The sequence below is a fragment of the Cheilinus undulatus genome, linkage group 9, assembly GCF_018320785.1.
Source record: "Cheilinus undulatus linkage group 9, ASM1832078v1, whole genome shotgun sequence".
NCBI lineage: Eukaryota > Metazoa > Chordata > Actinopteri > Labriformes > Labridae > Cheilinus > Cheilinus undulatus.
Window position 1 is genome coordinate 42,478,029 of NC_054873.1, and position 72,089 is coordinate 42,550,117.

At 39.2% G+C, this 72,089-nt stretch overlaps 1 protein-coding gene across 1 annotated transcript; it reads right to left on the bottom strand.

Moving 5' to 3' along the window:
- Window positions 1-245: 245 nt before the first annotated feature.
- Window positions 246-32,479, bottom strand: n4bp1 (nedd4 binding protein 1). The gene is made up of 12 exons (XM_041796198.1): window positions 31,966-32,479; window positions 22,879-23,106; window positions 22,218-22,391; window positions 19,698-20,209; window positions 19,323-19,569; window positions 18,414-18,731; window positions 17,645-17,880; window positions 4,440-4,570; window positions 4,068-4,164; window positions 3,468-3,575; window positions 2,742-2,843; window positions 246-2,564 (listed from the first exon to the last, which is right to left on the bottom strand). Exons 1-12 carry the CDS (start codon window positions 32,275-32,277, stop codon window positions 2,195-2,197), a joined length of 2,835 nt encoding a protein of 944 aa, XP_041652132.1. The 5' UTR covers window positions 32,278-32,479; the 3' UTR covers window positions 246-2,194.
- Between the last annotated feature and the right edge of the window lie 39,610 nt (window positions 32,480-72,089).

Below are 72,089 nucleotides of genomic sequence, written 5' to 3' on the forward strand. Positions count from 1 at the left end.
CAATCAAAGATCAAATCAGATTAGTCAGTTCAGTTTCAGCAGTTATGAAGTTATTCCACAGATTTTTAATGTCAAACAGTCTGAGGAGCACAAAGAACAACTTGGGGAACTTAATAACAAATGTAGTGCAAAGTCATTCTGAAAATCTAACTGCTTTTTGATTGTGAGCCAAAACAATGACAATAGTACATCAAGTTTTATCGTGCTTGCTATCTAGGAACAAACAGAAATAGTTCAAAAACATCTTGATTCAGATCTTTATGTTTTCATACAGAAGTGATAGTGAAAGGATGCCTCATCTGAATTCAGACAGGCAATTTTTACAAGTGAAGACCATGAAATACAGGTAACATTTTGAAGGGACAGAGGAGCAGGGATGCTTGAATGAGAGAAATGTTTCTAAGTGAGATAAATATAGCCAGAATATTTACACACAGAGAGCTACAATGGGAAAACTGAATATTTCTATAGGTGCCCCTCTGTCCAGCTTCATAACATTATCCCTACTCATGGTTTCTTTAATTTGGTTAGGTATTTGTCTCAAGAGCAGTTTAAACTGTGCCTCAGATTAAAAAACAAAACAAAACAAAACAAAACATCTTTTGGACATTTTGTCCATAAAAACACCTTCTGATGGTGATTTAAAATACCTTGTGAAAGAAACTGTCAGTAATTTTACATGCATAGAAATATGAGCTATTTTAATTCTGTTAGGATGTTTAACTGGACTTTTGTCCTTGTCCCAGGATACCTGCACAGGTAGAGAATTGATTTATTAATGGAGCTTGTCTGCCTCTGTGACAGTGGGTGGAGATGTGCCCTCTTTCGACTTGTTACAGTTGACCTTGCTAACAAGTTAGAAAGCAGCTTCAGTGTTAAAACATGGACAACCTTTACAGCTCTATCAGTTTTGGTATAAATGAGATGTACCCTAAACCTCTAGCTTACTGTGGAGCATGTGCAGAATGGCTAGTCCAGTCTGATTTGATTGAAGTGTATACAATCAAGAATAAATCAATCTCCATGTGCATTATCTAAGGCTGGCCACATACTAGATGATTTTCAAATCGTAAATGATTTCAAAAACATGGGACGCCAAACATCAAGGACCATTTCAAATCATTTTTCATTTTCCAGTCCTGTGAATGTACATGCTAGACGATGGCCAGCTGGTGAAACCTGCTGTCTGTAGTTATGATTTAACAGTAAAGATTCCCCACACACACAAGATCTCACAGAAACTTGAGTTATCAAACTTGACTTTAGAAGAAAAACAAACATGGAAGATTATTGAAACCCTTGCTTGGCTGTCCTGGCTTGTGATACAGCTGCAGCAAAAACTGAAGAAGCATGTGAGGATTGCAAAAAAGGGTTAAAATTATCTAGTACGTGTCCAGCCTAAGTGTTCTAGTCTGACTTGAACAAGTTTGATATAATTCCAGTTGGACTTACATGCTTACATGGATTTTAAAGGTCCAGTTTTAGTCAGACTAAAACAGTAGTTTCACTTTTTCAAACTGCATGTAAAAATTCTCAGAGGTTCTCTGTACTTCTTGTTGATGCAGATCAACTCCAAACTGCTGAAACTGCTCACTGATGTTGACTTTAACAGTCTGCCACCACCTCACAGACTCGCGTCTGTTCCTGAAGATAACAACTGTGTTACTATCGTGTTGAAAAATGAACATGCAAAACTTTCAATGTCCCAAAGTGTACCAATAAAAGTTCAGAGTTTGTGTGTTCAGAGATGCTGTGAGTCTGATGGTAAACAGAGTTGTGAAGAAGCAACCCACTGTGGAACCAAGTTTCCTGTGCTTGGTCCAAAACATTTTCTTCCAGTGGTCCCCCATTGAAAACCTCTGGGCTGTAAGGTTTATTACCATCGGGTTGAAACAAATGATGCTGCTTGGCAAATGTTGAGTGTTGCTTGCATTTTACTTCTTTAAACACCAGTGTTGTTCAACTTAACCAATGTGAAAGCACAACAGGAGAGGAAGCAACCAAAAAAAGTCATTCAAAAAATACTCTTCGCCAAAAGCAGCTAATTTGGTGATCAGTCTTTGTGTTAAATAATATCCACGGACACACCGCCGTCCTCAAGGCTGGACAAAATGGTAAAATAAATAATCTTTCTGCTGAAATGTACATGTATCTTCTTCAATGTGTGTTCTTTATATACTGTGTCCTCCATCTTTTATCCCAGCAGCAGCCCTGACAAGGCGTTCAGGTCTCTCATGTACGGGTTGTCACTCAGGATCCGGTCGATCCGCTGCTTCTGGTCGGGAAAGATGTCGTACAGCTTTCTCTTCAGCTCCGATGTCTCACCTGGTGAGCGCTGCGGAGGAGGGGAGGGTGAGGGGGAAGGGGAACGACGGGGTGGGTGCCATTCAGGTGGACCAGAGTGGGGCCAGTGTGTGGTGGAGTGGGTGTTCAGAGAGGGCGGGGGCCATGGTGTTGAGGCCTGGGTCCGCGAGTGGACAGCCTGGACGTAAACTGGCTGCTGCTGGTGGGAGGAGGGACGCAGGTCTGGAGGTCTTAGAGGGGGTGGAGTGAGGGGAGCCCTCCTGACAGGAAGACAGGATGTACATCAGTGAGTAGGCAGTAACAACAACGGCCCCAACAACATTCAAACATCTATCACATCATCAATGCGGGTAGTTTTGTTTCATTACGTAACTAAAATCAGATATTAGAGGCACTATTTAGGCCCAATTCTACACGTTACAAAATGACAAACATACTTGTTCTCTTTGAGCAGAAAGGTGTCTAAATGAGGTCCGTTCTTCCCCAGAGGGTCGTCAGGGATCATGAAGTGATCCTCCACAAAAGTGAACTGCAGCAGCCTGAGATAAAAGGAAATAAAGTCATCAATTATAAAGCAAAAGTGTTGGCTAATAGGCCAAGAGCATACAATGACATTTCTTCTATCTTCTAATCTTAACAATTGACCTTATAAACTATGAAAAGACCAAATCCTTCCAATAAATGGTTCCTTCTGTACTAAACACAAAGAGTTTAACATAGTCACGACTGAATAAAGGTAATAAAAGTTCATCACTCAGAAGACAAAATGATGTTTAATGAGAAATTCTCAACTAACTGCCAGTTTCACTAAACTGCCTGCCTTGTCGGAATTCCAACTCACATGATGTTTAATGGGATTGTGGTTTACATACATCATTTGGTATTTAAGGTTTGCAAAAAAGTTCCAAATATTGTCCAAATTTGAGCATGGGAGTTTCATGCAGAGTATGAATGCAAACAGCTGAAATCTTAACCGTGGTTTGACAGTTTTTTCCTGCTTCCCCTAAGAAGCAAAACTACTGCACAGAGTTGTGGTGAGCCAGAGTCAGAGAAAATCCCTGCTGTGACGGTCATTTATAAAAGAAAAAACACAGGATGATTTCGGGGTTTGCCTTTATGAGAAATTTCCTGGAGAACGTGTGGCAAACAGCTATAAAAATCACCTTTCTTGAATGATCCTGCGCCAGGTCTCCGAGGTGTTGACAAAGTCCTTCAGATTGTCGTTGGTTACAATGATCCCATCTGTTTTTTCTGCAAGGTGGAGCAGGAACCTGTCAGGGAGGAAGAGACAGAGTGGGTTACATATTCAGGAGTTTCCCTCAGTTCAAAGGCCTGAAGTTAGTTTCCAGCAGAGAAGCCACTGATAAAAGGAGTGCATATAGAGCAGAGCAATAATGAGCTGTGAATGTGCAATCTGTTTTTTTTTTTTTTTTTTTTTTTTTTTTTGAGTGCTGCTTTTTAGTAACGCAAAGTTATCTAGACGGGAGCTGTGCAGATGCTCAACAGTTTTAAATGGAAATCACATCTAGACATCTTACAAAAATCAACAACACAGCAATTATTACAAAATATCTAAGTACAATCCACTTCTTTTTATGAGGAAAAGGCTGGATCTGGTATTTAAGTGTAGCATGAGATTGGATAAGTTCATAACTGAACCATAATCTCTGCAAAATAACTGAATAAATAATTTGGGGGAAGCAGCTCATCTTATGTGTCAATTACCAAAGAACAGTTGCATGACTTAGTCTAGGCAGGGATACCTGTCATCATGTGAGCATATCCTCTGGCCACAGACCTCTCTTGATGGGGTGAAGGAGAGCAGTCTCAGGTCTTCTAGCTGATTTAGAAAATGTTGCTCTGTATTTCAAAGGAAGGGTTTGATAATCATTACTTACTAATAAAATAAAGGCAGATCCTGTAGGGGCAAAAGTGCACACCTATGATGAGCTAAAAGGTTAATTCAACATTTAAGAATTTATATACAATAATTACAAACAGAGCTATTTTTCACCATATTAATTAATGTGAAATATAACAGTTTTTTGGCTGTTCTTCTTTGGCTATAGATGGTTTCACCAGAAGCGCATGGTTTAAAAACCTAGGCTACATCTTAACATCCCGCCCATGTACACCTGTTGTGAGCCGATCTCTCTTCTGACGCCACTGAGGAACAAATACTGTGATCTCCCTGTGGCCCCGCTTCCAAAATGTCTCCACAGCCAGAGCAATTCCTCGACAGGAGAAAAACCGATGAAGGCCATGGCTGGAATAAAAAAAGAAGAAAAAAAAAAAAAAGAAAAAAGAGAGATTAATTTGAAATATGTTTATGCAAGTTCTCCCTATTTAAACCTTAAATATCACAAGCCTTTGAAGTATTTACGCTGACAATGATGACTGAATAATAACATGTTCCTAAGTGGTTCGTAGGAGGACATGGTCTTTGTATGACACTGCCTTTCCTTTAAGAGTGGTGGCCTGCCACCGCCAGAAGAGGGGATAAGAGGGGATTCTTAATCTTTTAAACCAAACTTTAACAAAATAAAGACAGTTGTATTTACACCTGATTAAAACTACACTGACTTTATTAAGTTTGAATTATATTTTCACAACATCATTCATTACTTTAATGCTTAAATTGGATAGAAACAGTGAGGACTAAGGACATCTAACTAAACAATTGTGATTCTTTGTGTGTGTGTGTGCGCACAAACTGCAGGTCACTTCTGCATAGCTCAGGGCTGTAGTCTAACACCTCATTCACAAAGTCTGGATCTAACCCTGCTTCTTAAACTAATGCACTCTCAAGCATGTCTCATAGCTTTTGCCGTCAGTAGCACAGAGTAGTGCTGCATGATTTGATAATAATGTGCAATTGGGATTATGCCAGATAAGAGTGCTATTTGCAATTGTAAATATGATTTAATACACCACTGTCCACATTATTAAGCAAATGACATTTTTCTCTTATTTTCCAAAATATTTATGCAAATGACAGAGTATTTTTCAAGTCATCAGCCATTAGAGTATAATTCAAATGTTTTTGAACAAACTTCATAATGATAACCGTTATTGTTTTAAAAATAAAAACCTCAAAATGCACTGTTCCACATTATTAAGCAGGCCACAGGTTTCAGCAATACGGGAAAGGAAAAGGATCTCTCTGCTGCCGATAAGTGTCAAATAGTGTAATGCCTTGGACAAGGAATGAAAACATTAGATATTTCACAAAAAATTGTACTGTGAAGAAATTTGTGGCTGATTCAGAGCACAGACAGGTTCGTGCAGATAAAGACATAATGAGGAAGGTTTCTGACGGACAAATACATCAGATTAAGAGAGCAGATGCTAAAATTCCATTACAAAGCAGCAAACAGGTATTTGAAGCTGCTGGTGCGTCTGAAGTCCCACCAACCTCAAGTTGGAGGATCCTCCAGAGGCTTGTAGTCCTGTATAAACCTACTATTCGGCCACCCTATCCAATGCTCACAAGCAGAAGCGGTTGCAGTGGACCAAGAAATACATGAAGACTCATTTTCAAACAGTCTTGTTGACTGATGAGTGCCGTGCAACCCTGGATGGTCCAGATGGAGGAGTAGTGGATGGTTGGGGGATGGCCGTGTCCCAATAACACTGTGACGTCAGCAAGGAGGTGGCAGAGTCATGTTTTGGGCCAGATTCATGAGGAGAGAGCTGGTAGGCCCCTTTAGGGTCCCTGAAGGTGTGAAAATGACCTTGGCAAAGTATATAGAGTTTCTGACTGACCACTTTCTTCCATGGTACAAAAAGTGACTGACCACTTTCTGCCATGGTAAAAAAGAAGAGCAGTTCCTTCTGTAGCAAAATTTTCTTCATGCATGGCAATGCACCATCTCATGCTGCAAGAATCCCTCTGTGTCATTGGCTGCTATGGGCATAAAAGGAGAGAAACTCATGGTGTGGACCCCATCCTCCCCTGACCTCAACCCTATTGAGAACCTTTGGAGCATCCTCAAGCTAAAGATCTATGAGGGTGGGAGGCAGTTCACATCAAAACTGCAGTTCTGGGAGGCTATTCTGACATCCTGCAAAGAAATTCAAGCAGAAACTCTCCAAAAACTCACAAGTTCAATGGATGCAAGAATTGTGAAGGTGATATCAAAGAAGGGGTCTTTATGTTAACATGTAACTTGGCCTGAGATGTTTTTGATTGAAATAGCTTTGATTTCAGTAAATATGACCCCCTAATGCTGCAAATTCAACAAATGACCATTTCAGTTCTTTACAACCAGTAACATGTTTTAAAACTCTGTCGTGCTTAATAATGAGGAGCAGTGCATTTTGAGGTTTTTATTTTTACAGAAATAACAGTTATCATTATGAAGTTTGTTCAAAAACATTTGAATTATGCTCTAATGGCTGATGACTTGAAAAGTACTCTTGACTGTCATTTGCATTAATATTTCAGAAAATAAGGGAAAAATGTTATTTGCTTAATAATGTGGACAGCGGTGTACACAGGTGTCAACTTTCTTCCAGGTAAAGGTCAGAAAACTTCTCGAGAATTAACCATCAGCTTTCCTCCATCAAAGAGACATAAATAGATGTATCTGTAAACAAAATTCATACTTTTTTGCACTATAAGAGCAGCATGTCTCATACACATCAATGAAATAGAGATCAGAAGGTGACTAAAAGCTGTCTCTTTATCCTAAATGTTCCAGAGAAATGTCTTTAAAAGAAGCCAATAGCATCTGGTAAAATCAAAAGAAACGGCTGAAACTTCATTAGGCGAAATGCTCAGCCAAAATTCATATCCTGTTGGTGCTGTGTCAGAGGCGAACCATCAGTGTGTCTCACAGTATGACTTTCTGATTGCAAAATGCATAAAAGGGGGAAATTCTTGGCAAAGAAAAGGAAAAAAACTACAGCAGTAATATGACTGTGTAAAGAAAAATATGAACAGTGGCAAAAAATAACTGATAGCTAACAATTGAAAAAAAATAAATCTGCAGAATACTATTTTAAATGCATCAACTTGAAATACTGAATCTGATCTCTATCACTGTCTATTCTTTACCTTTCAAGTTTAAAATTACCCAATTCAAAATAGCACCAAAACAAACAAGGCAGAACTCACCTCATCTGCTGACTCAGTTTGGCTATGGTGACGTGTGGGGTCTGTCCGCACTCGTCACACAGCTATTAATCTAAAACTAGGTAGCTAGGGCAGAAAACCCACACAACAAAACAAACAGAGGTGAGAAACTCCCTGAGCAGGCAGCCTCGCTGGGCAGGAAGCTAGCTGTTGCTGCATGCACAAAACACCAGTGACTTCCTCTACTGGGGTTTGTAAACGCTGTTTACAGAATAGATTTCATTTGTGCAATCAGGTACTTCATTTGATTGCCTCAGGTTTATGCGTGGAAAGAAACTTTCCCTAGTAACTTTCCTTCATAATACTTAAATCAATCATTACCCATATTATCAGTGTTGAAATAAAAAGGCATCTGTTATTCCAACAAAAATGATTTGTTCCACAGCTAGTTTCAACATTTTGATCTTGCTGGAATACAAACGTAAACTGAGCAGCAAAACACAAATGCACACTGGTGAGTAAGTCAGAAAGTTTGACTTATTCTGCAAAACAAAAAAACAAGTCTCCAGCTAAGTAAAACTGGTGGTCTCATTCACCAATATCTTCTTTAGATTTCACAGAAATTAAATGTTCATAACTGTGGGTAAAAATTTCTTCTTAAGACTGGTAAATGAGGCCTGTTGAGCCAGTGACAGGAAAGAAAAAGTTCAGTTAGTCTTTGCGCTTCAGTTGGACGGATGTGGGGGGTACAGCTGAATGCTGAGCATCAAATTATTCTATTGAAGTCGAATCAGAATCTGTATATCAATTAGCCTGGAAAATTGAAAAATCATTATTACAAAACCCCAAGATGACATCTCATGTTTCTTGTTTTGTCCAAAACCAGTAGACATGAAGTTTACTGTCAGGAAGGGGTCCAGAGAAATTGTTCCTGTTCAAGTAGGCTACATGAACTTTTGAGAACTTATTAGGGATGCATGATAATTATCAGTATTTATAAATGATCGGAGGATATTGCATATATTTTACGTGTTTTTATTATTCCGATAATAAAATATTAACCAATAAAATCCACCCAGGGCCTCCCCTGGCCAAAGTGAGGCCCTAAGCAGACTCCGATATTACCCCAGATGTGTATAAATACATCGAACTAACTTCTTTTTTAAATCAACAATTGAAGAAAAATGATCAATTATCGGTATCAGTTCAAAAAAATACTTACCATGAATCACAAGAACTTATCAACAACCCATATTAAAATATCAACAAAATCTTTTCATGGTGAAAACCAAAAATTAGAGTGACTACAGCCCTTCTCTCTATAATTGTGAAGATTTGAGTGATGAAATAGTACCAACAGTCTTTAAGAACACTTGGTTGTATACCTCCTCCTCTGTTCAGTGTGGGATGATAAAAATAACTTTTATTTTTTGAATGTGGAAGAACAAAAACTGTAAATAATAATGTCAAAGTAACAACGATTATGTTCCGTAAACCATGAATGTCAGTTGAATGTGATACATACTGACAGTCAAATTAATAGATTATCAATAAGGATGCATACATGCATCAGCCAGTTTCAGCTCTATTTACAAACACTGGCCATTGGCCAAATTATGTGGCATGAACAGATATCCGTTATCAGTGTTAATCTGTAATGTCCAAATTATTTTATGCTGGCATCTGGTATCTCGAGCTGCTGATTTAAATAGGAAATTTTTTACAGGGCAAAATAATGAATCTGTTGGGTAAACTCTGATCTAATTTTAAGGTCAACTGTGAGAGAAAATGTTGACATACAAGGAGTGCTACACCAAAACAGGAATTTAAAATGAAACTAAAAACTAGTGACACAAGTATGTAAGTATTTTTTGAAACGATGCTGGTAATAGATATTCTCCTACTCCTGATGGCTGATTAACAGTAACAACTGATTATTTTTTTAATTGTTGATTTTAAAAAGAAGTTAACAGAATGTATTTATGCACATCTGAGAGTAAGACAGTTGAATATGTAGTGAGCAGAGATATTTATAACCAATTCTAACTGACATCACTCATGTTTACATCAAAAAACAAAGATCAGTTCTGACTTTACAAGTGTTATTCTTTTTTAGTTTTGCCTAAAACATTTTTGCACCAAAGTACAACATAAACCAACATCTGAAATACTCTGGTTTTAAAGAGTGTGCTTTTTTCACTTAAGCCATGAAATGATTTTAAATCTCTAGAATAAAAGTTGAATCTGACATCTTAATCGGCTAAAAAAAATTCAGCCAACACAAGTCCAACCAGACATGTTAAAACAGGAGGTTTTCAAATAAGTAAAATTAAGTAGAGATGCAAAATATGCACTGACGTAAGTCCTATCGAAGGTAAGTCAAAAAAAATGTTTTGTACAGCATTACTACAATGGTGTTGTCTGTGGTTTAACTTCTGTTTCAGAAGTTGTTGATCAAACTGTGAACGAAACAACATTAAACAGAGCAGGCGGGGCAGGGGTACGTCTAAGAAGTAGCAGTGGATCAGGAGTGTGTGAGACGGATATTGTCAGTAATAGCTTGGCCTTCTGTCTGTCTCAGGCAAAGTTTCTGCAGTTTTAAAATGCCAGCTGAATCAGCACTGCATCTCCATCAAGCCTCTGGCCTGGTGCTAATGTTAGGGTGCTATCAGTGCACTCTATCAGTTAATAAACTACAATCCAAATAATAAAAATATATCAAATACAGTATATGCAATATCTGCTGATAATTTATCAGTTCAGATAATTATTATGCATCTCTAATAAAAACCGTCTGTATTAAATGTTAGTATAAACATCGCTATCTGCCCTTGTTTTCACAATCAGTGCATCTCTAATAACCTCTTTCAGATTTAAACATATTTTGACCACATATTGTTTTAATTCACACACCCACGTTCATCATTGTATTTTTATCATTGCCTTTTCTTGAAAAATTAATGAAAATATTTGTGATGTGAATGATAACCTAAGAATGAAAGACTCTAAAATGATTTGGCACTATTTTCATCAAATCACATTTATTAAATTTATCTCCAACCACTGACATCAATTCTTAATTTAGCGTCCATTTTTTTAACTCACACCTATTTTCAATCCCCTCCGCCTTTACCATTTACATTCTTCATATAAAACAAAGAGAATAATTATAGCCATAATTATTTGTTCCTGAATTCTTCAGTGTCTGACTGGAGTTCATCTTTCAAAGGCCATAGTAGAGGGTAGAACAGAAGTATTAACACTTAAATGCACTCTTTATCTCAGTATGAATAGCTGAATATTTGCTTGCTTTCTATGATATTACAAGCACAAACACAAACTAAAGACATTCAAATTACAGAACAAGGTCACTGTATGCTTGTGGTTAGAGCAGCGATTCAAACTCAAGGGAAGTTCCACAAACTGTTGAAAGAGAAAGGGCTGAATGAAACCACAGCAGGAAGAGATTATGCAACCAGTAAAGTCTCCATGGTAACCTGTACATAACCTGCCAGGAGGACTTCTCTGACCTCACATAACCTCACAGCCTTATTATATGATCATGACATATTTTTATTCTCAAAGCTGCACTGAGGTCAATATCAGGAACAACTTAGCATTGTAGTTTTCAACACAAATAATAATGGCACTCATACATATCTATTGGACTGAAGATATCTGTGCTCTTATAAAAGAATAAGAATAAAGGAAAGAGACTCAGTTATGCTCTTACTGATTAGTTACCTTACATAAACAGCACTGCCACCCTCAACAGACTCATGATCCTTACATGCAAACTCCAGGTAGTGACAACGCCAGAGCCACTTACCTAACCACATGGCCCCCAAAGAGCAGGATATCACTAGGGTTGCCAAGTGGGAACCTCTCTTCACAAGTATTTCCACTGAATAGTCTAATAACACCCCAGAGAGGCTGGACACGGAGCTCCAGCTTCCCAAAGTCAGCCCCCCCCATGCCAACATGAAGACCTCCTTTGTGTTACCTCATCAACCAATTAATAGAGCTGCCTGATTATGGCATGATTCAAAATCACTATTATTTGATTGTTATTGAGATAATAATTAATGAACACAATTACTGACTGATTTTGCATCCGTGCATGAATTTCATCTGATAAGACTGCAGTAAATTGTTGTGTTGCCTTGAGAAGCAGTCACAGCTTTGTAACATAAAGAGCTCAAATTTCTTGGTTTCATAAATTTCATTATGACTAAGTTTAAACAGGAAAGGATTAAGGGATATACTCTCAAGTAAGTTTAAATTAATGCATTTCAATAAAACACAATAATCGCTTAGTTAAACCGGCCATTTGTCATAACACACAGTTGTGGTTTAAGTTATTGTGCAGATCTCAGGAAAACAATATCTTTAACATTTACAAATGTGAACTTAATAAACATAAAGGTGCAAATAAAAAAATCTTGCACTACATGCTCCGCAAGAGCCAGTGAGGGAGGCAGAGTGAGCTCTTAAATGAATAAATATCACCTGCAACCTGGTGATTTGAATAATTTAAATAGCATGTGAAAACAGCCTTTGTGAAGACAGCTTGACAGGCACCTGAAGAACTGTCAGTAAGACTTTGCAAAGTGACTTCAATAACAAAATAACTGCCCCGGAAACAACTTCAGAATAAAAACATTGTTGTAAAACATGGGGCATTTTATAGTTGAAAAAAACTGAAAACTGAACATGCTTTTATGTTGAAATAAATTCTAGAAGTTAGCGATGAAAGGATATATCCTGGATCGACTAAAAATCTATATCAAAATCTATCAAATCTAAATCAAACTAGAAAAACACTCAGAAAGCGCAGACCTCCACATCAGCCCTATCTCCCAATACTGAAGAATCCTTTAAAAACATGCCTGGATCCAGACGGTGATCTGGATCACTCCCAAAATCTATTCGCCGATTACTCCCTCCCTGGGGAGGTGGCGACACGGTGAGGCAAGCATTGGCTTCGCTACGTGTGGAAGTCATGGCAGAGGGTGAATATTCCTCTATTCCTCCAGCATTGTGAGTATTCTCGCTACAATTTGCTGACAGCAGCAGCTGTTGAGTCTCAGCAGAACCATGCCTCCCCCAGTAGGCCCAGGGGGCCCTCAACTGCCCCTCGAGCCCACCTACCACCACACTACACTTTGTAGTTTTCAGAGGAATACCTTAGGGAGCTACATGCCAGTTGGAAAGATACTGGGATGCACTCCCCTCTCTCAGCTGACGGTCAAGCCCTGGTGGCCATGCATGATGCGCCAAGAGCTGGCCTGGATCTTATGCCAGCTGTAGAGCCTGCCATCACATCCCTCATCATGTCTCCTGAGGAGTCACTGGGGCCAGCTGTCAGGTGCCCTCGACCCCAGTGTCGGGTCACGCACGACCTTCTCAACAGGACTTATAATGCCAGAGCATGTGCCGGCCATATCAGCAACTCCCTGGCTCACCTCATGTTTGCCCTCTCTGCTTCCCTGCAGGAGGGCAGAGTGGAGGCTTCCTCCATCAGTCTCAGAGATGCGTCATTGCAGGCCTTTGCACTGATGTCAAGGGAACTTGGAAGGATGATGTCCTTCCTGGCAGCCAGTTTGAACCAGGAAGGATGATGTCATTCCTGGTTCAAACTGGCCACCAGGTATGACTCGACATTCTCAACAGGACTTATAATCCCGGAGCATGTGACGGCCATATTGGCAACTCCCTGGCTCCCCTCATGTTTGCCCTCTCTGCTTCCCTGCAGGAGAGCAGAGTGGGGGCTTCCTCCATCAGTCTCAGTGACGTGTCATTGCAGGCCTTTGCACTGATGTCAAGGGAACTTGGAAGGATGATGTTCTTTTCTGGCAGCCAGTTTGAACCAGGAAGGAGGATGTCCTTCCTGGTTCAAACTGGCCACCAGGTCTGACTCGTACAGTCACCCCTGACAGAGGCATGTAGGAGGACCCTCAGGAGTGTTCCGGTGACACCAGGAGAGCTGTTTGGTTCAGCTGCGATGGAGGCGCTGGAGCGAACCGTTTAAGCTCGGCAGACTAGGCAGCAGCTTTCGAGTCTCAGCAGAACCATGCCTCCCCCCAGCAGGCCCAGGGCCCCTCAACTGCCCCTCGAGCCCACCCACCACCACCACGGACTCACTCCACTGGCTGGCATGGGCCTCTGCATCCTGCCCAGAGGCTGGACAGGGACTTTCGTGCCAGGGACTTTTGCGGCACTGCCCACTCGTTCTACAGACCACCTCCGGCCCCGGATCCTATCCGCCACCCCTCCAGGGCCTCTAGGGGCCAGGGGGTTTGGGACTGAGGTCTAGGGGCCGGGGGGCCTGAGACTGAGGTCTTGGGGCTGGCTGTTGGGTACTTTTCACACTAGCAGCTCGAATTTTGGGCTGCACACGCTTTAGACCCCTGGGTGGTTGCCACCTTAACCCACAGGTACAAGCTACAGTTCCGATGCCGGCCCCCTTCCCCCCTTCCGGATCAAAATCACAATCATCAGCGACCCGCCGAAAGCCCTAGCACTGGACCAGGAGTTATCCGCCCTCCTGGCAAAGAATGCAATCAAGACCGTAGATCCTCTGTTGCACCACAGAGGCTTCTATCTGACTTACTTCTTGTCACAAAAAAGACCGGCGGATTTTGTCCAGTTGTGAAGTGGAGCTGTATACTCCAGTGGTGGAAAGAAAACTCCATTTTTCTGCTATCAAGAGCATGTCTCTATATTCCAGCCATTACTGTCCCAAGTTAAAGGGTTTACAAGACTGCAGAGGATTTTGTGAATGTTCAGAGAAGTTACTTTCTGCCTGAGAATGTAAATAAATATGTAATGAATATGAAAAATGTGAAGGTGTTGTTTGAGTCAGAAAGTAACATTAAAATTAAAAAAGACTACCTACATACTTACTATGTAAGAGTAAATATGTTTTGAAATGTTCCATTGAAAATTGTTGATTCCCTTTTCAATTGGAAATGAATCTAAACTACACTACACTCAAAGATTTGAATTGTAACATGGACCCAAAATTGGGATTTGAATCAAATATACCGACTGTATTCTTACATCCCTACCTGAAGGACATCATGCCTGACATTCTGCTGTATTGACTGGCAGGATCCATACAGTGGATGTGCTTTGACAGACACTGGTTAGGAACTCTCTATACCTCACCTAGCATGATTGCCCATTCAATGGCTTCAGACTGAGCTATGCTACACTTTGTTGCTCATGATGTATAAATTGAAATGTTTTATTTACTCTTCACCAAAAATTGGAACATTGAGTGCTATCAGGCACACTGCCGTGAGCACTTACTCTGCTTTTAGGCCAGGCGCGTTTGCTCCATTAACCACACATGACAAAAGGAGTGCATCACAGCATGTGGCACTGTAATCATTTAGCCTCGATTAGCTTGTTTTTCTGGTTGTAGAAAGCCAAAATCAGAAATGAAAGTGAATCTCAATTAATTGCCCAGCACTACAGCATAGCCATCACACCATCTTCAAATGACCTAGGTAGTGACTATAACAGCTCTACCTATTCTGCCACATGGCCCCTAATGATGTGTTTTTTTTTTTTTGTCATTTTTGCAATACTGTTGCAGAGAAGAAAAACTAGGACAATCTGGTTAACAGACTATTAACTACTCTGCATTTTCTAACAAACTAAATAAAAAAGACAGGTTTTGAGTCGGTAATCCCGTACTTCTCTGTTTGGACACATTTCTGGTAAGGAGTGAGGGCAGTCAAAGAGTGGGTGTGACACAGAGCGTAAAAGGGATGTGGTTGCAAAAGTGAGAAGCCAAGGCAAGGTCACCTTGAAAGAAAACAGTGATGACACATCAGCCGAGAGTATTACAACACGCCATCCATCCTTAAGTATAATACAGACAAGATGTAGATTCATCTTTGTTGCACAATTTCTGGATAAATCTGAACTACAATTACTGAATTTCATGAGAAAAGGCGTTCATTCCAAATGAAAAAAATCCACTCTGAACTATCAAGCTGTTACACGTGCCTTTCTCGATCTGAGGAGGACAAATGACACATTACCTGGATATGTGGGAGTAGTTTTAGTACACCTGCACAAAAAAACCTAGTAGCAGCAAAATACACCGCATACCTAGATTGAGAGTATGACTGAGGGTGTGTGACCTTCACTAACAAAGATGGAGGTGTTTCCTGGAAGGAGAAGAGCTTCTTAGAATAACTTGGTGGCTGTATGAGAGCAAAAAGCCTAAAATCTGAGTTAACTCTGTGACCTACTTACCTATATTGATAATCTTGAGAGGACTGGTGGCTTACTCCTATATGCAGCTTGGGTACTGCTGACAGTTAAGCCTTATTGACCGATAATCCTTCCAACCTGAAGAGATGCTACATGATAGCTCCTGTTTCAGGGGTCAGAATGTGCATCACATCTTTATACCAAAGCAGAGCTTCAGCAGACGGCTACATTCCTGACTTACCTTTTCTGTTGGACGGTTAGCCTATATGTTGTCACTTAAAGGCACTGCCTTACAACTTCTACATTTATACCCGTTTCATACAACATCTTCACCTATCGAAGCATACTCTTGTCCTTTTGGCATTGGTTTTAACTGTGGTGTTTTTAGAGCAAGACAAAACAGTATATAGTTTTACAATCACAATTTGCTCAGCTCCCTCCACAGATTACTACTAAATGGTTCCTGCTTAGTTTCAGCAGCCCTGTTCCTGCCAGCTTACACTGGCTGTTTGGGTCATTTTAAATAGCCTTAAATGGCCTCATACCGAGATATACTGACCGCAGTCACAGGCTGCAGCTCTGCTTGACCCAGATCCTGTCTTGTAACTACAGGTGATTGAGCCTTTGTGTTCAGAATCCTCAGGCTTTAAATGTCTCCTTTTATCTTTACAATTTTAAACTTCTGTTTCGTCTGTGCCTAAGTTTATTGAAACTCGAAAATTTGCATTATTGTTATTATGTCATTATTGTTATTATCATTATTAACATCAATACTACATGCAAATACATTCAATCAAATTACTGGTCATAGTTTTGTTGTCATAGTATGTTTGAAATTGTAACTTACTGGAAGAAACGTAGTCAAGTACCAAAATTGCCTCTGAGCCATTCAGAATGTGCCACTTAACTATATATAAACAAAGAAAATCCCCCATCAAAACCCCTATGGTGCCCATCTGACACATCAAGAACAGTGCCTCACCACTATCATAAGAAACCTGATCCAACTCAGGGATGACAAAGCTGCTGATATGCCTGACAGACGCATAAGTTTGAGTTTCATTCTTCATTGTGGGTTTCAATTAGCATGTTTACATTAGGAATGTGCACCAACAACCAGCTAAAAGGTTTCATTTAGATCCCCTGGTAGTCTGCACCAGAATTGCAAGTTGGTTAAACTTTTTTATAATATTTTTTATTCAAAAAATTCTGGTCAAACGCTCTGTTTAAACTGTATCCAACTGTCTGCAACTAGTAGCCCATTGTTGTTCCTAATGGCTACTGTCTTGCTGCCGCAGTGCTCTGTAACACGATTTAAACAACAGTAACTGATAGCATGTTGAAGGACTGCGTAGATTAGCACTATCATAAACTTAAAAAAGGGGAGAGTTGCCCAGAGGCTGTGTGAAGTTACACTCTCATATAACCGAAGCAATGAGTGATAATATTCAGCATAGGATTGTGAATGTTAACCTGCAAAGAGGACAGGAAGCCGGCGGTGTTAGCATTGCTAACTTTAGCCACATTCTGAAAACAAACTTTGCACTGTTATGCTGGGAAGCTGGTTTACCAATACAGTGTGAACTTAGTTTACAGAATGTATTAACTTGACTTTAGAATAACTGGCTAAAGAAGAAAACTAGAATTCGCCTTAATTTGGATCTGAAACTGTTCAACTGGGAACATCACTCATTTACATGAACAGTAAAGTGCTTGGATATCTAACTGGTCAACTATTTTTAGCATTCTCCCAATACACATGCATAGTTGGTGTATTGATTAATTGACTGGAGCTTATTCAGATGTATTACATATATCTAAAAAATACATTGATTTTCTATGTTAGGTGGCATTATGCCCCTTTTCAGCTCGTAACTATGAACCTTCTTCCTTGCTAACAAATTAGAAAGCAGCTAACTGTATATAAACATGGACAAACTATACAGCCCTGTGTATTTCATCATACAGCTTATTGTGGGCATGACAGGTTTTAATTTGCAGAACTGTGTGTGCATGTGCGATTGATAGACTCACGACATCGCCACATTGCTGCCATCTATGATGATGTGTCTGAGGTCCGGACGTCCTGGCTCGTTTGGCAGCTTCAGAGTGTAAGGTGTCCTCAGTGACTGATGGAAACGAGCTAATCCGGTAACAGGGGGTACTGGGGGGTCGTTTGTGGGTGGAGTCCTTGCTCCAACCCCGTGTAGGCCCATGTGGCTGATTGTTTGATACGCTGAGGCAGAGGGCCGGCTGATAGGCTGAGCAGCCTGTAGACAAAATAAAAATACTTATAACAGAGAACAACAACCCAGATTGTCCTTATCCGCTGTAAGATTAGGATACTGACTTGCTACTTGCTTGGAAATAAAAAATGAAAAAGATTTAAATATTTTACTAAAAAAAAAAACAACAAAAAAACCCCCATCTTTATGTTTTATGCTTTTTGACTATCAAAGATATAATAAGATCCAAATAGATTTTTGAGTACACTACATGGATTTATCTTGTTGTTTTTATCATCTTTGTCTCAGGAAAGTAAAAATTTAACAGTGAAATAAATCTTTAAACACCTCACCTTCCAATAAATACTCCCTCCTAGGTTGATTAATAACTTTATGAAATTGTCAATGTAAAAATCATAATGCCTGGATTCCTTTTTCCTTTCTTCTTTGTCATTTCCACTCATTCAGCCATAGGTATTTGGATTAGAAAAATACGTTATTGTGCCCACTCAAGAAAGTGAACATTAAATGAGTACAACACGTTAACAGATGAAGAGGGACTTGAAGATGATACTCACGCTGGGGTTTGAAGCTAAAGAGGTGGTGGTGGCAGTCAGCCACTGAGGCGTGCTCCGCAGCGCTGTCACACTCTCAACTTTCACCGATCCTCCCAAAGTCTGAGTCCCACCCCTTGCCAGAAAGTCTCTCTGTGACACGCTGGCTCCTCCTCGCGCCAAATAGTCAGCTCTGGATCCTGACTGGATGTCAAGGTGTGGTGCTGTCGTCATGCGGGATGTCCTACTATCTGCCGTTTTGGCATTTGTGGTGACGACGTCGTCATCGTCGATGGTAATGATCTCGTAGCTTCCGATTCCACCTTGAGCACTCAAGCTCCTCTTTACAATAAATAATAAACACATTATTAATCATTGTGAAAGAAACCTGTATCATACTTCATAACACCCTACATTTGGTAACAGACTTCAGTCAAAGCTGCGATATACGATTTGTAAGATTTGTGAGTCATCTAGCCCATCAAAGCTGCTGAGCTGATGAGAAGCAAGGTGACTACTGGAAACAAGAAAAAAACAGTATCTTAAATTCAGTGATATTAATCACAAGATATAAAAAACTACTGGAAATGATCTGAGAAGAACAGATCTGAAGATAAAAATGGGGCAAAGGCAGCTATGAAGAACTCCCATGATACATCATCATGTGTTACTGTGTCAAGATATGTTTATGGTGTCATAAATTAAATACTTGATAATTTCACAGGTGAGATGAAGGAAAAGATGAAAAGTGAAGTAGTTTTAGTATGGTTATTTGAAAGGTACTATTTAGAAACAGCTCAGTCAACTGAACTATGGTGTTCTCAGATTTCAAACCATCAAAGCCTCACAGATGGTTAGGGGCGGGTATTGATAAAATATTGGTGTTTAGCAAAAGAAAGAGGAACAAAACTGGCTTTCTGTGAAAGAGTGTACCTTATGAGTTCTGGTCTCCTTGCACCGTGCGACTGTAGTGGTGGATGATGACGACAAGGAGGTGGAGAAGGGAGTGTCCGGGGAGCACAAGGAGTTCAATCTTCTTTCCTTTTCCTTCTCTTTTGACCCCTCTTTTTCACAGCGTTTTGTTTCTTCAACAATTTTCTCCAGAAGAAGGAAGGTATCTTCTGTTTGTCCTGTCTCCTTAAGAACATGCTCCACCACTTCCTGCTGATAACCCATAGTTCTGAAGGACACAAGTTTTATAAGTTTCATATGTCATTGTTTATGAGATTAAAAGATATACTGATATTTTTCTGAATTTGTCCAAAAACATACTTTCTGGCCCAAATATAAACTGTTTATGACCTTTACCTGAAGAAATTGACCAAACAGCGTAGGTTAGTTTCTGGGCTGACTGCCTCCCCATCATCTGACACTCCTTCACCAGAGTCCAGTGTGATGGGACCGACAGTGTTTGCTTTCGCTGAAGAAGAGAAGGATGAAGAAGCTGCGGGAGTTTTGGATCTACAGCTGCTGCTGCTGCCTCGTCCCTCTCTGTCCCTCTGTCGCTCCCTCTCTCTTGCCCGCTCGGGCGACTCGTCCCTTCGTTCCAGAGAGTACTGTCTCTTTGTGTCCCGAGTCTCACTCTCAGATGAGCGCCGTTTGTGCGAGGGCCGAGTACCATTTAGCAGGACTGCTTCAGAGCTTGAGCCCAATGCTCCTCCTGCTTTTCCTCCTCCACCCATGGATGCTGCACTGGCTCCTCTGTCCTCAAAGCTAGTGTCCAGGATTCGGTTGGAGAGCTCTGTAACAGGAGTACTGCTTTTTGAGCGGTCCTGGTCGACCTCTGCCATGCTAGGATGAAGTGTCTTGTTGATCTGACCCTGGAAAAAGGAAACATCAGAAATCATATCACTGAAGACAATACAGCTGAAGTTCCTCTCAATCTTGAATCCTTGCTTTAGTCATGATTCATACCATATTTTCCTACATGCACATGTTGTCAACCTACTAAGAGTTTGTGTAACCTTTAAAGTGGCACAGATGTGTGGAACTTTAAAATTTATGGTTTAAAATATTAGTCTGTTGAAGCACAAGGAGCATGACAAAATCTGCTGATATACACAAGCTTACATGATTCTGCTGCAGTTAAGATTTTTCACTGATTTTTTTTTTACCTTGTAATCATCACAAGACCAGCTAATCATCTCAGACCCTTGGAGGGTCACATGTCTACTGACCCTGAGATAAGGTTTAAATCCTGAGATAAGCAAGGTCAGAAGTAAAAACAACATACAGGTCTCTAGGTTTGATAAGTCTCACAAATGTTGAGCATTTACAGCTGTGAGTTTACCGAGGAAACAAAAAGAAGCTTCCTAGCTGTGACTACTGTAAAACTCTTCCTCCACCAATGACATGCAGGCCTTCACAGCAGTGGTACAGGCAGCACTGAGGATTGTACAGACCTTGAATAATTTTTTATATGCAGCACTATTTTACACAAGAGTATTTTAAATTCATATGCTTCTACAATCAGAAGATTAACTTTGTAATCAAAGACACTGGGGACTGTACTGATTAATTCCTGTCAATGATGAGTAAAGACAGCTTTAATACTTGGTTATAAGAGAAGGGAGGATCATGGAGCCAGGTTTCATTGCAAAAATTAAGAAAAAAGTTACGGTAAACCACCTGTGGCTTTGTTGGCTTCTCATTATCATGTTGTCAATAACACCTTTATCTAGAATATTTGTGTCACCAGGGTTTCAATCAGATTGACCAGGGCATTTTCACAGTGAATGTTCACGAAACGAGTTGTCAACTATTTCAGATACAGTACAAAGTGACAACAAATTGACAAATCTACTTAGAGAATAAGAATTCAAACCATACTATAGAGCACACCACTGATTGTCATTCTCATATATTTTCTTCAGAAGTAGTTATTACTTCTGAAACTGAAGCTTAAAAAATGAATTGGCTGAGTGGCTTTTCAATGGTTCACTGATTCAACAGTGATTCTGCAGACTCTAGAGCCTAGGTATATGCTGTAAAGATGACAGTCCACAAGGTTTTTTTATCATATATGCAGTTCCTTGTCCTGTCTTTTCAGTTTCTTTCAAACAAGCCATTTCCACACTCATCTTGTGCACTTCTAATTCATGGTTCCTAAAAAGAAACTTACAACTAAGGATGGACAAAGAGTCCTGAATATTTAAACAATCATTAATTTATTTTTATAAAAATTGAAGATTTGATGTTATTGTTATCTTAATTTAAAACTTCAGTGTCCATTATTTTTACTGGTACCTGGTTGTGATAAAGTGCTATCACCAGACAGTGGCTGTGGCACATCTGAAAGCTGTTTAAGTGCCACTAAATAACAACAGAAGAAGAAAGCAGTTGCAGTGCAGAGGCTAACTTTATCCATGTTACTATTTTATGTACGTAATCAGTAAAAGAACTAAATGGATAATCATTGAAACAACTAAATGGATAATTTGATACTAAATTAAGTAACTATGAGCAATGCTATATTTTTCAGCCTGTTGAAGGTTAATTCCATAATGCATTAGCATCAGTCTATCAAAGCCAGATTTAAATCCCTGTCCATCTCTTGAAATCTTCAGATGTTCAATGAATAATTGCCTGTGACTTTCAAAAGATCAATTTTCCTTGAAATGTGTATCCCTACTTACTATTTTACTTCACAATCATCTTAAACTTAAAAGCTGACTCCTCAAGGCAGTCAACAAACATTTTTACCAGCAACTGTCAAAGATCCCTCCCTTCAGACTGGTATTCCAGACTTTAAATGGTAAAATCATACTGGTGACAATCTCACACTGTGGTTTAGTTGTAATCAATACATTACAAAAGGTTTGCACAAACCAGTGGGGATGTGTTGGTGGTAGTGGGGCTATGAGCCAGTCCCAGTAACTCTTCCTTCAGGGCACTAGGCAGTAGAAGAAGCTCCATAGTGTACTTATCGTCACGTTCCTCCACAAAAGATTTGAATGCTCGTTTCACTGCTGGCTCTCTATCACTCGGTAGACTTCGTTTCTCCTGGAAACAACAAGAATACACACCCAATCAGTTGTGATAGTGTCACATTTATTGTTTGTTTTCCTATCTTAAAAATAGGGTCAAACTTTAATTTTCTACAAAACTGTTTAAACTCTGGACTAATCTGACTCTTGGTTGATTACTGGTTCAGTGTTTTAACATCAGAAAATAATCAAGTTTGCTTTTGAATTTCCTGATGCCCATTTTGATTTCTCCAAAAGGCTAATTTTATCACACATGAAACACACACTGTTCAATGAATATCCAATAAATCAAGTACTTTTTCATGCTTATGAGATTGAGATTAAGAATATGGTTTAATACCTCTATTTATAGAGGTCTTCACAATGCATGTGTTTATAATGAAAGCGATTACTGAAGGCAGCTGTACCCTATATTTTTGCAACTTATGCACCGATGTTCATACCATCCTTTACAACAAGAGTATAATTAAAGTTGTATGATCACAGATCAATGATGGCCTCACCTGGAAAAGCGCTACAAATTGCTGGACTCTGCTCTGGGCCATCACAACTGGTTCAGCTTGACCCAACAGCCGCAGGTGGCCTGGCTCGGGCACCAAAACTTCAGCACTTGTGTCCCGTATAAGTCTGTCCAGGAAGAGGCCCCGGGCACCAGCAAAGATGCAATGCATGTCTACTGGGTACCGCTCTTCCTTCTGAAGTTCAGGGTCGCAGAGTCCTCGGACATATTCCTGCATGGCAAGGAGAAGAAATACTGTCACAGCAGCACAACACTATCCAACTGCATCATTATAATAAAAACAGCCATTTAGGGATGCATGATGTTAAACTTAACACATGCATCTTGTCCCAAAAGTGTCATAAATTATTATCAGGACTTTTGTCTAAGTGCAAAAGCACTAAAATTTAAAGCGTCCTAGGGTTTCTGGAAAGGCGCTATATAAATTCAAGATATTATTATTATTAAAAAATAACAGTTTATTGATAAATGTAGAAAAAAATGTCCATCTTGACATACAAATTCTTTTTAAGTTAAAAGGTGAAAAGCTATTAAATAGATGCTGCCAGGCTAGTAGGTGCCCCATATACCATTAATCTTAATTAACTGTAGTTTAAATCACATTTTAAAAAATGATATTATTTTGTGTTTTAAAACAAAATGAAAAGTCTTTACTGACAATGAGACAATTCTTGATTTGGGAATCAAAATAAATGCAAAGGGAATCAAATGAATGCAAATAAATAGAATTAATTATCTTACATTTACATTTCTTATTCAAATTAGCACAACTTAGAGGTAGGAGACACAAAGTCCTGTCTGAAAAATAAAGTGTGTTTAAAGTGTCAGAACATTATGAATCCGTAGGAGCACATGTACACAATGACTAGTTGATGTCCATTGATTCCTAGTTAATGTGACAACATCGACACTTCCAGTGTATTTTGCATTCTCTGTGTAGGTACTTCAGTGCACATATCTAATAAAGCTAATAGTTTTTCTAAAGAAAATGTTACTAAACGTGTTTACTTTGGGGCTGTAGTCAACCAAAGAAAAACTTGGTCGACCAAAATCGCACCCAGGCACCAATTAATTGATTGGTCGTTCAAGTTGGCATTAATATATCTTTTTGGCTCATCACGTCTTACTATATAATATAATTAATTGCGAGACGATCAGCGCACACCTGCCTTTGATCTCCGTGATCCCGGTGCAGTAACTCTTCAAACTCATACAGCCAACAAAATAACCACAGGTCATCGTTTTTCATCCATTTATCACGGTAACTATTAACAGGATCACTTGATCCAGCTCGCGCTGTCATTTATGAGCATAAAGCAGACGGCATGCGGCATTTATTTACGTAGGTGAGAGGAAAAAAGTTCGCTTGTCGGGACCAGCAGACATCGCCTTTTGTCACCTCTCCTTTCTGTGTGGCTGTAAGAGAAGCTGACGCTAACATGAACACTTTAAAGGGGATTATAAAAGAGATGATATTACGCAACCTATTTTCCAACAGGTGAATTAAACTGACCGTAGGAGTTGATGCAGTGAGGGAGGGCAGAGCAGAGACTCAGCAGCACCACTTCAATACAAACAGCCTGCAACTTTGTGACGAGTTGATATTTTGTTTCTGAGCGTTGGTGCTGTAAAATAACAGAAAATATCCCACTCTTCTAGCTTTGTGTGCTTCTCTACCTGTAATTCCTAGAGCTGTATTGCTCCTGTCCGCAGCAGCACATCTCTCTCTGTCAGCTGCTCACAGCTTTTGCCCACAGACCAACGTCTTGGGGGGGCGGGGCGATTCGCCGACCAGGGTGATCTTGGTCGAACTAAAGCTTTTCGACCAATTAATCGACCAATCAAATTAAAGCTGTCAGCCCTAGTTTACTTCATAAGTTGTACTGTCTTAAGCTAAAAGTACTTAACTTTCTGCTTTGATTAAAAACCTACAATGTGTCTCCAATCCCATACTCCTGTAAGTAAACTGTAAACCAGCTCACTTAGATGCAGTACAGAGCATTTAATCACAGTGGGTTAGTATTGTCACAAATGTCACACTACTGTTTTGCAATTACATGAAATGTCTAACTGCCTCTGTTTAATTCTATTAATACTTTTTTAACAGCAAGTTATGAACAGACTTTTGAAGATTTTAATCAAAATTTCACAGCTATTTTCACTCACTATTAGATTAATCTAACTTGTGTTTCTTGTTAGAAGAAAATGAACCCATTTTGCCTTAACTGCCTTTTTCTTGATTGAAAACTGCTGCTGTTGCTAATGACACATTAGCAAGCGCTCTATCTTGCTCACAGTACAATATCCGCTATGTCACACTAATATGGCACTCATCGAGAGCGCCATCATTCCAATCAATTTTTGGACCGTTTTTGAGTATACCAGTAGCATACTGCGTTTGAGTATGTAAAGGCACTATGTGCACTAATTCACTCAAAATGTTTAGAATGTGGTGTAGAAGTATGAGATTTGGGACAAAGTGCTACATTAATCCATCTATCTATCCATTATATACACCACTCATTCAAACTGTCATTGAGAGACACGGAGTACACCAAGGACTAGTCGCCAGTCAATCCATGGCTATGAACATCCAGCCAAACTCACACCTGTGGACAACTTAGAGTCACTGATTAACCTAACAAGCGCGTCTTTATCTGTAGCTGGAAGCTAGAATACCTGGAGGAAACATGCTTTTATTTAGAAAGAATATAAGAAACTTCTGATTAGAGGTGGGAGAAATAATCGATTCTTAGATGCATTGGGATGTGGAGGTAGAAGATTCTGAATCGATTTATACATGTCTAATAATCAATAATCAATATTAAATTAAATATTCAATACTGTGGAATAGCAGGAACAAAAAGGTGGAACTCTGACACGCAGTGTGTAACAGGAAGATTTAGATTACCAGCTGTTCATCTGTGAAAAAGGACATTGAAACATTTCTGTAATTTCAGAAATGTTACAAGGAAAGGATGCTGCTACCTGTGGTTCAGTGCAATTGTAAGTTTCCAGTTTACACACTTTTTCCATTAGATGATAGTGAAAATTTAACTTATCTCTATTTTTCTACATACAAATGTAATGTTTTTATTATGTTTGACACAGTGAGAACAACAGGAATGTGAATAAAAAAGTGCAGCAAAATGCATCAATAATTAAGAATCGAATTGCAGCCCTATGAATCATAATCAAATCGAATCGTGAGCTGCCTTAAGATTCCCATATCTACTTTTGATAGGTAATAACACCTTGACCACAGTGAGAACTACTATGGATCAAAAAAGTAAATCATTATAGCAAAAGAGAATTGTAAAAAAGTGAAATATTTGATATGACAAGTTGCATGTTACGTTTGACTTGGCTACTGAATCATCTGTGAGTTTTTTAAGTAATGTGAGACATTCAAAGGAGCAGGGATGTCTTCATTTTCCATCACAGTGACAGCAGGGAGATGCTACGGTGAGTGGCATCCAGCTGCTGCCCTAATATGGTGGCTTAATCATGGTGCAACAGCATAACATGCAGTGAAGGCAAATGCACTTTAGCAACTAAAGACATGAGTCTGTTAAAGCTTCAGGGGCCAAATGTTGCTCTCAGCAGTACAACGATTTTGATAATGCAGGCTTCAGATAATCTTTGTGCGCATCTTTAAAAAGAAATAATAAATCAAATAAACACAGTACAACTTGAGTATATACATTAATCTTACAGGATCTACACTCAAATTGCTTTTATCTGTGTCAGAGCCCCATTTGCCGAAGAGCAGTGAAGCTGACACGTGCTGAAACTAAACACTTGTCATTGATTCAGGGAATCTCCTGGCTCTGGGAAACATTCAGATGATTCAGCTACAAGTGGGTGTGGTAACTTCCTCTCTGGGTCACATTTTTTAGGTGTTCATGTGTAAAATGAGAGGTCAGTGAGTACTGACAATGTAAAATGACTCAATTACAAAACAGAGGAGGGAAAAGAAAGGATGACAGACTCAAAAGAGAATTAGATGACACATATTTAGGAGTGGTTTTTAAAATTAGACAACCTACTGGATGAGTATTTACTGCGTTGTTCATTTCCCAATTGAATACAGTAAACGAGAATCTGAACTGCCACTTCAGTCGACCATAGTTTCACCCTGCTTTCTTGCTGATACTGTGTGAAGCAGTTACAAACTTTGACAGCTGGTTAAAAGAGAAAGCAATGACTCAGATTATTTCAATAATCATGTGCAGCCTTTTTTTCTTTTCAGGTGAAACTACATATGGTTGTTATGGGAATTATGTCAGTGATTTCCCAAACTTAGACAAAACTTTGTCCGGTAACATAGCTTGACATTTTTTGAGTACTGTGTTTTCCTGATCACAAGTTCACCAGGTTGTCAGAGAAAAAGATCATCCCATTCTTATCTGACTGAGAGACTCTACAACAGCTGGTTAAAGAGAGAGAGGAGATACCCATGACACAAGAAGCAGAAGTGTGAAAAAAACATCTTGTACGGGAAATCACAGCGGAACAAAAAAAAAAAAAAAAAAAAAAGATGCCAACTGCTATTTTGCATTTGTAAACATAGAGTATAAATCCTCAAATGCATCTAAAGATAAGTTTTTTTTTTTTACATTGATAGTGGTATCCACCTGAATTTTGTGTTTAAATATTTGATTCAATCATATAGAGCACTTTATTTGTAGTTTAGACACACTGAGCAACAATGTTCAGGGATGGGAATCAAGAACCGGTTCCAGCTGGTTCAATCCAAAAACATCATTTACATTTATCTTAACAATTACTGTATCGATGCCTTACTTCCATGTGCCTTGAAAAGGTTTGAAGGAAAATGAAAGTAGTATTGTATTCTAATTTAAAGGAGACATATTATGCAAAAATCACTTTTTCAGGCTTTTCTAACACAAATATGTGCCCCTGGCCTGTCCACAATCCCCTCAAATACCAGAAAAATCCATTCCCTTTCTCCCTCTCTTTCTCCACCGTTCAGAAAATGTGTGCTGAAACAAGCCGTTTTCAGATTTTACACCTGGTGACCTCAACAGGAGCGTAAGCACCCGCCCCCAGGTTTGGTTGACACTCCCCCACTTGGAGGAAAGTTCCGCCCTCCTCTACTGGGAGGTTGATGGTTCAAATCCCAGTCAGGTCCTAAACTTTGGATAAAAGTGTCTGTAGCATCAGGAGTGCTGCATCCATTTCCTGAGAGGGGTGTGGTCAGGGGCGGAGTCAGACAGCTAATTACCATTTAAAGCCACAGACACAGAAACGGCTCGTTCTGAGAAGGGCTGAAATAGAGGGGGTTTTAGACACACAAAAATCCTATACTGGAGTGTTTTTTCCAGCAACAAACTTCAACAGGCATGTTTTGGGGACATCTGAGACCAATATAAACTTAAAAGGCTAAAATATGTCTCCTTTAAGTTTAGAGATCCAAGATCCAGAGAGCAGTTTGTTTTAACTGAGACATTTCCAACAAATAATATAATTTTGTATATTTCTAGCATGTTTTCCTCCCCAATAATTGATGTTAAGCATTTTTCGTTTTCAAAACTGTTTATTTGGCCAGTAAAATGTGCTTTCACTGACACTCACTGAGGGTGACATACATCTTGTTCAGTGTTCAGAGAGAAAGTGACTCAATAAAATTTGAGTTCTTAACAATGAAAACAAACAAATGAAATTCAAAATGAAAATTCACAGGAAGGAATCCATAAAGAATTAGAAAAGGACTCGTGAGAGCGCAGACCTCCGCCATTAGCCCTATATCCGTATACAGTACAGAATCCTTTAAAAAATTCCTGGATCCAGATGGTGATCCGGATCACTCCCAAAATTTAATCAGTCTTCCTTATGCCATTTCTAACATTTCGTGAAAATTTAATCAAAATCCGTCCACAACTTTTTGAGTTATGTTGCTAACAAACAAACAAACAAACTAACAAACCCTTCCGATCACATAACCTCCTTGGTGGAGATAATTAAAGTGATAAGCAGGATTGATATCAACATAATCAATTCCCATCCCTAACAATGTTTGATCTAAAGAAAAGGTACACTAAGAACCATGAAAGTGACAAAAGAATCCCAAAAGCTCGAAATAAGTGCATTAAAAAAAAATGATGTTGCAATAGTTTTTCTTTCTTTAATATATTGCTAACCTGACATGCCAGATGGATTTGTTTCACACATCCATCTGGGAAAGCTTCAATAGGAAACATTTGGAAAGAGGCAGAGGCTTTGAAAAAAACTCGGAGTGTGATTGGATGAACGTTCTGTCTGTCACATCTCTATGGGCCAATCAGTGCAACAAAACACGTGATGAAGCCACTATCAAGCTGTGAGTGCACAGCTAACGAGGAATAACAGGAAACATGGTGACTGTAGACATGTAAGTACTCGACTTTTGTTGTTTTTGAAAAGAAAACAACTCACTGCTGTTCTTTGTTCTTCTTTTAACAAAGAAATGTTGTCAAGTTCTGATAAAACTGGCGCTTTAGCAGCATTCACGCTAAGCTCTTCCCCCATAATTGCATCGTCCTCTCGCTGCTGCTGGTTAACGTCATGACTCCGCCACGCCTGAAAGTACTGCCCCTCGTCGCTGATTGGCCCTTTCAATTTCTAACCGGGCGCAAACAGTTCAGATGGGAGCTTTGCAAGATGGATTCACCAGTGAAAAACAAGGAAACGGGCGTATCCATCTGCTTCGCAAGGTTAATATATTGCAATTTTTTTTCCAAATTAAAAAAAAAACAAGATTTTAGACCAGAAACACATGCTACCTTTGTTGTTAATTTGTTACTTTTAAATCATCATTTATATATCTATTTTTTCATTTGGGTCGTTCTTCAGTTGTGTTTGGATGTCAAATATCACACTCTACAGCCCTCTGAGGGCAACTCTGACATGCACAGAAGCAAACACAGAGGAGGAAAAGAGTAGAAAGAGAAACTGCTGGTTGGAACGATTTGTTTCTTCAAAAACTTTACAAATAAACTCGTTATTTTGTTACTCAAGTGTCACCAATCAAAGTTTACCGTGTCGAGCTGCTGTGACTGTCACACTCTGCAGCTCACATAAAGCTGCAATATGAACAATCAGCTTGCTGTTAAAAGACCATATATTAATGAGCACTGGAATGAGGGGGTTCCTAATAGTGGGAATCTTACTTAGGTTCAGCCTTTGGTAAATGAGCATATGCTTTGAGCATCATGCCAGCTGTGACTGCAGCAGTGTCACCTGTAGACAGAACATAGGCTACATGATGGAGAGAGATTCTGAATGCACAGTGCTCAGTTCTCTGACTGCTGAGGGTGATATCAGACAGACTTTAATGCACATAAGTCACAGAAAAGAGAAAACTCTCAGGCTAGTTACTGGTTAAACAACAACGAAGAGGCGGCCTGACTTGGTTCAGGTAACGTGACTTAAATTGCATGTCCTGCAATGTGACTATTGATTATGTGCACTTTGCTATGGTTGTAAAATTATATAAAATTAATCTTGATTACAATATGTAAGGAAGCAAATAATTCATGCTCAGCATGTGCACATTTTACCTGTTGGATTGAGTCATGTGTATAGCTTATTGATAATACTTTCAAACTCTTGTGGTGCAATCAGATGAAGCTCGAGCTACCTCATCAGCTGCCTTCAGATTGATAAGTGCCAATTCAGTTTTGCAAAATAAATGTTTTATGGATTTATTCAGCTTTTTTAAGTGGTCTGTTGCAACCACTGGTACTGTGTAGAACAGTGGCTGCAACACTGGAGAGAACAACTTGGTATTGTTGATTTCTGGTACCTTTCAAACCAACAGTGCTCATGTAAGGAATAATTCAAAAAAAGGAGGGAAAACTTAAAAAAATAAACTGGTATAAACAATGAAGGTCCGGGCAGTGCTTGGAGTGCTTGGACCTGAATCATTTACAGTGTAATATTTGTTTGCAGCACCTGCGGTATATGCACATAGTAGCTAGATATGTTTACAGTTTTTAAAATACTACACATAATTACATCGTGCATCCTACTATATCTATGATTACATGATAGAATACTACTGTAATCGAAAGCTCACATACTCAAAGTTAGACACAATTCAGTGATTAAACAGCAAACAAGACACAAAATAATTTCCTCATTAAAGTTTGCAGACAGAAAATTATATTTTGACAGCAAGGGTTGCGTGACCAAAACTAGTGCAATAAAAAGCCCTGGCATTGCATGTCCTCACACTCAGAGAAATATACATATTGAGAAATAAAAAGGAAACTACAAAATGTGGTAATATATATGCACATATCCTGGAACAGCAAGAAACTTTTCTAAAGACTTAAATCCACCACATACAAGAGGGATGAACAAAAGCTACAACATTATAGATTTTATTTAAGCTTATGCATGGAACTCTGTGTAACAAACTGCTTTGAAACTAAGTTCATATTCCCAGAAAATGTAAGCATAAGCAAATACTAACCAGCATTTAGACGTAACACAGATGTGAACTAGTAATTCTGAAACAGAAACAAGCCCGCAATTTGTTTATGACGTCTTTTAGTTGTAAAAAAGCCAACTGTCAACCAATGACAGCACTGAAACAGATATAACGAGTTTTTAAGATTAATTTATAGATTTTTAAAAGATGTATGTAGTAAGATAATCTGATTTCTATCTATAAACTTTAGAAGTATATGTTGATGTTACAAAGTAGCCAGGAACGTCTAATGCTCTGTGAAGAGATTGTTTACAATAAGAACCAAAGTCATATACTAATCGGCCGCACATGATTTTAGTCCATATTGTCTTACAATACCACTTACATTGTCGAGCCCTACTTGAATTGTCTTTTCACATAATTTTTTGAGAGATGGGATAAAACGGCAGACACTGGAGCCAATCACAGGGCACTGACACACCTGTTCCTCAGCCACACTCCGGCAAACTGAACCGTGACGTTTATACCAGTGTAGTTATATTATATTCTCTAAATACATGAAGACAACATTATGTCAAGATAACATAAAAGTTTACGTACATAATGCAGGTAAAACATGATACAATAGCTCACCTTTGCCTTTGATACGTCCTCTCTGTTTCCTCGGAGCTGCAGCCATATCTGCCGTGATGTTTTGCCACAGTGCGGCTGTGCCGTGTGGTCTAACAGTCCAATAATGGTGAACGTTACTTTGAAAACCTGCTCCACTCGGGGTTTGGCGCATTTCAGCTCCTCTTCTTTATCCTCTAGTACAGTAAACTCGTCCACGGTGGGGGTCTCTAGCTGCTGCCTCCCGGCTGACGCAGAGAGCCTGCTGGTCGGCTGCTCTGGGCACGTTAGCTCGGTGACTCGTCTCATTCCGAGGAGGGGCCGCGTTGTTGACATTCCGCCTCTCGGTTCGACCGACGCTCCAGACAACTGTGTCTCAATATTCAAGCATTTTGCCGAATTTGGGAGCCACTTGCGTTTTCATTGGCTCTTTTGGTCCATACCAACGGCAACTAAGGGACGTTTAAACTGTCAAACGACATGAACACTGAGGCAGAGCTAGCTTAATAACTCGGAAGCCCCGAATGACGTATCCGGAAAGTCCCATACGATGACGTCATAAAAACACGACAGTGCAGCGTGCTTCTCGCGGTGAGTACGTGATATTCATCAGTGAAGTTGTTGTGAAATCAAACCATCAAAACAAACATAACATAATGTGACCTACATTCAAACGACATTGACCCTGTAGCTGAAGCTGCTGGGAGATCAAAATGATACGTTTGACATTAACCAATCACTGCTCACGCAGAGCGTGCGTATGGATTTTAAAAACCAAAAACTTAAAAAACTTCCTGTTTCCCCTGAATTGTTTTTTTCTTAAGTGAAATGAGGTTTTTGCTTCATGAAATTATTCAACTGCTTACTGGGTTGAATTTACGCCATACATTTTATCATAAAAAAATAAAAAATAAAACAAAGGAATAACCCGCTGGTCTATTTGTCGTGTCATAATAAGGAACTGTGTTGCTTTCAAAGGAGGAAATAAAATGGTGTTTTTCTCTAAATGAATAACATCATTGTTAAGGAATTAAAAAATACATTGACTGATTTTTTTTCCCTCTGTTTTCTGTTTTATTCTTTCTGTTTTTCTGAGATAATTCTTCCCGTGTTTGTCTTAATAATTAAAAAAACAAAACTCTCAGAAAATAGAAATGTAACATAAAAGAAAACAAATCTTTCCCATGTGATTGCAACGGGCTTCCAAATTAATATTTTTATGTTCATTAAGTTAGATTTTGTTGTATTTTATTATTCTTTTACTTTTTGTCTTGTACTGTTAATTTCTTTTTTTTTTTTTACTGTCATTTCTCTCAAAACTTCCTATGCAGTACATTCAATTTTCTTTTTTTCACAGCTTACAGCTCATGAAAAATCAAAATACACTATCTCAAAATATTACAATATCACAAAAAGATAAGTCCAAAAAAGGATTTATAATAGCCTACAGAAATGCTGTCCCTCTGGAAAATTATGCTCATTTATGCACTCAGCAATTATTTGGTGCTATTTTTGCACAAATAACTGCATCTATGTGACGTGGTATGGAGCCCATGAGTCTGTGGCTCTGCTAGGGTGTTATTAAGCCGAGGTTGCTCTGATAGCAGCCTTTATCATAACAATAATACATTTTATTTATCAGCGCTTTTCTCAACACTCAAGGTCACTTTACAGATAAAAACCTTTAGCTCATTTGTATTGTTGAGTCTGGTGTCTGTCATCTTTTTTTGACAATTCTCCAGAGATTCTCTATGGTGCTCGGGTCAGGCTAGTTGGCTGGCTAATCAACCACAGTGATACCATGGTCAGCGAACAAGTTTCTGATAATTTTGTGCCAAAACTTTTGGCTTAACTCTGGTCAGATGCCAAGTCCTGCTGGAAAATGAAATCAGTATCTCCATAAAGCTCTAAAAGTGCTCTAAAATCTCCTGGTAGACGGTTGACAGCATAGACTCTGGACCTAATAAAGAACAGTGGACCAGCACCAGCAGATGACATGGCACCCCAGACCATGACTGACTGTGGAAAGTGAAAACACTGGGCTTCAAGCACCTCTTGGATCTTCCAGTTGCTTTTCTCCTTAGCCCTTAGCCTTGATCCACTGACTCCAGCCTCCTTGTAAAGCTCACCCTACCTTTCTGAATCTACTTTGTTTGACAGCCCTCTGAAGGTTAAGCTCATCCCTGTTGCTTGTGCACCTTTTCCTACCACACTTTTCTCTTCCAGTCAAATTTCCATGACTATCCTTTCATACAGCCTCTGAGGACAGCCTGCCCTTTCAGCAGTGACCACACAATGCTTCTGTGGCTTACCCTCCTTGTGAAGGCTGTCAGTGATTGTCTAATGGACATTTGTCAAGTCAGCAGTCTAGCCAATGATTGTAGTTGTGTGTACTGAACCAGAGTGAGAGAACAAAGGCTCAGGAAACCTTTACAAATTGGACTTTTCCCACAATATTCTAATACTTTGAGATAGTGGATTTTAGATCTTTGTGGGCAGTAGGCCCTATTCATCAACATTAACACAGAAAAAAAGTCTTGGAATATTTTGCTTTGTATGAGATGAATCTAGAATTGATAAAAGTTTTACTTTTTGATGAACTTTTACATAACATTCAACTTTTTGAGATGCACCTGTGCATGGTGGCATAACAGGGTTTTGAAAAGTTTAGCAGCAAGAATTGAAAACAGAAGGCAACAGGTCAATGCAGGATGTAGTCAGAGAGAGAGGGTTAGGGTTTGTCCAGTAGAGGTGGGATGTAGGGGGTTTGTTGCAAAGTCAGCTGTTTCATTACTTAGAGAGCTTAGAGTTTGCAAATACAGCTAAGGAGATGTCAGATGAAGCAGTTCAGGTCAGTCAGTGGATTTGGGTGAGGAGTAATGTTTGCTGGGGATCAAAATAAAGAAATAGAGGAAAACCCCTCAACTCCCCTGTTGGTCTCCTTTCTCGCACTCCATTCTTTCATTTTCTCTCACTCCTAATGAGAATGAGGGAGTAGGGGGAGTTAGAGCTTCAGCCTAGCCTGGCAGGGGTGAGTGCTAGCTCTACTCAGGGTACCTCAGCCTAGCTCTGCTTCCCCCACTCTCTTGCTAAGCTCCCTCTCCTCATTGTTTCATGTGTACTTTTAGCAACTTCATGTGTAATGTTGGTGCTAGGAATAGTTGTGCTTGAGTAAATAGTATTAGCATTGTCACCACCTGGAGCATACATAAATGCAGCCTGGATGCTGTTCAGGCTTTAATGACCTTTTGGTATCGTAGATATGGTGCAGGATGTCTTCGTGTTGGCATGGTGGGTGGTGAGAGCTGGCATGGAGGGGGTGGCTGGGCTGCTGGAGATCACTGTTCAGCCCTCTGGAGGTGTTGTGGGACTAAATGGATGAAACACTGGCCAAGGAGGGTTCCCACCTAACTACCCTGGTGAAATGCTGGCTTTTTGCTACCAATCAGTCTGCACCACTGACTTATGGAGCCAAATAGAAAGGGTTAGGGATTTCTTCACTGAGCGCTGATCCCTTCTATAGGGCACAATTACTTGTGTTTATAAAAACTCTTTAATTTTTTTTTTTTTGGGTTAAGTTCATGTCATAATCTTCATTTACCAACGTTTCTTTCAAAAGGCCTAAAAAAATGTCCTCAATTACCATGACAGCAGCTGGAATGACTTTCTGATGCCCCTCCAGCCCCACTATGATAATGGAAAGACACGAGCAGGAAATATTCCTACCTGCGGTCCTGCAGCTGACACGGATGGTGATGCTGTTTGTGTGTGTGGGATAGAGAGAGATAGCGGGAGAGAGAGACAGAGAGAGACAGAGAGAGAGAGGGAGCAGGAGAGATAGAGGGGGAAAGAGAGAATATGACTGGAAACACTTCACCCTCAGTGTGTGAGACATTTTAAAAAGGAAACTCTGCGGGTTTCTGTCAAAGTCTGTCCCGACTTCACTCAGGTCATGCATGACAATCGGACCGCACAGTGTGAGCACATAAATCGTGCGCGATGGTCTTGTGTCGTAAGTGATTCAGACGCACGGTATAAAGGCCGGCTCAGACTACACTAATTCAGCCAGATTTTAGCCCAACTGCAATGTTGCAGCTCATCGTCAAAACCTGGGCCGATTTAGAGCGTTGGGAACGACAAACGGTCTTGTAGTATTACATAATTAGCAACACGTCCAAGACACGTCAGAATAAGAAGACAAAATGAAGTTACTGGATTTATTGACTTCATTTAATTAGCATTAGTATATTTTACATTTATGCTGTGGTAAGAAACACAATAATTATACATTCTGGGGAAAATTTAAGAACAGATTCACCTGTGGCTGCCACTTTTGCACTCTGGATAGTGATGTGACATTGTTCTTAATTCCATGGAGTGTCATCTTTAAAACTTTTTTAATTTTAACTTTCATGCTGTTTTTAATGAAGAAGTTACTGTAATGTAGATCACTAAAAGGCAGCCTACTTGTTAATGTACATTTAATTTTTCTTCCAAAATGTTGAAATCCAGTGTATATTTTGTACAGTGTACATATAAAAGGCATCAATATAAATCTTATGAGGTCAAAATATCTTAATTTGCAGGGTTCTCTTTAAAAATATATGAAGCAGAACAAAATCTTGAGACAAAAGCTTCACTGCCATGGCATCAGCCCACATTCAACTATAGGTTTCTTGACAGTACCTCTATGTAGGACTTAATTTATTGCATGGCAAAACCGGAGAGAAAGGAAAAAGAGATAACATTGATAATAAATGTAGAAAACCAAGAGCATTACATGCTGGTGTTACATGACCTTGAGATATAAAAAGGAAGAATTCCTGTTAGTTGTATAGTTGTATAGTGTATTATTGCATGTGGATGCTGCTTCTTGCTTAAATCTATGAACATATTTGAAACATTAAAGGCCCCCAAAAGAGATTTCAGAGTTTTTATTGAAGAATATTAAAAAGGATCACATTTTTGCACCTTTGATGGAGTATCAGTTACATGTTTGTTTGGTTGATGATGGGGCTTTTACAAATCAAACCTTACAGACGTGAAATAATTTAAGGTAGTCCCCCCCTCGACACTCACACACCCACACACACACAATCACACATTTCCATTGCACTTGTTTTCCTTCCAGAAAGGAAAGAAGGTTTATTCTGACTGAAAAACAAGCTAAATCTGAAGTAGACTGCTGGCATCATATAAGGCATCATTTTTAAGTATTGTACAGCCAGGACTGCTCATTAATTCTGTTTTTTTTTTTAACGATGGCACTGTGGTATTTTGAAGCTATAAATTCAACAGTGTCATTAACACATAAATGTATTTCAATCTAAAAATATTCACTGTCCTTTTTTGTGTCTTTCCTAATTTTCTTGACAAGCAGCATATATTCAGTGAATTCTTACATTGTCCATTGTTGGCATACAAACCAACAACAGCAACATTGCATCAGTCAAGACATTAAGAAGCTGTGTCTTAGCTTTTTACTAAACCTGTTCTTATGAAAAATCTACTTCTGCTGCATTTAAAAGCAGAAAATCATTGTGAATACTTCTATGAAAAATGGTAAACAAAAGGGTTTTACTCTTTTGTTTTTTTAACCTTCAGACCAAATAGAAATACAAGTACTGTGTGTTCATTGATACCAAATTCCCATATGGAAACTTAATAATATCATTTCATTAATAATGCATTCTTAAAATCATTCTGAAAGTTTGTTTTATTTTCATCAGAAGTTCCTCAGCTTCTTCCTGACAATTAAGCAATGCTGAGTTTGCAGCAGAGCCACTACTGACAAAAAATTGTCCCTAAGCAGAATTAGTACAAGGCCCTCAACTTACAACATTTTGCACACCAGACTGACTCATTTGTTGGGCTCAGTTTTGTTTGTTGCAGTCTAAGCTCAGACAGGGTAGGTGAACTCACTGCAAAGGAAGCATTCTACACCCAACTTGATTCAGTGATGGGTTTGGTCCATGGAGGTAAGGACTTGGTCATCCTCTGTGACTTGAATTCTTCCACTAGCACAGACTCTGAGGCCTATGAGACGTGTTGGTCCACATGGCTCTGGACAACACATAAAAGCTCCTCAACGCTCCTCGACTTTTCTAGCAGTCAGAGCTTTGGTGGATCATGGTTCCAGAGACCTGATTCACAGTGCTGGTATTTGGTACTTGGTATTCCGATGATTGCGCCACAAAGAAGATTGACTATGTTCTAGTAGGCCAACACTGAAGACTGCAGGGTTTAAAGGAGTGTCTATTTCTTCACTAGTGACCATCGGCTTTTGGTTGCAACCCTGATATTGTGGCTGGGGGTCCCCAGGGGGCTGAATCTGGTCAAATTAGATTGGATGTCAGTCGCCTTTGGGTGCCAGACGTTGCATAGGTGGTGCCACACTTAGAACACCAGATGTCTCACGAGATCCTGGGTCTCTCTGGGCTGACTTTAGTTCCAGTACCCTGGCTGCTGCCCAGAAATGCATTCCTCGCTCACAGAGTGGGGGGGAGCAGCCTCGGAGTTCATGGCCTGTGTGAGACCATAGAAGGCTGACACAAGTAATGTCCACCCAGCTTACAGGGCCTTACAGAGCCTTGCTTACGTTGCTCTACAGGAAAGGCGCCTAATGGCACGACCCAGACATAGGAGTCAGTGATCAAGGAACAAGATGCATTGGGCAGATTTTCCCCATTGTGAGCTCCAAGTGGATGCTGATGATGTGTGATGACCCCATCTCTGCAGACTTGGCTTTGCACACAGGGCGATGGGTTCCATGGACAAGGCGGCGTGGTGCTCACAGTATCTGAGCATGCAGATGAAAGTCAGAGTCTTTTGGTCCTAGGTCCTCCTGGTCTTACCCTACTCTTGTGAGGCCTTGATGCTGACTGATGGCCAGATGAGCCAGCATGACTCCCTCGTGATGACTTCTCTTTGGTGCATCTTTGGGTAACATTGGCAAGACCATGTGTTTGATGCTAACATGCTCAGGAGAGTGGAGCTGGAAAGAGTCAGCTGCTGGACTTGGGCCTTATCCAGCTCACCGCATACTGGGTGCCCAGGATCCAGTGAGCTGGACCAGACGCTGGTGGTGGCCTTGTGCGTCGTAGAGGGGCCAGCTTGGATGATGCATGGAGAGAAGGGGCATGGGCCTGCTGCATGCATGGATGAAGGCCATCAGGAGGCCAGAGTAGTACAGTGCAGTAAAGTGCTAAACCAGCATATGCTTCCATACCTGACCTGACCACAACGTACACTTGCACCCACAAAGCTCCAGCTCACCTGTTCTCTTTGTGTCTCCCCCTCAGTGTACCTGCTAGTAACTTTCTGTGTAAGCAGCATGTTTTATTAAATCACCTTAAGACATAACTCGAGTTTGTGTTTGTTTTTAAGTTGTTTTTTAAGTTATTAATTTACCAAGGTATGACCCCCAGGTTATTACCTTGGTGATAATCTGAAAAGCTCATGCAAACACCAGTCCATAGAGGCCCCTCACAGATGATCAGGCCTTACCATGGCATGTGTCCTGAATAACGGGAGACTTGAACTTGATTTGTAGTCTACTTCTTTTATTAACTTATGTTGAAATATCACCAAACTGCAGACTTGGCTGCAACTAGGCCTACCCGCTCAAAGATGACAAACTAACTGAATCAGCGGCACTGACACCAATACCAATATACATCTTGAATTTCACTGACAATCCTGAGTCTGAATCAATACAGTGGATCTGATCTGTCATTAGATTACATTTATTATTTAAAATAAACACCATTTTGTTATCAGAGGTTAAAATGGCCTTCTAGTGAGAAAGATAAACATAAAATATTAAAGGGGAGAAACATATTTCAAAATCAAGTATAATTTCTTTACGAACTTAAGCCTGGGTTGAAGAACAAGTCAAAACAGATATGGGTGCATGCAGTAGATGTGATTTCTTTCAGCCCCCCCCACCCCCAACAGACACCCGCGCTCATTTCTGAAAACATTGTACTATTGTCTTCTCCATGGTAACAGAAGGAGGATGTGGTTGAAGCACCATCTTCCATGTCCAACACACTCTACAGCTTTTACAGAAGATGGGGGCTGGGGTGAGGGTGGGGGATTCCACATTGAATACTCTTCATCTTACCCTATCTCTTAGCACCTAGTGGTTTATCATGATTGTGTCAAGTGAACAAAGCAGTACAACTTCAGTGTGACATGAGCTCCCTCTTATGGTTGTGCAGTGTAACTGCATGTTAAAGTAAATTCTGCTTTATTTACTTGCATGTATTTTTGGCCAGGCAGTAATTCAAGGGATGTAAGAAAAAAATAGCTTTATGATTAACACATGAGTGTTGTAGTTTGATTTATTGCTTGATACAATAGCAGTACAACCACACTGTAAACTGCACAGAGGATGCAATAAACATGGCTTATTTACCTTAACAGCTATATGTCTCATTTCTATCTCCATAAGAGTAAAAGAAAATGCTAAATGAGAGAAGTATTCATACGATCATGTTACAGTAATGACACAGAAGTCAGAGTTTTCTTTTGTTTATTTGCTTCCATTTTGAGCAAACCATCAAAAACAACATTCATAATACCACCCAAATTCCTAAAAGTTGGGAAGCTGTATAAATGTCAATAAAATGAATGCATGACACACAAAACTCATAAACCCATATTTTGTTCACCATAGAATATAAACAACCCGTTGCTGCAGTTCTTGTAGAGGAGTGTTGTCCCATTCTTGTCTGCTGTAGGATTCTGGCTGCCCAACAGTTCTGGGTCTTCTTTGCTGGAAATTTCCCTTTATGATGTGTCAAATGTTTTCTGTTGGTGAAATGTTTGGACTAGAGGCAGGCCAGCTCAGCATGTGGACTCTTCTAATGCAAAGCCATTACTGTTGTGATGGATGATGCATGTAGTTTAGCATTATTTTGCTGCAGGCCTTCCCTGAAAGAGACATTGTCTGGATGGGAGTATATGTTGCTCTTAAACCTTTGCACAGTGCAATGAAAAAGTATTTGCCCCCTTTCTGATTCCTGATGTTTTTGCATATTTATCACACTGAAATATTTTGGATCATCAAAACAATTCTTTTATTTCACAAAAACATTCCAAGTAAAAACAAAATGCAATTTCTGAAAATTAATTAAAATTAATTTTTTAAGGGCTGAAAAAAATCCAAACCTATCTGGCCCTGTGTGAAAAAGTAATTACTCCCTGAACCTAATAACTGGTTGTGCCACCCATGGCAGCAATAACTGAAATCAAGCATTTGTGATAACTGGTGATGAGTCTTTGACATCGCTGTGGAGGAATTTTGGCCCACTCTTCTTCGCAGAATTGTTTTAACTCAGCCATATTGGAGGTTTTTCCAGCATGAACTGCCTGTTTCAGGTCACACCACAGTATCTAGATTGGATTTAAGTCTGGACTTCGACCTGGCCACTCCAAAACCTTATTTATTTATTTATTTATTTTGAGCCATTCAGAGGTTGACTTGCTGCTTTGTTTCAGGTCATTGTCCTGCTGCATAACCAAAGAGCGCTTGAGCTTGAGGGCAAAAACTGATGGCCGGGCATTCGCCTTCAGGATTTTCTGGTAGACAGCAGAATTTATTGTTCCATCAATTACAGCAAGTGGTCCAGGTCCTGAAGCAGCAAAGCAGCCCCAGACCATCACACTGACACCACCATGTTTGACTGTTGGCATGATGTTCTTTTTATCAAATGCTCTCTTATTTTTATGCCAGATGTAACAGGCTGCACACCTTCCAAAAAGTCCAACTTTTGTCTCATCAGTCCACAGAATATTTCTCTGAAAGTCTTAGGGATCATCTAGATGTTTCTTGGCAAATGTAAAACGAGCTGTTTTGTCAGCAGTGGTTTTGACCTTGGAACTCTCCCATGGATGCCATTTTTTCCCAGTGTCTTTCTTATGGTTGAGTCATGAACTCTGACCTTAACTGAGGCCAGTCAGGCCTACAGGTCTTCGGATGTCGTTCTGGGTTCTTTTGTGACCTCCTGGAGTTGTTGTTGCACTCTCAAAGTCATTTTGGTTGGCCGACCACTCCTGAAGGTTCACCACTGTTCCAAGTTTTCTCCATTTGTGGATAATGGCTCTGACTGTGGTTCGCTGGAGTCCCAAGGCCTTGTAAATGGCTTTGTAACCTTTTCCAGACTGACAGATTTTATTCACTTTGTTTCTCATTTGTTCTTGAATTTCTTTGGATTGTGGCATGATGCTTTTCTTTTTGAGATCTCGTAGCCTACTGCACTTTGTCTGACAGCTTCTATTTAAGTGATTTCTTGATTCAACAAACCAGGCGGTAATCAGGCCTGGGTGTGGCTAGTGAAATTGAACTCTGCTTTCCAAGAACTGTGGTTAATCATAGTTAACTCATGATTTTACAATGGGGGCAATTACTTTTTCACATAGGGCCAGATAGGTTTGTATTTTTTTTAACAGGAGATAAACACAGCTTTACTAATTACAGACCAGTGTCATTGTTATCACAGTTTTCTAAAGTGCTTGAAAAAAGTATGTGCAAATAAATTAGATTGTTTCACTGAAAAGAATAAACTGCTAAGTGAGAGTCAGTTTGCCTTCAGAAACAAAAGGTCTTCTTTTGCATTAATGAAAACTTTTGAAGAAATCATGGCAGCATTAGAAACAAAGAAATGTTCTATTGGTGTATTATTGATTTAAAGAAAGTGTTTGACACCATCAGTCATAATATTTTAATTTCAAAATTACAGACATATGGGTTAAGGGTGTCATTTTGAACTGGTTAAGTAGTTATTTAGATAAAAGACAACAAATATGATCAGTTTTCTGGTTTTAATACTGAGTGTCTGAATATAGGATGTGGAGTTCCACAAGTTTCAGTATTGGGACCTAAATTTTTTAATTTTTATATAAATGATTTATGTGAAGTTTCAACATCACTGCGGTCAGTGTTGTTTGCAGATGACACTAATCTCTTTTCTTCCGGAGAAGATTTACAGACATTGTCAGTATGTGTAGAAAATGAAATGGAGAAACTGAAAAATTGCTTTCATGAAAACAAGTTTTCTTTAAATCTAAATAAAACAAAGTTTATGGTTTTTACGAATTAAAGAAAAGATGAAAATATCTCACTGACCATAGATGGTGTTAACATTGAAAGAGTGTCTGAATTTTGTTTTCTGGGTGGGATTATCAATGATAAACTGACATGGAAAGCTCATGTTTGTCAAGTAAAAACAAAGGTGTCTAAGAATATTTTTATTCTAAACAAAGCCAACTTTCTGTTAAACTGTAAGGTCATGAGAATGCTGTATTGCTCTCTTAATTTGCTATGTCTTGTTATTGTGTGGAAATCTGGGGAAATACATCAGCAACATGAAACCATTATTTACAGAAAAGAGCAATAAGAATAATTCACAAAGCAGGTTACAGAGAGCACACAAACAGTCTGTTTATTAAGGCAGGATTATTAAAACTTAAAGATTTGATTGAGTTGCAGACAGTTTTGTTCAGAGCTAAAAGTCGAGCATTACCAGAAAATTTACAAAAGTTGTTCGTTTTAGTTCAGAGGATGAGAACAATACATGGAAATTTAATTTCAAGGATCAATTTGCACAGACAACCTTAAAAGCAGATGTGTATTTCTGTGGTTGGGGTCAAAATGTGGAATTCTTTACAGATTGATATGAAGAGCTATGTGAATATATTTCAGTTCAAAAATGTATAAAGAGAGACTCATAAGACATTATGAACATTGCGAACAGGGTGTTGTTTTGTTTTCCTATTTTACTGCTGAGGGTAGACGTTGTCAGAGTCTTTGAAATTTTTACTGTACCTGTCTTTGAATGATGCTGTAATTTTCTCTCAGTTAGTGTAAACTTAACCTACCAGCTGTTGAACATTTGTGTTTTGGGGCAGGCTAAATAAGAATTTTTCTTCTCCCTGCTCCTTTCTGGCTGTGGAATGTGATGAAGTTGAATATTTCTTTGTGAAAAATTGTGAACTTTACCATGACTAGAATAAATAAAATGAAAAGAAAAAAAATTCCCCCCTTAAAAAATTAAATAGTCATTCAGACATTTTTTATTTACTTGGGTTGTCTTTGTGACATATTGGTTTGATGATCCGAAACATTTAAGCGAGATAAATATGCAACAACATCAGGAATCAGAAAGGGGCAAATACTTTTTCATGACACTGTATCCTTTGTAGCATTGAGAGTGGCTTTCCAGATGTGCAAACTGCCATAGGCACCAATGCAACTCCACCATCAGAGATGCAGGCTTTGGAACTGTGCGCTGATAACAAGCTGGATAGTCCTTCCCTGTTTAGTCCACAGGGCACAGCTTCCATGGTTTCCAAAGAGAATTTCAAATTTGGATTCATCTGACCACAGAACGGTTTTCCAATTTGCCTCAGTCCATTTTAAATGAGCTTTGGCCCATTGAAGATGCCAACTTCCTGGATCATGCTCTCATATGGCTTCTTGTTTACATGTTACAGCTTTAACTGTCAATTGTGGATGGCACTGTGAACTGTGTTGACATGCAATGATTTCTGGAAGTGTTCCAGAGCCCAGCAGTGATTTCCAGTACAGAATGATGCCTGTTTTTAATGCAGTGGTGCCCAAGGGCCCGAAGATCACGAGGATCCAGTATTGACTTTTGGTCCCTTACATATCGAGATTTCTCCAGATTCTCTGAATCTTTTGATAATATCTGGTACTGTAGACAGTGGGATATTCAAAGATGTGGCATTCATACATTGCATTTTCTGAAATTGCTCCACAAGTATTAGGAGTAGTCCTTTTCCAGACTGGTGAACCTCTGCCCATCTTTAGATCTGAGAGACTCTGCCCCTTTTATACCCAGTCATGTTACTGACCTGTTGCCAACCTGATTAAGTTGCTTCTCCAGCTGTTTGCCATTAGTACCACTTATTTTTCTAGCCTTTATTTGCCTCATCCGTACTTTATGAGATCTGTTGCTGCCATCAAATTTAAAATGAGCAATTTTTTTTCCTTAAATGTGTCATTTCTGTTCTATTGTGAATAAAATATGGGCTTATGATATGGAGCTATTATTGCTGCAAAAGTATTTGCAAATGCATACAAAGATCTGCGCACAAATCCACAAATGCGTGCACAAATCCACAAATGTGTGTACAGATCTGCAAATCCGTGTAAAGATTTGCAAATGTGTGCAAAGTTTTGAAAATTTGTACAAAGATCCACAAATGCACTAATCTGCAAATATGTAGACCAATTTGTAATTGTGGACTTAGTTCATTTTGGTTCAGAATCTGCCTCTCAATTGGCTGTCATACACACGTGACTTTTGCAACACTTGTACCCCGCACAATTTGTACTCAGATCCATAAGCGTGTACTTTTATCTGTAAGCGTAAAGCTGGGCTGTTGCTTAGTGCAGGCTCACAGGCAAGGCTGCCTTTCTCATCACACAGGAGGCAGCAGTTAACACTTAGTAACGGCTCTAATAACATCAATGTGAAAGGAGAAATATTATCGTATTATACTGTTATTGTTATTATTCATATTTTCATTGAAATAGTGAATTTTGCACGGAGCTAAATGGCATCGACCAATGTTGACATCTAAATCACATTACTCCACTGACAGTAGATGTGTTGATCAAGTGGCTGAGTGGTAAAATCACGGACTGTCAGTCACATAGTCAGGGGTTTGATTTCTTGCAATGTCCTAAAAATTTATTATTTTAAAGTTTTTTTGATTTTTTAAACACGATTTTGAAAACAGGGCTCATTTTGTCAAAACACTACACACAATTCACACAACCACACACACAAGAAGCAGAACACCTCAGATCCGTTGCAAAATGAAACACTTTTGTAAAAACTATACACTTATTTATAAAAAACACATTTTGTTACCATATGAAACACACGTTTCATATGACTTAATTCTGTTTGAACCAGTTACACACTGCTGTTGCTAACCTAAAACACTTTTAGCAGTTCTACTTCTCAGTGATTAGAGCAGTGTAAGTGAAGTTCACAGAGAAAGTGCAAATATACAATAAATTCACAAGACCAATGCTGCACGCTATTTCTCTCCATATACCCAAATCAGTCAACATGTCAGCACGGAGAATAACAACTAAACATGTCCCATGTTCATGCTACTACTGTGTGCATAACACTGTAAGCTAAGCAAATATCAGAAAAACACAAAATTCTGTATCCAGCACAGGTTACAATTACAGTAAAAAGAAAAAAAAATACAGAATAGAAAATACTAGACATTGTCTCTTCACCTAGCTGGATCTGGCCAGAGAATTTCATCAACATCACAGGTGATATCCCTATTGGCAAGACAACATGGAAGAACTGTCTTGAATGTCAAATCCATCCTTGCACAGCTGCGTCGTCGATTTGGTCACAGGCCTCCTCCATGGCCTGAATGAGGGACACCTGAGCCTGGGGCCAGAGAACTGAACCCTCCACTGCCTTGCTGAAAAAAAAAAAAAAAAACTCGATTGGGTTTCGATTTTTTTGATGAATTTGGTCCTCTTCTTCTTTGAGCATGTTCCCTTTTTGCTTCAGCTCTTCCTCTTCCTCCTTCTCCTCCTCCGTGGATTCCCTCTCTCACCCTCACTCTTCTTCTTCTGACTCCTTCCATTTTGGTTGAAGACAGGTGAACTCACCTGCTGCATTTTTAAAGTGCTTATACCTGATTGGTCTACAATTAAGCAATCGTGTGTTTGCGCGCCTGATGGCTGTGTTTAACCAATGACTCATTGGTGTGGTAATTTGACAGTCAGTGCTTTGGAATTGCAAGGAAATGACATCATGATATACTTCTGTGTCTAATGTATTCAAGTGTGTTTAGTGTTTTGCAAATCACTGTGTGTATTGTTTTGCAAAAAGTGTGAGGCTGATATTGTGCTTATAGTGGTGCAAATCTGAGCCGATGTTTTGCTCCTTGAGTGTAAGGTTTTGATAATTGTGTAATACTTTTGACTTTAGTGTTTATGCAGTCGAAAAAAACCGTAAATATACAGCACTAATTTACCCAAAACACATTTTGTCTTACAAACTAAACTATCAAACTAAATATGATTTCTGATTCCATCAGTTGAGTTCAGTAAATCCAGGAAATTGTGAGGAAAGTACACAGACAGACATGGAGAAAAGAATAGAAAAATAGAACTAGTAAAACTAGTCACTTTGCAAAATTAAGATCTTCTAAAGAAAGTATATTGAAGAAATCTGTATGGAAGCAAAAAAATATATTTTCTTTTCTTTTTCAAAAGCCACAAAGCCTTTCTTAAAGAAATGAGTAGGGGGATGAGTGAGAGGCTGGAGATGTCAAGGGCTGGCCTACACATTTCACTAAGGCTGAATAAGGAGGTTCAGAACTCATCATAAGTGCACTGACAATGAAGATACACCCACAGAACACACACAATAGCAGTCTCATCCAGCTCCTCTAACCTCTGCCATCACTCTAAAAACTTTTGGACAATGGAAACATTTCACCATGTTGGCAAAAACATCCAAAGGTTCACATCTCTCCAAATGGTTATGAAGCTTTTTGTATAATATTGGTTGCTGAAAGATATTCATTCCTGAATGTGCTCCTTGTAGCAATTTCTGCCTTAGTTGAACAGTACAGTACCAATATGATTGTGAGGTTAAAAGTTAGAGTATAAAAAGGACAACTACTTCATTTAAAAACGTAAGTACAGGAGTATAAAATTTGAAAAAAAAGTAGAGAAAAAATATAAAAGACATACTGTATGCCTATGTACAAATAATGTGCAACATAAATAGGTAAATAAATATGTGAGAGCAGTATGTTACAGGTGATTGCAGTGGAGCGATAAAGGGTAAAAGAAATAGTACCATGATTTAGTTTGTGAGTATCTGAGTAAGAGAAACATCCATCCATTTTCTATACCGCTTATCCTGTTGGAGGTCACAGGGAGCCAGAGCCTATCCCAGCTCTTATTGGGCGAGAGGCGGGGTACACCCTGGACTGGTCTCCAGTCAATCGCAGGGATGACATATACAGTCATGGATGACAGTATTGGCACCCCTAAGATTTTTCCAGAAAATACACCATTGTAGCCATTTCAAATGTTTTTGTTTATTTCCTTTATGTGCAATGATGTTTTGGGGTTGTTGTGCTGTCTCTGGCACTGGATGCCTCGACTGTGTGCAAGGAATCATGAAATCTGGAGACTATCAAAAGATCGTGGGCAGCAATGTAGGGCCTAGTGTCAGAAAGCTGGGTCTGTGTCAGAGGTCATGGGTGTTCCCACAGGATGATGACCCCAAACATACCTCAAAAAGCACCAAGAAATGGTTGGAGACAAAGTGCTGGAGAGTTCTGAAGTGGCCAGCAGTGAGTCCGGATCTAAATCCCATTGAACACCTATGGAGAGATCTCAAAATTGTTGTTGCAAGAAGGCACCCTTCAAATCTGAGAGACCTGGAGCAGTTTGCAAAAAAAGAGTGGACCAAAATTCCAGTTGAGAGGTGTAGGAAGCTTGTTGATGGTTATAGGAAGCGATTAGTTTCCCAAGGGTGTGCAACCAAATACTAAGCTGAGGGTGCCAACAATTTTGTCCAATTATTAAATGTTTATAATGTAAAGTATGGTGCTGTTTTATGTTACTGACATTGTATGAACTGTTTCCTCGAAAGCCCAACAAAGGGACAGGAACAGAAAATTAGCAATAGCTCTAAACTCTCTGTGCTGCACATCAGCTTCATGCTCTGTGATAAAACTGTTCAAATGCATCGCCCCTATGAAATAGGAATAATTCATTTCAAAATACAAAAATACATAGTGTATAAATAATAAACTAATCATTTTTTAAACAGTATTACAAGCCAATGACACATTACTCCAACTGGTGTGCATCATCAGCAGCCACTAGATGGTGCTATAAGCCTCAGAATGGAAGCAGAACTCAGAGCTCTCCTCCATCCCCAATGACAGAGAGTAATATCGACTTAAAGATGTTTCAAATCAATATTTTTCATTATTTGAGGTCCAGACGCACACAGCAAAAGAATATTGTCTTTATTAAAGTTCATTGTGTTGTATTTTGTTTTCTGGGGCAGAGGGAGAGACACAGGTGACAGCAATATCACGAGTTAGAGTCTTCGACTGTGCAGCTTACAGTTCCTTCTGTTTTACCTGTGTAGATGTGACACGTTTCACTGTGAGGTGCTGTGCTCCTATCATTGGTCTTATAATGTGCCACTTACCTGCTATTATTCCCAGACCAAGGAATTACTGTAGAGTGCATGAGATATCATACATCAGATATCAATCTTTTAGGAAAATACAGTCAAATCAGTGTACATTTTAAAAAGCGTCAGCATAACAACCTAGCCACCAGTGAACCACAGTAAAAACTCAGGGATACAGACTGTGAGAGTGAGAGAGAGAACAGCTGTGACAGCCACCTGCGAGGTGGAAGGGAAGCTGACCTGCGACACATGCTCCTCTTTAGTTCCACATCACTGTGTCTGTGTGTTTGTGTGAGTGTGTGTACGTGGGGTAGAGAGACGGACAGAGACAGACTACAGTATCATGGGGACCACTTAGTAAAAATGCTTCACCACATGAAATGAAAACCAAGCAGAATCTGTGCCAGCTGATTTTTGTGGTGATAGTTGCAATAAGAAACTACACACCAACGTCCTCAGATCTTCAGCAGTGATCACTCACATTTAGGCTGCGATGGAAAATTAGTTTTAAATAGTAATTAACCAGGTAAAGAACATCAAACAGAGTAAAGAAGAAGCTAAGAGAATTTTTGCATGTGCATCAGCAACATTAACCATCAATTACTGTGCTGTGTTTCCGCTGAAGCAAGCTTGTGTGTCATTGTTGTACTTCCATGTCCATAGAGGTCGATCAGAGGCATTTACTGTCTTCTTAAAGCATGATGCTCTTTAAAGCTATTTCAAAATGGTTTCATCCTGCTGTATTAAAATTACTGCTGCATGCTGTCCTATCTGTCCTTTAATTATCATCTTTTTGTCCTCAGTCAGCATAAAGGAAAATCATTGCATTCTTTTTACCCGGTGTCACAGATATGGCAGTAAATGTGACACACACAGCATGAAAAACAATCATTTGTGCTCATTATATTTCAGGAAAAGAAGAGAAGATTCCACTCTTACTCTTTACCATTAGAAGTTTATCAATCACAACATTACAACCAAACAGCCTCGGTTGTCTTTTTCCCAGTACATTTTTATTAAATGTAGACGTACATGATAACATATAAAATGAATTACAGTGGTATACTCTGAACAAAACTCAAAGTATTCCTGGTTTTTCAGTGAAAATGACATTAGTTATAACCAGGCCTGCCCACAGAAAAGGCTGAGCCCCTGAAAGGCCCAGTAAATGGCCCTCTCCTGATTTCATTTAACAATATAAATGCATGCAGATCTGATGTGTAGCTCTGATGCTAACCTCCTGGTTATCGTTCACCTCCTGAGCCTGGCTCTGATAAACTTTGTTGCCGGTCTTAGTATGGTTGTACTAAAACCAGAAAATTACTCTCCTAGTTTAATGGGTCCACCTACAGCATTAATACAACAAAGCAAAGGCTCATAACAGTTTAACAAGACCTGGTGTACTTTTTGAAACAGGCAGAAAAAACAATTTAAAATAATTTATATATTTTTTTGTTGCTTTAGTAAGAGATAATGAGAAGTCAAGGTTTTTTGTTGGTTTGGTTTTTTTTAAAAAGCTCACTGTTGCTTAAATTTAGGATTAATCATGTCTTTGCTAACCTCTAATGGCCCTTCTGAGCCCCAGAAAGCTGTACTCTTGTTTCCCCCTTATGGGCAGACTTGAATATAACACAGATAAACCTGATCAACTTGTAAATATACATAAATAGATAAAAAGATAGATAAAAAAAAAACAATACACTCAATGAATATCAAACAAAATATAGTTGTATTTTACATTGCAGCATGTATTAAACAGTAGAAATAGTTATATCACAATGATGGCATAACACAACGGTATTAAATGGAGAACTAATATTTCATGATTATATAATATATATTATATCTATACTATATAATATATAATAATAATAATAACAATAATAATAATAATAATAATAATAATATTTTTTATATTATATTATATTATATTATGTTTTATATATTATTAAATTAAATTAAATTGTGCTATATTATATTATATTATATTATATTATATTATATTATATTATATTATATTATCTCCTCTATAGTTTTATCTTGTGGTCAAATTTGTTTGCATTATGTTGCTCTTTTAGTATCAGTATAAAAAATATGATGAATATATATGATAAATCAAAATTAAGAATAATAATAAAAAATAAGCTCTTCACCTGACATACATTTCTCTACTGAAACTAAACCTGATTTTTCCCAAGTTTGATAAAAAGAACACTTAACAATCACTTAATTGATCTTATATTCATGCTCGATCAAAGCCAAACCATATTTGTGGATTTTTATACCATTACACTAAAAAGCACTGTGGTGAGATATGTGATCAAACATGAAAACGCCTCTAAGTTAACCACATGCATATATATATCTGAAATCTAAATAAATAAATAAAGAAAGATACATTGTTTTATTAAAACCTCATAGAGCATGCAGAAGAAAATCTGAACCATACAGTTCACACTAGTATATAAATAATCAATTGCCCAAAGACGACCATCAGGTTATTGTGCTTGATTATAAACTGAATAAATCTGAGTAAGTGTGCAGTCCTCTCTTGCTGCTGTGTTTTTAATGGTCATGATGCATCCTTCAGCATTAACAGTCTTAAGATCACCACTGTTCCTTCATCTGGACGGATCAAGCTGATGTTACAAAACACTTGGCCTCAGTTTGCATTGTTTGAACAAAGGTATTCCTTCAAAGATTATCATTTGATTGTTTCTTGATGGGCCGGTGAATTAAAGAAGATAAAGCTATTTTCTTCTCTTGTTCTAGTTTCTCTACTTTATTTGCTTGCTTGAGATCTGAAGGAGTGTTGTGTTCACCTGCTGCTCCTCCTATCTCACACTCTGCTCACATTTTGCAGAAATCACATCCTGGTGTACAGTATATATATATATATATATATATTTACTATGGCTGTTGGATAACAATATTCATATTTTCTGCCAGTTTAATTCTGTCTAAGACAATACCCTCCCTTTCTCTGATATAAATGCATACTGTGTTTGTACTGGTGGAGAGAAAAATCACAGATGGGTGAGTTACAGTGACATTTAATAAGAGAGAGAGAGCAGCACACTTTGCTGTCTATTCATTAGCTTTTCTCAGGATAAACAGTCTTTTGCTCCCTATATGATAAAAGAGTCTCTTCTGGATTTTAAAGGACTTCTTGTGATTGCCATGCCCTATAATGCCTGATCTTGCAACAGTTTTTTTTTTTTTTTTTTTTTAAGTTGCAATAAAAGTCACAATGTTTTGGAGCTTTTATAAAATGATTCCACTGGAACAAGTGAAACTTCAAATTAAGTTGGGAATGTTTTACCTTTCTAAGTAACAAAAAGTCTCATTATTGCAATGATTCTTACATTTGTTTTAATTGTAGATCATGTACAGATGATTGATTTTAGCAAGAGTGACATGTTTTTTTTTTTTTACTTCGTACAGAAAATAAACTTAAAATAAATACATAAAAAAACATTTATATTAAAAGATTATTATGCAAAGGGTGCTTATTCTGGCTCACAGAACTTAACACTCTACACAGCATATACCTCACAGTCAAATCTGCATCTTAATTGAAATAATCTCAGAATTTTGATGAACATCTGCTCATTAAGCCAAAAAATCATATATTTATACCAACAGATATCTGTAACAAATGATGCTAAATGCAGTACATTCTCACAACTAAAAAAAAAAAAAAAAGCTCACCCCCACACACAGCAGCCATCCTCTGGACTAGTGTCATGGTAGTTAAAACGTTGTAAAGTAATACTTTTATTATGGTTGTGCCACAATATGCACGTCATGTAAAACGTAACAAGGAAGTTAATGTGAATATGTGGATGTTGATGGGCGGGGCAAGGAGGGGGCAGGGGCTGAGATGATTGGTCAAGTTTGCAGGGGTTGAACAAAATTGCAACACAATGCTAAATACAAAAGGATTGGTTTAATTTTTTTTCTGGTGGTGCACAGACAATCAGACCAAATAGGAACATTCAGTACTACCTCCTGTTTGTCTTTATTGTTTTCTTTCCCTTTACTTAGTAGGCCCATGCAACCCTCCTAAACCCACTTATAAATGGAGAAAACCTCAAAGATCTAAATGCACTGCAAAATTTCACTGACAGGGGGCTCTCAATACAAATAATAATTAAAAAAAAAAAACGACCAAAAGTTGCTTTCCTGTTTTCCAAAGTGAACTTCTGGCAAAGCACAGCATGTACCAAAAGGTGCTCTTTGAAACCATTTTATTCCCTCCTTGAGTGAAATCCCTCCATGAAACAAAACTCTAGTTTGGGGCCTGTGTCCACATCTGCTACTTATAATGCTGACAACGCTCGCAACCACTGAAACTATGTAATGGATTCCTGTCCTGATATAGGCAGCAGCTGCAGACCTGGAAATTTTACTCTTGAATAGAAGAGTTGGAAAACTCTTCTCTCCACTATTATCAGAAGTCCCGCCCCCTCTTGACTCTGCGTTAAAAATGAGCGACACCAGTACTAAAAACACCTGCTGTGGACACACGCCCCCGCTGTTTAGAAAAAACACCTTATGGAGGGCAGTTTCTGATTTAAAGATCCCTCAAATAAAAAAAAACAAGCAGCAAATCTGAGCATCCCGTCCTGATGTGGCTTGTGGAGGTGGAAAAAGTACATGACTGTCAGGTAAGAGAACAGTTACTCTGATTAAATTTGCTGAAGTAAAAGTAAAAGTACTGGTCTATAAATCTACTCAAGTAAAAGTAATGTTGTTCAATAATATATGATCTTTACTTATTGACAAGAACAACAAGAGAATAGATCTTCTACCAGCAAAATTGACAGTGGTAATTAAACTAACTTAGAGTTAAATATAACACCTTCTCAGTGTCTTTATAGATTTACAATAGTTAAACTAAAATCTGTGTTGCGATGGGTTTCCACTGACAAAATCAAAACAGAATGTAATCGTTATAGCAAGGCAACTCATACTGATCACAGGCTGCAGCTTTTACTCAGTGGATAACTTCACTTATGGTGCACTAGCAACATCTAAATGCAAGTAAACACATCTAAAGCACACGTAAACACTGCCCAAGTTTTGCTGTTTTGGGATGTGATGTGGAATCATTCTCTTGTAATGTGCTTCTAGTCAGCAGAGGTGGAAAATTAAAGAGTATTGTACTCAAGTTAAAGTACAGTTACTCTGGTTAAAACTAACTCAAGTAGAAGTAAAAGTACTGATTTCTGAAAGTTAAAAAAAAGTAAAAGCTACTTAATTACAGTAATCAGAGTAGGTGTAATTGTAACTTAACACCCCTGTTGGTTTGGAAATGTCTAGTAGGGCCACACTATAACGGGGTGTAAGGGAATGAGGGAATGGAGTTACAGCAGAGGTAGGAAGTAAATAATTACATTTACTCAAATAGTCTACTTTGGTAGTTTTTTTAGGTACTTTTGAAAAATCAGTACTTTACCTTTTACTTTAGTAAACCAGAGTAACTGTACTTTTACTTGTACTTTTCCACTTTTGTTGACTACACAGTAGTTCATGGCGAGAGAATGTTTCCACATCACATCCTAAAACAGCTGTTGTACACATAAAAAACTGGAGTGCTGATATCCCATGGTTACAATCTTTAACTCCATTCTGAATTTAACACTCTTCATTGTTGGAGTAATTTGACAGCGTTGACCCACCAGTGTGGGCAAATCTGGGAGGATGTTTGGACAGAGTTCCCCATCATGCCCTGGGCAGAGTTTTTAGATGTACAGCATTTATTTGTGTTTGGATGTTATCTGTTGTTTTTAATGTAAGACATATTTGCACCATGAGTAAAGTGATCTACTGAGTTAGAGTTGCTGCCTGTGACTCTAGGTGCTCCTTAAGGATGCATAGTGTGTATTCCTCAGAATGAATTGTCTTATTTTGATGTTGACTCTCTGTTTGTTCTTCCTAAAGTGGGAGCTCCTTGCCACCAATTTTCAAGAGTCACTGCAGCTCTTGTAAAATATTTAACACTTTTAGTTTAACTGTGTGGACCAACATAGACCCTTTTAAATTGTTTAATTTAACTCTGTATGAGTTTGATTACCACTGCCAACTTTGCTATGATTTATACTGTATCATAGAGGTATGATGTTACCTGAGGAGATCTATTGTCTTGGTGTTCTTGCCAATAAAGAAAAATCATATTTTACTGTACAACTTCTCAGTAGCCACTAAGAAATCAGTACTTGAGGTAAACTTCAAATTTTCTACCTTTTACTTTTACTTGAGTAGATTAATAAATATTTTTATTTATTTATTTTATTTATTTAAATGTATTTAACCAGGAAAACCTCACTGAGATTAAGAATCTCATTTATAGGAGTGTCCTGGCCAAGACAGGCAGCTGCACAGTCGACAAAGACATAGACATAAAATAAAGCAATTACAACCGCAGAGAAACCAAATCCAGGGTCACAGAGCAGAAAGTTGTCAGTTAAAACATCTACAACCTGATACATCATCCTCCAATACCTTTAAAAAAAATTAGAGGCCAGCTCATCAAGAAATAAGGCCTCCTGTAGCAGATTCGCGGCTGCAGGAGCAGCGTACCTGAAACTACTTTTACCCATTTCAAGACGGACTCTGGGCACAGAGAGCGAGAGTAAAAGTTGTGACTGCATCACAGAGTGAAGACTGTAGCTTTCAGAACTTTCACATAAATTAGATCACACAGGTATGATGGAAGCAGATTTAATAAGGCCTCATAAATAAGAACATGCCAATGAATTAGCCTACGTGTGTTCAAAGAAGGCCAACCAACTCGATCACATAAAGTACAATGATGCGTCAAGGACTGAAGGTTCATTATAAACCTCAGTGCCCCATGGTATCACTCTTTTACTTGAGTACCACAGTTGAGTTGACAGAGACTGATGACAGAGAATAATTGTGATCCATCACAAGTAAGCAATACAAAACAAGAAGAAGATAACAGCAACAGAATGGCAGCTTCCAGTTGCAGCGCTGCCTTCATAATGGTTTCTGACGTGACATCTGGTGTTATCACATCAACAATTAACATTTTGTGTAGCGTCATGGTGGCTGTTATGAAAACATTTATTATACAAAAATTAAAGATTTCTTGGTTTATGAAAGCTGTTGGAAGTATTGAAGGTAATATAAGTACTCAACTCAAATATGTAAAGGATCAGTGTTTTTTGTAATTCATGTAGACATCAAGGAATTTTCTACATTTTAAAAATGGTTTGAATAAGTGAATATCTCCCATTCAAACTTGAACTAATGCTTAGAATACAGACTAAATCAGCCACACATTTACGGTTTTGTTCGCACTTTAGTGATCTTGCTGATGGGGCTAATTATCCTTCACATCCACAGTCATTACAAACAGCACTAACATCATCTTCAACACTGCGGTAAAACATTTGTTTTGAACCCTTTAGATTCAGAGACCATTTTGAATTTATAAAAGATTATGAAGGGCACAGGCAGACTAAATGGTTATTATGCTTACACTTTTATCATCAGAAATATGCATGTTTCATAAACACTTATTAGTCCAAAGATTTAACCCTTGCTATGGTAGCAAGGACAGCGAGAAACACTTGTTATAATACTGCAGGAGAGACTACAGAGGGAGGTAACGACAAAAAAAAGATACATATGTGAAGAGGACAGAAAGAAAAAGAGTCAGAAAAGCAGAATGTGTTCTGTAGGACCACTGTGTGTGGTTTCTGGACCTCATGGTGGGAGAATCGGCGGTCACACTCACATAAAAAAACACACACTTACACACAAATACTCAGCCACACCCGCCCACTTAACAAATTTATTTATGTACAGCTCAGCTAAAGCTTCCCACCCCCTCCCAACACAGGAGCACACTTCCCCTCCTTCCACCCTTTACTCCGTCCCCTCCTCCTCCCTCTCTCTGGTGCAGGTCATAGGAGATAGGAAAGAGATAAATATCGCAGGCAATAAAAGGCCCGCATCATGAATAATAAAACAGCCGTAATCCCGACCGATGATTTATACATCTACAGTCTGTGATGGCTGCACATACGCACAAAAACACAGCAGCAAGTCACACATTGAGCACTGCTAAATTGAGATGAATGGTGATGCAGAATGGGGGACTGGCGTCGGACACACACCCAAACACTCACTTACCCACGAACACACACACAGACGGACACCCGCCCACATGTGCTAAAGAAGAACACAAGAGATACAAGCTGAAAATATGGAGACGTGAAAAACAAAGGCTCACACTGGTTTAGCAATGGGTGAGAAGACAGAAGGACGAGGGGAGAAAATTATTAACAAGTGTTTCTGTTGGACAAAAAGATCTACTGATGGAGAACAAAAAACAGGATAACAAATATTTGTGCAGGTGTGATGAAGTAGGCTGAGAGATCATGAAAACAGTCCAAATTACTTTACAGGTAAAAATCTAAATGATATCTGGTACAGGTGCTAAAAATATCCAAATTGGAAGATCAGCCTTATGGACAGAGAAATAATGGAAGTGCCAAAATCTGCAGTTCCTCAAGTGGCCACTAGAGGCTGGCTACAAAAGTGAGTTAATTCCCTCTAAGCGTTATATTAAAAAATCCAACTTCATGCGAGAATTGAACATGTGAACAGCCTGGTATTACAAAAAATGATTGTCAAAGTTCATTTAAAGAGATTTAATCAAGATAAGATTAAGGTCTGAAATTAATACATTACATTTACACTATATTAACAAAAGTATTCAACTAACTGACTCAAATACATGTCATTTGATATGGAGTTGGCCCTCTTTTGCAGCTATAACAGTAACCACTCTTCTTGGAAGGGTTTCCACAAGATTCTGGAGTGTTTTTGTAGGAATTTGTGCCCATTTAAGAGGTCAGGCACTCGCAATCTCTGTCCCAATTTGTACCCAAATGGAGTTTAAGTAAGGGCTCTGTGCAGGCCAGCCAAGTTCTTCCATACTGAACTTATCAAACCATGTCTTAATAGTCCTTGCTTTGTGCACTGGGGCACAGTCATGTTGGAATATAAAAAGGCCTTCCCCAAATTCTTGCCAATAAATTTGAAAGCATAAGATTGGCTTTCACTGGAGAAAGGGGCCTAGACCAAACCCTGAAAACAATCCAACAAACCATTATCCCTCTTCCCCCAAACTTCACAGTTGGCACCATGCAGTCAGGCACATTCTCAAGGCATCCGTCACAGACTTGCAGAAGCGTGATTCATCACACCAGAACATGTTTCCACTGCTCTACAGTCCATCTAACACTTGCCATTGGACTTGGTGACGTGTGGTTTGCATGCAGCTGCTCAGCCATGGAAACCAATTCCATGAAACTCCCTTTCCCAGTTTTTGTGCTTACATTTATGTCAGTGGAAGTTTAGAACTCTTCAGCACCATGCACCTGCTGTGTGATTTTATGTGGTCTTCAGTTACTTGCAGTTGACTGGGGCATATCCAGCAGGGATGAATATTCCCAAAACTTTTATTACAGAGTTGGCATCCATCACAGTACCATGACTGAAGTCACTGAGCTCTTCAGAATGACCCAAATTTGTATCAAAAATGTTTGCAAATGGAGACTGCATGGCTAGATGGGTCTGAGTGAAACACCTGAATTAAGTCATAAACAGGTATGGCCAAATACTTTTGTCCATATAGTGTACTTTTACATGCACAATAGTAAACCAGTCTTTATCTAATCTGAATTCTGACAAAAAATGAAGTTTATCAGTTTGAACATTTCATGCCTCATCTTTATGCTGTTTTTAACAGAATATAGGTTGAAACGGATACATAAATCACTGTATGCTGTTTTTATCCACATTTTATTCACTGTCCCAACATTTTTGGAAGAGTTTGTACAATATAATATTTGATAAACCATGTATTTAAATATTAGCATACGTCACATAATTAAGTAAAGACATTGATCTAAAGTTGTACTAGAGTTGCATGATATTCAGCTCATTTTGTTTGAGCTGTAAAAATAAATTTGTGATGTTTAAATCACGGACATAGAGGCAGGATGACGATAGCACACACTTGGCCTGGGTTAATGCTACCAAATCATGATCAGGCATTTACCAGAGATGGTTAACATACAAGCTGTTTAAAACTTTTGGTTTATTTTTTATTTTTGTTACTTCTTAATGTCCCATTTTTATTTCTGGGAACTGAAAAAGAAAAATAAAGCAATTCTGCCTTAATAATAACCTCACAAACTGTATCTTGTCGAAGGCTCAGTGAGATCATTTCTTAAGCCGTGTAGGAAAGACAGCTTCTTTTCTTTGTCACCCACTCCTAGCTTTTAATCTGCCAGCTTTCCCTCACCTCTTTTTCATCGTCCTCCTCCTTGTCTTATCATTTTTTTCTCCCCACCAGCTGGAGACAAGAGGGGAGAAGCAAAAAGGAGGAATTAAAGCAGAAAACAGGGAAATTTAAAAAACAACCAAATAAATAAACAAAGGAAGAGCATGACAAAACACAAAGGGAGATTAATAGTATAAAATGTGGGATGAGAGGCAGGAGAAACTGGACACTTCAGATGCTTTGTGTTTTTAAAGCATTAGCTATTGAATCCACTTAAACTAAGACAAATCTAGCATTCTTCTGCTTCCAGGGGCAGTTTTAGTCATTTGGAGGCCCTTGCCCATTTAACCTAAAGCAGTCTGGTGAATGGAGATACTATTTTGAAGCATTTCAGGAGAACTGCAGGTCGTATCGATGCAATAAAAATACCCCAAATCCCAGAGGAACCTTTCCATCACCTCCTAGAAAAGCATCACAACTCAGATGACAACATTTAAGACAATCGAAGGAAGTCGATGGAAGGTAAAAACTCCTGCAAATAACAAATGCGTCATGTAATTCCCACTTCTTTAACACCTATTGCTTATCTTAACATGATTTTCCACATACTTCTCAGAGATTACCACTAATTTACCACTCATTTACCACTTAAACACACCATGTGTAAAATTCTGCCACCAGGGGGCTCTCAACTACGGAGCCCCTTAAGGGACATGGAGAAAAAAAAATTAAGGGAGACATTTTATTTTAAAGGGACATAAAAAACCCCCACTTTAAACAGTTTGCGAAATCTTGCAAAACTTTTGCGAGATCTCGCAAAAGTAGATTGAAATGACGTAGCAGTAACTACTTCGAGTCAAACCAACCAAAACAATGGAGGGCGAGCATCTGTGGAGGAGATTAATTGAATTTTACTTCTAAGTTGGCCTAAAATTTAAAGAAATTCAATCCATGCTTAGTCGCAGGCATGCTTTTTGTCTCAGAGAAAGGCATTTGAAGGCATTTTGGGTGAAAGGGGACTCTTTCGTCGTAAAACTTACTTGGATCTAGTGTACCTGGTCGAATTCATCAGCAACCAGTTGCAATTCTCCAGACAGCTGCACAGTACAGATGGGTGTGTGCCAAATGTAGAGAGCTATATTACGTGTAAGTAAAGAAAACGTACAAATGGGTTTGAAAGAGATGGATCCAGGACGGCATTCATTCAGACAAGCGAGCCGTTTAAGTAGACGGAACTACTTTGCAAAAGGAGCTCACTTCATCTGGCACTTGGATTCATACCATAAACTGAAGCCATATGGATATATATCAGTGGGGGCATTGTTAGCTTTTTAAGGAAGGTCAAGTGGCTTAATGCCTACATAACATTTGGCACACACTCATCTATACTCGTGCAGCTGTCCGAAGGATTACAACTGGTTGCTGATGAATTCGACCAGGTCCACCAGATCCAAGTGTTACGACAAGAGTCCCCTTTCACTCAAAAAGCCTTCAAATGCCTTTCTCTGAGATGAAAAGCATGCCTGAGACTAAGCATGGATTTAATTTCTTTAAGTTTTAGGCCAATTTGGAACTTCGGTTAAGTTAAAAAATTAATACCTCCCTTAATTTTTTTTTCCCTCCTATGTCCCTTAAGGGGCTCCGTACTCGACCAAAACAATAACAATATAATAATGAATAATTTCTTGCATTTCAATAGGGCTCTTGCACTGGTCAGTGCTCGGGCCCTAATGAAGAGTACAGACCAGCGCTGCACATCTGCCAAACTAGTGGAGACATTTTGGAATAAATTGAAGGAAAACCTGATTTCTTAGGAGTGATTTATGTGATGAAACCTTGAAGTTCTAATACGATCTTGAGACAAAACTGCTGTCGATGCATTGGAAAAACCCCATCATCACCGAGGGTGAAGAAAGCACAACATAGCAAGGCCATGTTGAGTATTTTCTTTGACATTAAGGGTATAATTGCGGGTTCCAGAAGGCTCAATGGTGATTTAACGCTATTAAAAACAGGTTCTAGAAAAACTGTGAAAAAAGTCTGTAGAAAGAGACCACAGTTGTAGAAAAAAGTTTCATTCTTCATCAAGACAATGTGCCAGCTCCCACCGGTACAGTGCTTGATCACTGTACCTATTCACCTGACCAAGCACCTATTTACCACTAACTTATTTAAAAGTTGATTCCCAGGGTTTTTTTGTTTCTACCATTTTCCCCATCAGTGACATTTATATACCACTTTTTGTAGCAGCAACTCTATCCATTTAGCTCCATGCACAGCAGAAGTTAACAAAGCAAATCACCTTTTTTCTGGTTTATGGTTCCGTGCTTCCCCTGAAAATTTGTGGCGCTCCCCAGGGGGGAGGCCCGTCTCACACTTTGAAAACTGTTCTAATATGAACTTAGGGGCTGCAGACTTTGAACTCGGAGCATAATTTAGCTTTGTATCTGTGTCATTGTTCCATGATAAAAATAAGATACCTGACATTGCCGTAGTAGTTCAGCCAACAAGTTAGTTTTTTGCCAGTTTTTCACACTTGTTTACCACTTAATAACCATTTGTGCTCATCTTATTTATCTCAATCGTTTCAGTTTTCTTCCAGCTGTTGCTCGCTTTTGGTCGCACTTTTTAAAATCTCTCTACCACTTAATAACTCCTCTACCACTCATCTGACAGTCTTGAACCATTAACCTATACACCACTTAGTTTCTTAGTTATGTACCAGTTTTTACAATGTAATGCTTCTTGTTGCTATATCCATTCTTCTGCTTCATATCATGAATGTTTATTAATTGAATGCTACTTTAACACGCAGGTGGATTTATATAATTTGCTCAATATTAGGACATGTAGGGCTTTTTTAGGGGCTTCAAACCTGTCAGTGGGGTCAGAGTTTTCCCCAGGCACTCTTTCAGGAAATTAAAATCAATTTTGATGCTGTTTTATTCCATCTTGGCCCCTATATTTCTATACATCGATACTGACGATACCTTGAGGCCCCTTGGAGCTGCAGGCAATTGCCTGCCTTTGCCTGCTGATAAAACTGACTGCTTCTCTTGTGTTTTCTCTTTCTCCTTAGATTCAGACAAACCAACAGTAGGGGGCATTTGAACTTATGCTTCTTTCTCTTTTTGTCATCTTCTGAATCTCTACTAAAAATCCTCCTGATCCTTCTTCCTCTATTTGTCCCTCTGGTTCCCTTCTAACCTTCCTGATTATATTCTGTTGTTTTTCACTCTTTTCACCATCTTTCACTTTTTCCTCTCTCTCCTCATCCTCCTTTCCCTTCCTACTGGGCGATCTGTTGCAGACATGCCTTTTCAGTGTAACAACCCATTTAGGACCCTGCTTCTGTGGCCACCAGGTAATTGAAGCCGGAGTCAGCACCAGCACACAGAACATGGGACGGGGGGGTTGAGAGCGTGTGTGTGTGGTCTGTTGGTGCTGGAAGAGAGAAAAAAATGAGTGGGAAGGAGAAAAAAAAAACGATTGGAGAGAGACAAAGGTAGTGACACACAAACCACGTGTGAGTTTGAGCATGTCAAGGCTGCCACGTTGCGCCAACATGCTTTTCAAACCAAGCGTAGCACTCAGGAGAAGGACGGTAAATGGAAAGAGGCAGGAGGCGTCGCACAATAGTCAGCTGCTACGAGAGAGAGGGGAGAAAAATCATGACGAGAAGACTGTAAACACAAAAACCTGGACTCACACACTCAGATGGGTGCATTACTGTCAGTAAAGACTGCATGACAACATAATTAAGCAGGTACAGTTTTTCTTGCTGATGATTGACTTGATGTCTCCAGTTCCTAGTTTGAGAACAATTATTAATACTTTATTTTTAACCCCAATAGAGAGAAACAATGCAATGACACTTTCTGCTCTCTAGGGTGAGTACACCTCTGTTTGGGTAGAACAAGCCTGTGTCTGAATGGCAGGAGAACAGAAAACAATGGTAGCAATGTGATTAAACGCTATTGCGATATGTTTTGTGCATCAAATTATTTACCACTTTTCTTATCCTGAAATGACAAAGAAGTGTAAAAGAAGAGCTCTGTGTCTTTTGGCTGAAACTAGACAGGATTATAGTGGTCACATGTCTGACCATTACTGTGTTTCTAGCAGGAGCTGTAAGCTGCCTACCTGTTTACAGATCTTCGCACATTTACCATTGTATTAATGACATTTTAAAGGTTAACAATCACTAATTTAACATTTTTAAAGGTATGGGATGGAACATTTTTATCCACTGGGTTGAACTTATCAGCAGCAACTGTTCGAATAAATGTTCCTCCTTCTAATTATTGAGATCAACTTTGTCCAACATATTAATAATTAAGTAAGATAATTACAACAACTGACAGAGGTAAAAATATGCTACAATGTGTCCTAGAAATAATGGCCACTGAGTCCAGCAGGCTAAAGAGAAAAAGGACCATCCACATTGTTATGAACACAGCATCTGTGAAGGTGTAGGGGTATATTAGCGCCCACAGCGTAATTTTCACTTCTGTGAGCGTAGCATTAAAACTGAGAGGTACATAAAGGTTTTCAAGCAGCAGATGCCTCCATCCGGTTTGAATGTCCCTACATGAGTTACAACAGCATGGCTTCATAGTATGACCTCTAAATCCCACATACAACAGCTGCCCTGTGATCCGCCTGTGAAGCACACTGCGGAGAATTGCCCCCCCTTTCTTGTCAGTCGGAGTAGCCCCACTACACGCGCTCTGGTCTGGTCCGGCGTGTCACAGAAGAGCAACTCTACTCTGCTTCATTGGGGATATGTGGCAGGTCTATTCTCAGTGCCGGTTGCTGCTAAACCGTGTCAATTCACGTGCAGCAGATTGATCCAAACAGCTGGAAAAATGTGCAAAGTAACTACAACACAGTGCACAGACTCCTGATGGTAAATCCTCACTATATCAACATCACATCTCATTCTGCAGCAAAAGGTCGAGGGGGGTCAGTGGGTTACAGAGCTACTACAGCATCGCTGATGAGAAAAAGTCAACTTCTGAGGTGAAAAAAAAACAAACAAATTAATGAGAAACATTAACCTTTCAACTTCATGATGTACTCGCCCATGGTGGAAGCAATAAAATCATGGAATCATGTTATTAACTGTGACATAATCTGCTTTTGACATACTTTTCCCATGTGAACTTGTAGTTCTCCTGTGATATTGTGACTCCCACCTAAAATGCAGCACAAAATAAGACAACAGAAACCCAGCACTTCTGACAAGCAATGAAGTTAATCAGTTAGTCTTTGTGTTAAAAAAGATTTGCTAATCTCTGTATTCTGTTTTTATTTACATTTTTAGCAACATTCCAACTTTTATGGAAATGGAGTTTGTAAAATTAAATACAGTTTTACAATACTATGCAAATCATTAAATTATAAAACAATAATACACTTCTCCCTCACCTGCCAGTCAAAATCAAGAAGGGGCGAGACTTCTGACAAAAGTGGAAGAAAATCGATCTAACGTGTCTCTCTTAGTCTTTTTTTCAAGAGTAGTTTTCAGGTCAGTGGCTGCTGCCTGTGAAAGGACAGGATTCCTCTGCATGTCTTAGTGATGTTTCCTTGAAATATGGAAATATGAAGCACATAGAGCTATTTAAAAACAGTGTTTCGGTCAGATTCTTCGGAGGAAAGGGGAATTCCTTTTTTATAACATAGCAACATTAAGCGCTTGCCAGGAGTGCTCTTGAATTAAGGATCTGAACGCTGCCGGCTATGGAGATGCAGCTTTACTGTTTAGACTGTTTTAGTCAGAATGAACAGCAAACTGTATTTAATTCTTTACTGTGATTCATTCAATTAGATAAAATTTTAGGCAAGTTTGTGGGTATTCGGTAATCAAATCCACATACAATAGTTCCCAATAGCTTTAATTTTTAGCTTTACTCTTAAAAATTACAGTAAATCTACAATGATGATGTTTATGAAAGTTGTGACAAGAAAACTAGTCAAAATGTCCTTTTTCATCACAGCTCTGACAAAGGCTGAGTGCTGAATTCATCGTTGTTTTTATGCTGCTGCTGCCAGAAATAAAGACCTAGAAAGGAAGCTGATATTTAATGTTACTGGAAAACTTTTTTATGCACCTGAATTTTTTTTTTTCTGCATTGAGTGGGCTCCTTATCCATATTTTAAATGCTGAATTCTACTTATTTGAGGGGAAGCAACATAAATACCAGATGGTGTTGGTAAATCATTCAAAGATGAAGGAAACACCTAAAACCTCAAACTCATAGTGTTTTATTTTGAGAGTTTATCTTTTTTTTGTAATATGAATTCATATCTATAACTCTTGTATTTACAGAATCTAAGGAAACTTAAGTACTTCTCTACATAGATGTCAAGCTTGGCTTCTGTACAAATATCTGTTTAAATTTTGAATAATTTCACACGGACCATTGTGATATTAAACTGGTTCATTTCACATAAACAGAGTTTAAAATGTATTAAATACTTTGTAACAAAGGAGTGGGAGTGTGTGCTTTGTGTGCAACACATTAAAAGTCTATTTGACAATCTGTTTTCATATTTGTTGTGCTAATAAATAAAGTGCTGTTGCAGAGACGCAGTAACCCTGTCACCCAGGCAGTTATGGGTAATTGATGGAAAGACTTTTAGCTTTGGTTAAGCATCAAAGTGTCAGAGCTTGAGGTTGTTGTCAAACAGATGACAGGAAAAAGACCAGGAAAAGACTCATATTTACTTCAGTTAAAATGGTTTCAAGTTAAAGTACTGAACGATCACGAAGCTGAGACATTGAAAATGCTGCTAAAGGAGAATCATGACCATAAATATGCAACAGAAATCAGATTTTATTTTGGAATTTTGTATTTATTATGTTGTGAAAATGAAAAGTCCAAAGTTTACCATCTTGATATTTAACCCTCGGATCCTACTATGTCCGTTTTGAGGACATTCATCATTTTTATCTTTTTTTTTTTTTCAGTTGATAGTCACATTTTTATAGACTGAGGCATCAAATTTGGCCAAAGTTTTTACTTTTCTTCACATTAAAAAAAAAAACAAAAAACGTGTTGCCAATAGAACTCGACTGATGCGAAATAGCTCCATCCATCCTTGTTTGTCCAAAATCGGACAAATAGACTTCCATTAAAAACACGTTTTTTGACTGTCTATGGCACCAAAACAACTGTTTCTTTGCAGTCACTAGATCACCAGGGATCCAAATTTCACCATTCCACAGTGATCCAGCAGATCGTGCCATCACATCATTTTAACCTTTTCAGCAACGCACACATGGTTTTCCTTCCATGGACTCAGACTGTTTGGAGTGCTATTTCATCCACTAAACATCATCAGAATTAAATGAACTGGTTCATGTGACTAGATATGGATGTCTGAGAGTGGGCTACATGTGTAAGGAAAAGTTTGTGTGCTCCTACTTGTGTGCTCGGGTGAGAATCTGCGTCTGTGTTTACAACCGGACATGTTAAGTGGAGTGTTTACAGTCAGAAATGTTACTTCTGAATTGTGCAGTCTGGGACTAAAAAAGGGGGACATTTAGACAATTTCAACTTTGCCCTCACTTCATAGCAAGTGGATTCCCTCTCTTCTCTCTCTTGAGTGAGTAGAGGGACTGTTGCACTGTAATCATGAGTGGTGTTAAGGAAGGTAGCATCAGCATTGTCATTACCTGGAGCTTGCATGTACGGAGCCTGGGTCTGTTGAAGGTGTGTGTTGGCATGGTTGGTGGTGAGAGCCGGCATGGAGGGGTTGGCTCTGAGATGCTGGAGATCACTGTTCAGCCCTCTGGAGGTGTCGTGGGACTAACTGGATGAAACACTGACGAAGGAGGCTTCCTACTTGACAACCCTGGTGAAGTGCAGGTTTCTTACTACCCATCGGCCTACACGGTTGACCTGGCAAGGCAAATAGTAATGGATTAGGCATTTCTTCACTGAGCGCTGATCCTCGTTATAGGGCACAAGTATCTTGTGTTTTATTCAGAATCTACTACTAGCCTAGCTAGTGACTGCTGTGAACAGGGCAGCTGGCAATTAGGGAAAGACTAAGTGACTGCTTGGAAAGACAGCTGCCAGGAGGGAACAGCCCCCCCAGAGGCTGGCATGGGCTAGCTACCCATGTCAGCAGTGGCAGCTGTAAACAGTCTTGCCACAACCAAAGTAAGCTACGACAAGTTTAGAGAAAGTACTCATAGAGTCAGCAAGAGCTGGGGTGGAAGACGACTCACAGGTGGATTACATGGTATCAGACAATGAAACGAACATGGTGATACGTTGGATGAGCGATTCAGTGGAGGACAGGGGCCCGTACCTATCCTCCGGGGTCAGAACTAGAGCTAGATGTAGAATGAATGCACCAGTGGAGGAAAGGAGTAGAGTTAGAGATGGAACAAAGCTCCAGATTTGTTTTTCTGGTTGGCAGAAAGTTACATCAGTCAAAGGCCTTAGAATGCATCAGGGGCGAATGAAGTGTTTGGTAAAACACTGTATGGTCTGTATCCATGTTCTCGATCTCACAGCCCACAACATCCTGTGCACATTTAATCATGAGTTCAGTCCTCCACATCCTTGATCTATCCTCCACCAATCACCACTCACCCAGTTTTCCCCGCGGTGTCCAAACCCTCCCTCCAGGAAGTTATTTGAGTATGTCTTGCTGAGGCTGTCCATGTTGGTCTGAGAGTGAGGAACACGCCAGCCAACTGGCCACAGTCGCGACTACTTGAGTCCACGCCCTGGTCGTGACGTGCCGTTTTGTGTGTGTTATAGTTATATCTCGTCTCATCGTCGGTTCTGGGTCCATGTCAGACAAAGAGGGATAGATGTTGTTTCCTTTGTGGAGTCTGCTGGCAGAGCTCCTCATCGTCTCTGGTCTAGGGTCCCGGGGATTGCTGTAGTTCCAAATCGGACTTGAACTGATTGACCGACTAAGCAACCGACCTTCGGTACCGCAAGTACCTAATTATTGTGTTTTCCTTTTGTGTTCCTTTTAGGGGTTTGAACTATGGAAGAGACACTGGGGTTTTTGGTTTGTTTATCCTGGTTTGTGGAGTTGGTTTTTGGGGTCCATGGTGGCACCCAGACTGGGTTTTCATTGTGAAGGGTGATATTGTTTTGTGCTGGACTATCTATGTGGTTGTTTTTGATTTGAAAACTGGAACAGACTTTCCTTTTTATGAACTGAATGGAACGGAGAACGCTGAACTGACACGCACACACGTACACACTGATTGTTTTTTTGTGCATTTTTTTTTTCTTGCTCTGGCATTGAATATAATTTGAAAAATCTGCCTGGGTTTGCTTGTTTTTTTTCTTTATTGCTTGATTGATTTGCTTGATGTTGATTGATCAGATTGCATTGCATTTTCACTGCTGTTGGGTTGTGAATTATTATTGTTTTGTGCAGGTAAGAAAGATAATTTTTATTTGTGTTTCTAAGTTATCAGAGATGACTCTGACTGGCCCCCAGATTAAAACCTGTTACAAAGCATTCCAAGAAGAGTGGAGGCTGATATAGCTGTGAAGGGGGGAAACTCTGTATTAAAGTAGGTGTATTTGAATACAATGTCTCTGCAGTCCCTGCTGGTACAATATTCAAACACTTTTGTCCATATAATGTATGACGTCATCTTTTTACAGATGGTAGCTGGAACACTACTGCAACTTTCTGAGTACAATAACCTTACTATAAAAGTGGCACTAATGTATGATGAAGCATGCATTCATTGACGTCTAATCACTCATTCTTGCTGTATGGCAGACCAAGTAGACCCTCAGGTGACTGGGAAATGTCCCCATGCCCCCAGTGGACAATCTATGCCCATATGTACATGTGTTACATTAGAAGGCCAACAAATAACTCTTTAAATTGGTGTGAAATCTGAGGTATAGGTTCCAATGGTGCATTTTAAATCACATTTTAGTAATTCTGTCAGTAAATCAGGAATGAAATTATAATTTCTTTCTCCAACAATGACAGGAGCTCTAGAACATGGTGTACTTCCCTTTCAGATCCAGATTCATATGAGAAGTTCATTTCAACAGTATAAAAAATCCTTTTAAGCAATAACAATAACACAACATAAAGACCAACAAATATAAATAGAGCGATAACTCACCCAGACACCTCAGACATCACATTACCTCTCTCTTCCCCACTTTGTCTCCCTCATGTCTCCTCCCTCCATTTTCCTTATCCCCACCTCTACCTCCCTCCTTTGCTCTCCTCCTCCCTCATCTCCTCTCTAATGCGTCCATCTTTCTCTCCCTATTCAGCGCAACGGGGGAGAGCTGTGTTTGAGGCTCATTAAATAAAGACCTACAGAGCTCTGTGCTGTGTGTGTTTGACTGCTTTCTCCTTTAACAATTTATGACACAACTCTTTCTCGGTGCATCTCCTGGACATCAAAAGTGAGAGTTAAACGTACAAGAATGATTCATTTTTCATGCTGGCATTTTAAAATTGTCTGTTGCCGATTAATAATTACTGGACAAATAAGTACTAAAGGTTAAAGGTGTTTCTGAAGAGGGGTTGTATGGGACACATGTCCTGGTTCGCCTTTTTAATTCTATGGGTGAAAATATGGTGTTTTCACAAAGACAGTCCTAAACACGGATACAACTGACAGTCACAATCACTCACAATACTTTCCCCTTCCTCAGCTCTCTTTCTCTCTGAAGTTTAACTTCCTGGTAACGTCCATACTATGTACTGCAGTTAGGATACAAAATAGAATAGGGGGCAAAAGTATTATTTACAGCTTTGAAGAGCAAGCAAGACTTAGCACACGTGTAAGAAGGACAGAATTGTTATGAAGCATTATAACTGTTCTTTCAGGACTGTGGTGCACGGGGCGTCACAAATAGCCTGAGAAATTTTATGAAAAAGAAGAGGATAAAAAGAAAAAAAAAAGCAATTTTATGCCTCATTTCACAATAATTAGAGTGATAAAATTAACCCAAAACCTGTGTGGTTGATCCAAAGTTACTCCTTGCCTTTCAGAAAAGTTGTAGTCTCTTTGTGTACACCAAAACAAGACAAAATGTTACTAAGACTCAGGACCTGAGACAAAGAGGTTGATTTCCATCTATCTGTCCCTCCATTTTCTTTCACTGATCTGGAGCAAGGTCACAGTGGCAGCAGGCTAAGCTAGTCAGCCCAGTTATCCCTCTCTCCAGCAGCATTTTCCTGCTAGATGAGATAAATAATTCCTCCAGCGTGTCCTGGGTGTACCCCAGTTTCTCCTCAGAATTAGGCGTTCCCGGAAGACCTCCAGTGGGAGACAACCAGGATGCACCCTAATCAGATTCCCCAAACCACCTCAACTGGCTCCTTTAGAGGCAAAGGAGCAGCAGTTTAGGCCCTGTTCACACAGAGACAAAAACGATATATTGGAGTTTCGTTTTGAAAAAGTTTTTTGTAAAGATGGGATTGTTTCAGGAAATATCTGCGTAAGCATGGAACCACTGAGAACGACCGAAAACGCTGTGCATATGCCAAACCTGTACGTGGCACTGTATTGCTGCCACAGAAATGCACCAAAATAGAAGAAGAACATCACAGAAAACTGACACAAACTTTTTTCTAGTTGTTCTTCTTGTTGTTCTCTGGATTTAAGAACATATGGTGTTTGCGTTTCACGGTGGTGGTAAAGGAGCATCAGATTTTGCTGTAAAAGCCATAACAAGCTCAGTAGCTTCTGCAGCATGAACACACCCCCGTAGTCTGCCATTGTTGTTTTGGCTGGACGTGCGCAGGCGCCTTAAGGGAGCTACGCTGTGTGTGACGTAATCGTTTCAAGAAAGATGCGGATAGCTACCCACACGGAGACGAAACGGTAGTCGTTTACGGATTTATGCACTCTGGGACCCATTTTCAAAAAGTATCGTTTACAGTCACCCAAAACGCCATTTCTGTGTGGATGAAACACTGATACAACAAAAAACTTTTGCATATACACCTAAATTTATCTCCGTGTGGGCGAGGCCTTATATTGAGATCCCTCAGGATGTCAAGCTCAAAGCCAGAGCTCCTGACCATATGTCAGGGTTGGAAAGAAGAACGACTCGTAAATTGAGAGCTTTGCTTTCTGGCTCAGCTCCTTCTTTGCCTCGACAGCCTGGGACAACATCTGCAACACTGCCAATGCTGCACCAATCTGCCTGTCCATCTCATGGTCCATTCTACCCTCACTCATGAAGAAGACCCTAACTTGAAGTCCTTCACTTGGGGCAAGGACCTCATCTGGACAGAAGAGGTTGATTTATTTGATTTAACTCACTGACTTTGTTGCTGCACCAGCAGCTGTTTTACTCCTAAAAAAAATTCAGGCCGTATTTTAGAGTAGTATATAACAATAAGATATTCAAATTCAAATTCTTTATTAGGAATAACCCCTTGAGATGTGTCATCTTGTCTTCGAGGGGATCCTTCAGACAAAAATGCACATTTGAAATATAGGTTTACAAACCATTGAACAGAATACAAAACAAACAGAACAGTACATGATGGAAATAACGCAGTACATCACAAAACAAGACAAAATAAATTAATTTTAAAAAAAGGGATTGTGA

What these genes read in the sequence shown, in the direction of transcription:
- n4bp1 (XM_041796198.1), bottom strand. Translation starts at nt 32,277, where the DNA reads ATGTCAACAACGCGGCCCCTCCTCGGAATGAGACGAGTCACCGAGCTA. An exon ending in ATATGCTCACATGATGACAG is followed by an intron (nt 3,576 to 4,067) that starts GTATCCCTGCCT and finishes CCTCCCTGACAG; the next exon opens with GTTCCTGCTCCACCTTGCAG. An exon ending in CGCAGGATCATTCAAGAAAG is followed by an intron (nt 2,844 to 3,467) that starts GTGATTTTTATA and finishes CTTTTATCTCAG; the next exon opens with GCTGCTGCAGTTCACTTTTG.